Source organism: Nerophis ophidion, linkage group LG03 (assembly GCF_033978795.1).
Source record: "Nerophis ophidion isolate RoL-2023_Sa linkage group LG03, RoL_Noph_v1.0, whole genome shotgun sequence".
Lineage (NCBI taxonomy): Eukaryota > Metazoa > Chordata > Actinopteri > Syngnathiformes > Syngnathidae > Nerophis > Nerophis ophidion.
Window position 1 is genome coordinate 90,819,843 of NC_084613.1, and position 72,089 is coordinate 90,891,931.

The 72,089-nt window shown below is 39.6% G+C and overlaps 3 protein-coding genes across 3 annotated transcripts; 1 reads left to right on the forward strand and 2 right to left on the reverse strand.

Annotated features, from left to right (window-relative positions):
- Nucleotides 1–3,340: 3,340 nt before the first annotated feature.
- Nucleotides 3,341–22,304, reverse strand: LOC133550239 (integrin beta-1-binding protein 1-like). Its single transcript, XM_061896405.1, has 7 exons — nucleotides 22,148–22,304; nucleotides 16,194–16,308; nucleotides 16,040–16,118; nucleotides 14,263–14,393; nucleotides 13,226–13,318; nucleotides 4,990–5,139; nucleotides 3,341–4,911 (listed from the first exon to the last, which is right to left on the reverse strand). Exons 2-7 carry the CDS (start codon nucleotides 16,263–16,265, stop codon nucleotides 4,840–4,842), a joined length of 597 nt encoding a protein of 198 aa, XP_061752389.1. The 5' UTR covers nucleotides 16,266–16,308; nucleotides 22,148–22,304; the 3' UTR covers nucleotides 3,341–4,839.
- A 156-nt stretch (nucleotides 22,305–22,460) lies between these two features.
- LOC133550237 (cleavage and polyadenylation specificity factor subunit 3) lies at nucleotides 22,461–38,157 on the forward strand. Its single transcript, XM_061896402.1, has 18 exons — nucleotides 22,461–22,654; nucleotides 25,978–26,041; nucleotides 26,125–26,222; nucleotides 26,285–26,413; nucleotides 26,481–26,658; nucleotides 26,735–26,824; nucleotides 26,904–27,054; nucleotides 27,123–27,298; nucleotides 27,364–27,522; nucleotides 28,977–29,123; nucleotides 29,267–29,419; nucleotides 34,909–35,017; nucleotides 35,086–35,184; nucleotides 35,250–35,344; nucleotides 35,428–35,515; nucleotides 36,896–36,962; nucleotides 37,480–37,576; nucleotides 37,642–38,157. The coding sequence occupies exons 1-18, from the start codon at nucleotides 22,584–22,586 to the stop codon at nucleotides 37,777–37,779; spliced, it is 2,109 nt and encodes a 702-aa protein (XP_061752386.1). The 5' UTR covers nucleotides 22,461–22,583; the 3' UTR covers nucleotides 37,780–38,157.
- A 3,599-nt stretch (nucleotides 38,158–41,756) lies between these two features.
- On the reverse strand, nucleotides 41,757–43,701 carry LOC133550238 (dnaJ homolog subfamily C member 30, mitochondrial-like). Its single transcript, XM_061896404.1, has one exon. It carries the CDS (start codon nucleotides 43,674–43,676, stop codon nucleotides 42,783–42,785), a length of 894 nt encoding a protein of 297 aa, XP_061752388.1. The 5' UTR covers nucleotides 43,677–43,701; the 3' UTR covers nucleotides 41,757–42,782.
- Nucleotides 43,702–72,089: the final 28,388 nt, after the last annotated feature.

The following is a 72,089-nucleotide window of genomic DNA, read 5'->3' on the forward strand; positions in this document are numbered from 1 at the left end:
ATCAATTAAAAAAAAAGAAAATCGATTTGTTAAAAATGAGAATCGATTTGTTAAAAATGAGAATCATTCTGAATCGCACAAAGTAAACGATTCGATTCGTATTCGAATCAATTTTTCCCCACACCTCTAATATATATATATATATATATATATATATATATATATATATATATATATATATATATATATATATATATATATATATACAAAAAAAATCCAAAACCAATGATGTGTATATTTTGAACAAAAACAGAATACAATGATTTGCAAATCTTTTTCAACCTATATTTAATTGAATAGACTGCTAAGACAAGATACTTAACGTTCGGACTGAAAAACTTTATTTTTTGCAAATATTAGCTCATTTGGAATTTGATGCCTGAAACATGTTTAAAAAAAGCCGGTAGAAGTGGCAAAAAAAACTGAGAAAGTTGAGGAATGCCCATCAAACACTTATTTGGAACATCCCACAGGTGAACAGGCTAATTGGGAACAGGTGGGTGCCATGATTGGGTACAAAAGCAGCTTTTACAAAAGGCTCAGCTATTCACGTGAGCAAATTGTAGAACAGTTTAAAAACAACATTTTTCAACGAGCTATTGCAAGGAATTTAGGGATTTCACCATCTACGGTCCGTAATATCATCAAAAGGTTGAGAGAATCTGTAGAAATCACTGCACGTGAGCGATGATATTACAGACCTTCGATCCCTCAGATGGTACTGCATCAAAAAGCGACATCAGTGTGTAAGAGATATCACCACATTTGCTCAAAAACACTAAAAAAAACCACCGTCAGTAACTACAGTTCGTCGCTACAACTGTAAGTGCAAGTTAAAACTCTAATATGCAAAGCCAAAGCCATATATCAACAACACACAGAAACGCCCCGGGCTTTGTTGGGCCCGGCTCATCTGAGAAGGACTGATGCAAAGTGGAATAGTGTTCTGTGGTCTGACGAGTCCACATTTCAAATTGTTTTTGAAAACTGCGGACGTTGTGTCCTCCAGATCAAAGAGAAAAATAACCTTCCAGACTGTTATGGGCGCAAAGTTCAAAAGCCAGCATCTGTGATGGTATGGGGGTGTATTAGTGCCCAAGGCATGGGTAACTTACACATCTGTGAAGGCTCCATTAATGCTGAACCATGGACGCCCCTGCTTATTTCAGCAAGACAATGCCAAGCCACATGTTACAACAGCGTGGCTTCTTAGAAAAAGAGAGTGGGTACTAACCTGGCCTGCCTTTAGTCCAGAACTGTCTTCCATTGAAAATGTGTGGTGCAATATGAAGCGTAAAATACCACAATGGAGACCTCGGACTGTTGAACAACTTAAGCTGAACATCAAGCAAGAAAAGCAAAGAATTCCACCTGAAAAGCTTAAACAATTGGTCTCCTCAGTTCCCAGATGTTTACTGAGTATTGTTAAAAGGCAGGGCCATGTAACAGAGTCAAAAAAATGCCCCTGTGCCAACTTATTTGCAAAGTGTCGCTTCCATTAAATTCTAAGTTAATGATTATTTGCACAAAAAAAAAATAAGTTTCTCAGTTCGAACATGAAATATATTTTCTTTGCAGTCTATTCATTTGAATATAAGTTGAAAAGGAATCGCAAATCATTGTATTCTGTTTTGATTTATGAATTACACAGCGTGCCAACTTCACTGGTTTTGGGTTTTGTATTATAATGCACACATAAATACTGCAATTTAGTTCGTATCCTTCTAGGTCAAAAACCATTCCTTTTTTAGCATCCATCCATGTTTCTGATATAGCGATAATTTTGAAAGATTTGTTGAATTGTTCCAAAAAATGCTTCACTTTGTTGTAGATGGCAAACAATTTTCTGTTGTTTTTGTTATATTTTTATCTGAATAATAAGAACAATTATTCCTGGTGTGAAAGACAACATTTGTATCTGGATCTATATCCTTATCTAATTCCGGACTATGCTACTGAAGGTTTTCAGTACCATACTTTCCTGTTCTCCAGTGTTGCTCTCTGAATATCTTTAAGTGTCGATGAATGAAGATCATCTTGTTGGGTAATCCCTTGGAGCGTTGCAATTTTGTAGTCGAATGTCAATGTTTGTTTTCCGTCAGATTCCATTATCGTTGTTGTTGTTGTTGTAGTTGCTGGGTGTTCTGATATTCATCCAAATCCTTGATGTCATTGACAACAGAGATATAATTGTGGCAAGGCACAGATCTGGCCAAGGTTAGGAAATAATTTCTGCAGCACTCAAGGTTCCTGAGAGCACAATGGCCTCCATAATCCTTATATGGAAGAAGTTTGGGATGACCACAACTTTTCATTGACCTGGCCATCCTGCCAAACTGTGTAATCTTGGGAGAAGAGCCTTAGTGAGAGAGGTAAAGAAGAACCAAAATATCACTGGGGCTGAGCTTCAGGGTTGCAGTAGAGAGACGGGAGAAAGTTCCACCAAGTCAACTATTGCTGCAGACCTCCACCAGTTGGGGCTTTATTGTAGAGTGGCCGACCAAACCTCTACTCAGTGCAAGACATACAAAAGTTTGCATATTCTCTATCATCTTCTCATATTTTAAAAGCATATTGGGAAAATATAATTAAAACACAATTGGGTGAAAAATATATTTCTTCAAATTATTATTTTTTTTTCTATTTTCTGTAACATGAAATTCAGCATAGTATCATAAATAAAAGTAATAATCTTGACTAATAAAAGAACAAAAAAAATGTATGTTCAAAAATAATTAAGAAATAAATATTGTATACGTCCTTATGCCACTCCTCTACATCTTCCCACTATTTCGGAACAAATGAAAAAATAATGGCGTGAAAAAATATATATTTTCAAATTGTTTCTTCAAATGGGTTGCACTATCAAACGCTTATTATTTTTTCTACTTTCCATTTATCCATCCATTTTCTACCGCTTGTCCCGTTCGGGGTCATGGGGGGTGCTGGAGCCTATCTCAGCTGCATTCAGACGGAAGGTGGCGTACACCGTGGACAAGTCGCTACCTCATCGCAGGGCCAACACAGATAGACAGACAACATTCACACACTAGGGCCAATTTAGTGTTGCCAATCAACCTATCCCCAGGTGCATGTCTTTGGCGGTGGGAGGAAACACACGCAGTCACGGGGAGAACGTGTTAACTCCACACAGAAAGATCCAGAGCCTGGAATTGAACCCAGGACTACTATTTTCTTCAACATGAATTCCAGTACAGTACAGTACAGTATTCTTGTTACTATTATTTTACGTAGCAGGCGCGCCCTCTGGTGGTGAATATATAACTTCTCTTAAATATACTACTTTATGTGGCTAAAATATTTAAAAAATACTCAGCAATTCTAAAATTTCCACTTCTTTAATGTTCAACACATGTTCTCACTGCACAAATACTGGTTGAAGGTGACAGAAAGAAAATAGAAAAATAATAATAAAAAATATAAAAGATGACGTACCGCCAATGATTTCCCAAAATCATTCAAATTAATTTTACTTGAGTGTTAATCCACCACAGTACCTTTTATAACATTATTGGTGAAAACAATCTAAACATTAAAACCATCATTAATAATTTCAAGTATTTTAAAATTAAAGCCAAATGGCAGAATGGTACCCATTGTGTCAATAAAGCAATATAATGGACTGCAAACTTAAATCAAGTGATTATGTACCATTATATTGTACTTAATGCTGCCATTATTAAATATTAGGGGTGTAACGGAACGTGTATTTGTATTGAACCGCTTCGATACAGGGGTTTCGGTTCAGCACGCGGGCGTACCGAACGAGTTAGTAGGCAAAAGTCTTCACAAGCTGCTCTGCTTTCTGCCTCTGTCTCAGCAGCAAGCATTGTCCCGCCCACACAACCATCTGATTGGTTACATACAAAGCCAATCAGCAGTGCGTATTCAGAGCGATGTAGTCAATGCTTCCGCGTCCAGCAGATATTTGTTTAGCGGGGGAGCAGCGGACAGGGTACTCAAATTTTAAAAAACACTTCCCAGTCACAACTATTACAAACATCACTATACGCCCGTTGACCTTCTAGAAACTTAAACTGCAGCTCTGCTAGCTCGCAGTATAGGCTTGAAGTGAAGGTTAATTAGCTTTTAGTGTAATGTTAGCTCATTTTGCTGTGTCTGTCTGTGTGTGTGTGTGTGTGTGTGTGTGTGTGTGTTAGGGGCAGCAAAGCCCTGTCTGTTATTTCATTGAACTCCATTGTGTTCAGGGATGAATAGTCTCTCCTATTGCTATTGTACCATTTTTTCAGCAATAGTTACATTAATCATTGGTAATATAGCAGCCTAGTTTTGAATGGCAGGGTCCCTGCTATCACATGTTGATAAAAATATAACATTTACATAATAAAAGTCAACCACAGGCTTCCCAAATGCTGTAATAAATCAAGCATGACTTGAAGCTGTTTAATGTTGCACTGTTTATATGTAGAAGAAAGGTTTTTTCATTTTATTTAATCAAAGCAACAACTTGAGGCTATATAATGTGGATTAACGTGGGCAGAATTATTAGAGTGTTCCCAATGTTAAAAGGATAAAGCCATTGTTTACAAATTTGGTAAATAAATAACCAAAAAATTTATATTTTGTTGTTTTCTTACTGTACCGAAAATGAACCGAACCGTGACCTCTAAACCGAGGTAGGTACCGAACCGAAATTTTTGTGTACCGTTACACCCCTATTAAATATACATATTTTTCCTTCACATATGGTTGAAAGGCAGTAGAACGCAACACATGAAAAACTGAACTATTCAGCACAGTGCAGGACTCTTCCAGGCGGTAGCTGCTTTTGTTTCCGTCTGCTCTCTTTCTCAGGCGTCAAGACTTGTCAGACATCAGAGCGCAGTCAAAAGAAGCCGACAGGACCTTGCAGATGGACTGAGCCTGCTCCTGTTTTACAATACATAAAAATGCACATGTAGAATGTTCACCCTTCAGAACGGGACTTCATGCTCATGTTGCACTCACAGAGCTGGTGCACTGGTACACCCAAATGCTGCACCTCTCCTGTTTTGGGTCGGTGGTTTTCAGGGCGAGGAGATTCTTCCCTGCACCCAGACCGTCGTCGTAGCAGAGCATGCGGACAATCAGGTAGAGAGGGTGACGGTGCAACACGTCCTGGAGGGAAAAGAGGCACTCTTTTTACTGAGAGGTGTCATTCCTGCACCATAATAACACACTAAAGTTGAATGTAGGAAATAATGGAAATACTCTCTTCCAGGGTCAAACTGTTCTTCTTCAACTCTAAAATCCTTTATTACATCTGCAGGTCACGTTTTAGGTAACATTATAATAAAGGGTGTCCTGATCTGATATCAATATCGGATTTCAGTCTGATATGAGCAAACAAAAAAAGGTATTGGCTTGTATGTATACTATATTGCCAAAAGTGTTTGGCCACCCATACAAATGATCAGAATAAGGTGTGCTAATCACTTGGACCGGCCACAGGTATATAAAATCAAGCACTTAGGCATGAAGACTGTTTCTACAAACATTTGTGAAAAAGTGGGGCGCTCTCAGGAGCTCAGTGATGTCATAGGATGCCACCTGTGCAAAAAATCTAGTCGTGAAATTTCCTCGCTCCTAAATATTCCAAAATCAACTGTCGGCTTAATTAGAAGAAAATGGAAGTTTTTGGGTACAACCGCAACTCAGCCACAAAGTGGTAGGCCACGTAAACTGACGAAGAGGGGTCAGTGGATGCTGAAGCGCATAGTGCAAAGAGGTTACCGACTTTCTGCACACTCAGTTGCTACAAAGCTCCAAACTTTATGTGACCTTCCAATTAGCCCACGTACAGTATGCAGAGAGTTTCATGGAATGGGTTTCCATGGCCTAGCAGCTTCATCCAAGCCAGGGGTGTCAAACGTACGGCCCGCGAACAGGTTTTATCCGGCCCGCGAGATAAGTTTGCGAAGTATAAAAATGAGCCGAAATTTTTTAATGAAAAATGTCGCAATAGCAATTATTTGTATCTTTCTAATCTAGATTATGCTACATATGTAGGAAAAAAAGAAAAAAAAATACGTTAGTGCACCAGTCGAGGTAAATGAGCAAACTACGTAAATAACATCCTGTAATTTGATTTTTTTTTTTCATCCTGATAGATTGAAAATTAGTTGACTGATGAACATCATCACATAATTTATTCATTCATCCATCCATCCATCATCTTCCGCTTATCCGAGGTCGGGTCGCGGGGGCAACAGCCTAAGCAGGGAAACCCAGACTTCCCTCTCCCCAGCCACTTTGTCTAGCTCTTCCCGGGGGATCCCGAGGCGTTCCCAGGCCAGCCGGGAGACATAGTCTTCCCAACGTGTCCTGGGTCTTCCCCGTGGCCTCCTACCGGTTGGACGTGCCCTAAACACCTTCCTAGGGAGGCGTTCGGATGGCATCCTGACCAGATGCCCGAACCACCTCATCTGGCTCCTCTCGATGTGGAGGAGCAGCGGCTTTACTTTGAGTTCCTCCCGGATGGCAGAGCTTCTCACCCTATCTCTAAGGGAGAGCCCCGCCACACGGCGGAGGAAACTCATTTCGGCCGCTTGTACCCGTGATCTTATCCTTTCGGTCATGACCCAAAGCTCATGACCATAGGTGAGGATGGGAACGTAGATGGACCGGTAAATTGAGAGCTTTGCCTTCCGGCTCAGCTCTTTCTTCACCACAACGGATCGGTACAACGTCCGCATTACTGAAGACGTCGCACCGATCCGCCTGTCGATCTCACGATCCACTCTTCCCTCACTCGTGAACAAGACTCCTAGGTACTTGAACTCCTCCACTTGAGGCAGGGTCTCCTCCCCAACCTGGAGATGGCACTCCACCCTTTTCCGGGCGAGAACCATGGACTCGGACTTGGAGGTGCTGATTCTCATTCCGGTCGCTTCACACTCGGCTGCAAACCGATCCAGCGAGAGCTGAAGATCCCGGTCAGATGAAGCCATCAGGACCACATCATCTGCAAAAAGCAGAGACCTAATCCTGCGGTTACCAAACCGGAACCCCTCAACGCCTTGACTGCGCCTAGAAATTCTGTCCATAAAAGTTATGAACAGAATGGGTGACAAAGGACAGCCTTGGCGGAGTCCAACCCTCACTGGAAATGTGTTCGACTTACTGCCGGCAATGCGAACCAAGCTCTGGCACTGATCGTACAGGGAGCGGACCGCCACAATAAGACAGTCCGATACCCCATACTCTCTGAGCACTCCCCACAGGACTTCCCGAGGGACACGGTCGAATGCCTTCTCCAAGTCCACAAAGCACATGTAGACTGGTTGGGCAAACTCCCATGCACCCTCAAGAACCCTGCCGAGAGTATAGAGCTGGTCCACAGTTCCACGACCAGGACGAAAACCACACTGTTCCTCCTGAATCCGAGGTTCGACTATCCGACGTAGCCTCCTCTCCAGTACACCTGAATAAACCTTACCGGGAAGGCTGAGGAGTGTGATCCCACGATAGTTGGAACACACCCTCCGGTCCCCCTTCTTAAAGAGAGGAACCACCACCCCGGTCTGCCAATCCAGAGGTACCGCCCCCGATGTCCACGCGATGCTGCAAAGTCTTGTCAACCAAGACAGCCCCACAGCATCCAGAGCCTTAAGGAACTCCGGGCGGATCTCGTCCACCCCTGGGGCCTTGCCACCGAGGAGCTTTTTAACTACCTCAGCGACCTCAGCCCCAGAAATAGGAGAGTCCACCACAGATTCCCCAGGCACTGCTTCCTCATAGGAAGACGTTTTGGTGGGATTGAGGAGGTCTTCGAAGTATTCCTTCCACCTATCCACAACATCCGCAGTCGAGGTCAGCAGAACACCAGCCGCACCATACACGGTGTTGATAGTGCACTGCTTCCCCTTCCTGAGGCGGCGGACGGTGGTCCAGAATCGCTTCGAAGCCATCCGGAAGTCGTTTTCCATGGCTTCCCCGAACTCTTCCCATGTCCGAGTTTTTGCCTCCGCGACCGCTGAAGCTGCACACCGCTTGGCCTGTCGGTACCTGTCCACTGCCTCCGGAGTCCTATGAGCCAAAAGGACCCGATAGGACTCCTTCTTCAGCTTGACGGCATCCCTCACCGCTGGTGTCCACCAAGGGGTTTTAGGATTGCCGCCCCGACAGGCACCAACTACCTTGCGGCCACAGCTCCGATCTGCCGCCTCGACAATAGAGGTGCGGAACAGGGTCCACTCGGACTCAATGTCCAGCACCTCCCTCGTGACATGTTCAAAGTTCTTCCGGAGGTGGGAATTGAAACTTTGTCTGACAGGAGACTCTGCCAGACGTTCCCAGCAGACCCTCACAATGCGTTTGGGCCTCCCAGGTCTGTCCGGCATCCTCCCCCACCATCGCAGCCAACTCACCACCAGGTGGTGATCGGTAGAAAGCTCCGCCCCTCTCTTCACCCGAGTGTCCAAAACATGAGGCCGCAAATCCGATGACACAACTACAAAGTCGATCATGGAACTGCGGCCTAGGGTGTCCTGGTGCCAAGTGCACATATGGACACCCTTATGTTTGAACACGGTGTTTGTTATCGACAAACTGTGACGAGCACAAAAGTCCAATAACAAAACACCACTCGGGTTCAGATCCGGGCGGCCATTCTTCCCAATCACGCCTCTCCAGGTTTCACTGTCGTTGCCAACGTGAGCGTTGAAGTCTCCCAGTAGGACAAGGGAATCACCCGGGTGAGCACTTTCCAGTACTCCCTCGAGTGTTCCCAAAAAGGGTGGGTACTCTGAACTGCTGTTTGGTGCGTAAGCACAAACAACAGTCAGGACCCGTCCCCCCACCCGAAGGCGGAGGGAGGCTACCCTTTCGTCCACCGGGTTGAACTCCAACGTACAGGCTTTGAGCCGGGGAGAAACAAGAATTGCCACCCCAGCCCGTCGCCTCTCACTGCCGGCAACGCCAGAGTGGAAGAGGGTCCAATCCCTCTCGAGAGAAGTGGTTCCAGAGCCCTTGCTGTGCGTCGAAGTGAGTCCGACTATATCCAGCCGGAATTTCTCGACTTCGCGCACTAGCTCAGGCTCTTTCCCCCCCAGTGACGTGACGTTCCACGTCCCAAGAGCTAGCTTCTGTAGCCGAGGATCGGACCGCCAAGTGCCCTGCCTTGGGCTGTCACCCAGCTCACAATGCACCCGACCTCTATGGCCCCTGCTATGGGTGGTGAGCCCATTGGAGGGGTGACCCACGTTGCCTTTTCGGGCTGTGCCCGGCTGGGCCCCATGGGAACAGGCCCGGCCACCAGGCCCTCGCCATCGTGCCCCACCTCCGGGCCTGGCTCCAGAGGGGGGCCCCGGTGACCCGCGTCCGGGCGAGGGAAATCTGGGTCCATGGTTTTTCATCTTCATAAAGGTCTTTGAGCTGCTCTTTGTCTGATCCCTCACCTAGAACCTGTTTGCCTTGGGAGACCCTACCAGGGGGCTTTATGCCCCCGGACAACATAGCTCCTAGGATCATTGGGACACGCAAACTCCTCTACCACGATAAGGTTGCAGCTCAATTTATTCAGAAAGTATAAATAACAATGTGGAAGGGGGGCGTGGCCTGCAGTCCTGTAACAAAGCAGGGTGTGCCAAGAACGAATTCGAGATCAGCGACAGGTGCGTGGATGGCCCACCTGGGCGTGCTTATCTAATCACCTGTCGCTCTGTGAAAGGCAGCAGCCGGGAAGGAGAGAGGGGTAAGGTTGATGGTGAAGCACGAGCGAGAGCGAGACTGACGAAAAGACAATTGCTAAAAAGCACAAAGACAATTTATTGCAAAATACAACATTCTCGTAAAACTGTAAGAGCCTGGCATGTCGAGGACTAGACAAATAAAGATAGAATACTATTAGCCGCAACATGTAAGTGAAAAACAAACCCGACAACATTATGATTTGTACATTTTCAGAATGTGCTTGTTCTATCTTTAAACAAAGAAAACAATCTGTATTTGTCTTCATTTTTAAGTTATCTTGCCGTGATTTTACGAGTCAGGCCCAACTTGGAGAAGATTTTTCTCCATGTGGCCCCCCGTCTAAAATGAGTTTGACACCCCTGATCCAAGCCATACATCACCAAGTCCAATGAATAGCGTCGGATAGAGTGATGTAAAGCACGTCGAGTTGGCCACTTAGTTCCAGTGAAAGGAACTTTGAGTGCTCCAAGATACCAAAACATTTTGGACAATTCCATGCATGGGAAAAGTTTGGAGCTGGCCCTTTATTTTTCCAATATGACAGTGCACCAGTGCACAAAGCAAGGTCCATAAAGACATGGATAAAAGAGTCTGTTGTGGATGAACTTCACTGGCCTGCACAGAGTCCTGACCTGAACCCAATAGCACACCTTTGGGATGAATTAGAACAGAGACTGAGAGCTAGGCCTTCTCGTGTGTGACCTCACCAATGCGCTTTTGGAAAAATGGTCAAAAAGTCCTAAAAACACAGTTGAAAGAAGAGTTGAAGCTCTAATAGCTGCAAAAGGTGGACCGACATATTGAACCCTATGGGTTAGGAATGGGATGGCATCTTCAAGTTCATATGTGAGTCAAAGCAGGTACTTGCCAAATACTTTTGGCAACACAATTTATGTCCAAATGTCCATAGGGGACGGCGTGGCGCGGTTGGGAGAGTGGCTGTGCCAGAAACCTGAGGGTTCCTGGTTCAATCCCCACCTTCTACCATCCTAGTCACGTCCGTTATGTCCTTGAGCAAGACACTTCACCCTTGCTCCTGACGGGTCCTGGTTAGGGCCTTGAATGGCAGCTCCCCCCACAGTGTGTGAATGTAGGTGTGAATGGGTGAATGTGGAAATAGTGTCAAAGCGCTTTTAGTTCATTAAAAAGGTAGAAAAGCGTTATACATGTATAGGCCATTTACCATGTTCAAATAAGCAGTCCTGCAGCACGTTTAGTTGTGCAAAGCAGCAGGGCCAGCTAATGTCCAAATTTCCTCCAATAAGAATACAGGGTTGGTATTTTCTTGTAATTTAGTCAAACATGCTAGGCTATAGGCAACTAGGAAATAGCAGCTACACAACAGCCAAGCACACAATAGACTACCTAATAAGTGTTCTTAATTACACAACATTGCAATCTAAAAATACCCCATGTGTCAATATAAACAAGTATGAAATCATTATATTTGCACATTACTTACAAATACAAAGTCTCCAGGGCAGAAGCGTATCAGAAAGTATCCAGTAACAAACATGTTCGCATCATTCAACTTACTGTGTCATTAACCTAATTTAAAGAATAAAATAATAAATACCACTCCGCTTCAATTGAAAGACAGCATAATTCCATTCCAGACAGTTAATAAATAATAAGTTAGTGTTGTTCATACCTGCCATTGTTCTCTGAGTAATTTCACTTGATCAAACCTTTTCTAACATTCCACACAACAAAATAATAAAATGATGGTGTATAATTCGCACTGATACTGTATTAAATAAATATCAGCTCCAATATTGATAACATATTGGAAGTGAACAAGTTGCAGTTTTCTTTAGACTTCAGGGCCTGTGCAGCAGCTTAAGGAACAAAGAAAAAACAGCTTTTCAAAACTTCAAGGCTAATTTCACAAATGATTCCAAATAATACGACTTAATGGGCATTTAAAGGGCATTCGATTATATATATAAAAATAAAATATATGTATGTATGTATGTATGTATGTATGTATGTATATATATATATATATATATATATATATATATCAAAAGTTTGGACACATCTTCTCATACAATACGTTTTCTTTATTTTCTGACTGACTGAATTATATTTATATAGCGCTTTTCTCAAGTGACTCAAAGCGCTTTACATAGTGACACCCATTATCTAAGTTACATTTATACCAGTGTGGGTGGCACTGGGAGCAGGTGGGTAAAGTGTCTTGCCCAAGGACACAACGGCAGCAACTAGGACGGCACAAGCGGGAATCGAACCTGCAACTCTCAAGTTGCTGGCACGGCCACTCTACCAACCGAGCTATGCCGCCCCATTTTCATGGCTATTTACGTTGTAGATTGTCACTGAAGGCATTAAAACTATGAATGAACACATGTGGAGTTATGCACTTAACAAAGGTGAAATAACTAACAACATGTTTTGTATTCTAGTTCCTTCAAAATAGCTACCCTTTGCTCTGATTACTGTTTTGCACACTCTTGGCATTCTTTCGATGAGTTTCAAGCACACCTGTAATGTAAAAACTATTTCAGGTGACTACCTCTTGAAGCTCATTAAGAGAATGCCAAGAGTGTGCGAAAAAGTAATCAGAGCAAAGGGTGGCTATTTTGAAGGAACTAGAAAATAAAACATGTTTTCAGTTATTTCACCTTTTTTGTTGAGTATATAACTCTACATGTGCTCATTCATAGTTTTGATGCCTTCAGTGACAATCTACAATGTAAATAGTCATGAAAATAAAGAAAACGCTTTGAATGAGAAGGTGTCTCCAAACTTTTGGCCTATACTGTTTATCATAATACTTGAGTCACGACACAATATACAGTACTGCAATATACTACATCAAGAATGTATCTTCAATGTTGTCCAGGCCAATAACCCCCAAACATATATAGCAATGTAAAGGGGACCTCCTACTTATATATCTTGTAAACACATTTGTTTTTTAATAAACTGGTAACAAATGGACCTTGTTATTGTTCAGTACGAATATATTTAAATGATAGCAGTAGTGCCGCTAATCTTTAGCTGGCTACCAGTCTGCAAATGTAGTAGAGCACTAATTGTCAGCTGGAAAAATGGTCTGTAATACGCTCGCTGTCAACAAGAGTGCTAATGGCTGACTATCATAAACGCTACCATGAATACAATAATATAACAGTTTCATGTTTTTATTATAAATCTGCAAGGTACAGTAAGTAGGTTTTCCATGCCAAAGCCATTTAAAAACAGGAGTATAGTGTGTTGGATAAATGTTAATGTGTATTTAAAAACATTTCAATCTGTACAAAAATAATATACTGTATATCAATTAAATATTTAATACTCCTCCCACGCAGTACCTCCATGGACCCGATGTGGGTCATGAACCAATGTTGAAGACTTCTGTTCTAGATAGCTCACTGATAAATTTAACAGGCATCTTAAAATACAAGTTGTATATATTTACACTTGATGATAATTTTTAAAACAATGAATTGATGATAGCTTAACTATACACACAGACAAGACTCACACACTGGTCCACAGAGGCCACTTTGACTCCATGTTTGGACACTCCCAGTATCATTTCTTCGTCTCCTGGCACAAATGGCAGCTTTCCATTTTGCTATGATGGCAAAAAAAAAAAATATTATTTACAGTTGCGATGAAAGTGTAGTAGCTGTCAACACGATTATGTAAAACGCAGCCAAAGCATCATAAAGAAAGTATTGTGGAGCCCGCTATAGGAACTGGTCAAAATGTTGCATGCATGTAACAAGGACATCCTTTTTGCTTGACAGCGGTCATGTTTTCTAAACAATCTTGCTCATATTTTACACACACATGCTTGTCAGTCCTATAAAGATGGGTACTAAATTTAGTTCACTCTAAATAGGAATACAATCTTTTTTTTTTACTAAAATATTAGGATTTAAGGAACATTATTGTCATACCAGCACATGTGAGACACATGAGTTGCACGGAATGTATTACCCAAAGTCCCAGATTTAGCCCAATGAGAACCACAAGAAAATAGAATATAATTGAAATTTAATAGGATATAAATAGACTACTCTCGGTTATAAATACAGTAACTTCGGTTAATAGTAACAGATTAGAAAGAAAATTTAATAAATAGAAATAGAAATTAAAACAATGACAATAAACCAAACCAAATAAAAACCCAGTTCAGCAATGTTGGGACGTGGGATATTAATGTCTACTTTTTGTTTTGCTATAAATTACAAATAGTTCACTTTGACTGATCTGTCAGACCTTAGTGCCTTATCTTTATTACATTAAGTCAATTTCTTCACGTGGAAAATATTGTATCATAATAAAAACCCTATGAACATAATAACAGTAAGAAAAAGTATCTTCCATATTTGCTTAAAAGTCAATCTATAAGAGTGAAAAATAAACACATGAATACTACTAGACATTTTGAGTTTTACAAATATTCAGCTGAATTACAGCTGTATTTTTTGTAATATAGTTCAACAAGCCATCAGTATTAAAATATATTAGCATTAGAATTGTGCTAACATTAAAACATGTTGAGTTCCTTACCTGAGCGCTGTCAATGTAGTTGATGAGGTCGAGAGGTTCGCGGAGCGTCTTGCTCATGTCAAACTGCAACTTCTCAATGGCTCCCACATACTTCACACGAAATTCTGCGCAGGTTTCAGTTGTACTGTTTCCTGGAAACCATCAGTTCAAGAAGCTTAAAAACTAGTGCTGTCAAATATATATGTGTATATTTTTTAAATCAGATTAATCACATTTTTTGATTTGGTTTAGTCATGATTATTCATAGTATATTATTCGCTTCCAGAATTTCAAATAACTTTAAAAAAGACCCAAATATTTGCACACAAATTAAATTATGACATGTCATCCAGGAAAATTTGAAAAAATATTTTACTTAAATACTTGTCTTTTATGTGCTCAAAATGTGTTAACAGTTTTATGTGAAGTCCTGTCAGGCTGTATTATGGAGTGAAATTTGCCAGCAAACACACCAGTCGGCGTCTCCTCACTCATCTTTGCACAGACGCATGAACTGGCCTGATCACTGATCGTATAACAACACATTCTACCTTTCAGGTAACCATCCATGGTTAAAGGATCATGTACGGTCAAAATAAATTGCGTAATTAATCTTTGTATACATATGATTGATGCAATATTTTTGTAGATTAATCACATGCGTTAACATTATCTTAAGTCCCAATGCATGCATGAGACTCATCACAATTAATCACACTAAATTATTTGCTTGCAAAATGTTCATAAACTTAAAAAATAAAAATACTGTAATATTTTTACACAAATACTATTTTATTGTCACATTGTCTATAACAAACCATGAAACAAATATTTTGATGCACAATTTTAAAAATATACCTTACTACATATACAGGGTTTCCTACACATTCATTTATTTGTGGCGGCCCGCCACGAAAGAATTACAGCCGCCACGAATAAAAAAAATAAAAATGTACATACCGCTCATAAAAGCAATGGGACTCTCTGTCTGTGAATGGAGCTTGTAGTTACATATTATATAAATATGTAAATATTATATAAATATGTACATAAAGTGTTGTAATTATATTCCAACTCCGCCGCTGCCTCCACCACATCCCACAACCCCCCCGCAGCACGACCACAACACCACAAATAGATGCTTGACCTGTGGGAAACACAGATATATGTTGTTTGGCTCAAAACATGGTAAGTATTATCTTAAGTTCCATTGCATTCATGAGATTAGTCACGCCATTTTTACGGTAAATGACTTGCTTGCAAAATTTTCATTAACCTTAAAAAAAGACCCCAATATTTTGACACAAATGCAATTTTATTTTTGTGGCATACACAAAACATTTAAAAAAATGTTTTACTAAATATACGTAATTTATTTGCACACTACTTTTGAATTGTGATTCATCTCGGTAAATTACTTGCTTGAAAATGTTTTATTAACTTAGAAAAATACCCCAACATTGTGATACGAATGCAATTGCATTTTTTGAGTATCATACACAAACCACTTCTTAAAAATGTTTTTTTTTCTAAATATATGTAATTTACATGCTTAAAACCTGGTAACAGTTTTATCTCAAGTTCCATTAAGATGTATTTTTAATCTACGCCTCCTTTAAAGCAACCTTTCACGGTTGAGGTAAAGGAGCATGTGGGGGTTATAATAAACTGTGATAATCTGCATAAAAACTGTACATAAGTATTGTGTTTTTTTTGTTTTTAATCACGAGTCAGTTAAGTCATTATTTTTGACCGCCTTCGTTAAAACAAAAAACACACTCAAAGAACTGAGACTGACCTGAGCTCTTGGTGGAGTCCGTGTCCAGGCTGGCAACTGTGCTCGACCTGGACAATCCCCCTAAACTGGAATCCACAGACTACAGAAAAGTAATTATGCACTGGATTGTGCAAGTGGACCAAATGTTGTGGTTGAGTGTGTTTGGTTTGCGTACTTTACTTTTGGTGCTGATCTCACTGCTTTGAGAGCTGCTGCTGCTGTGGCGTTTCTTGACCTTGCGGAACATCTTTCACTGCATTCTTGACAACCGCATCCCAGGCCGCCAACACCTAAGTGAGTACAACCATTTTTATGACAGGATATCTGTCTTCTAAATGGACAGTACTATAGAAATTGGATATGACTTGGAGTAGTCAGTGTGCAGCCGGACGTGACATTATGTAAATCCAACAAATTGGAGCCACAATTGCCTGCCCTTAGGGGACCACATGTAATAGCGAATATATATGAAAATAAATGCATATTAACCTAGTTACACAATGTGCATGGGAAACTATCTATGAGTACCATTTTATTTTTCAACTTGCCTTGTTTGTTGTAGGATCAGATTATATTAAAGCACCAGTAGAGTGGAAAAACAAGTTAAAGTTAAAGTACCAATGATTGTCACACACACACTATGTGAAGCGAAATTATTCTCTGCATTTGACCCATCACCCTTGATCACCCCCTAGGAGGTGAGGGGAGCAGTGAGCAGCAGCGGTGGCTGCGCCCAGGAATCACTTTTGGTGATTTAACCCCCAATTCCAAACCTTGACGCGGAGTGCCAGGCAGGTCCCATTTTTATAGGCATTGGTATGACTGACTTAATTTGCTTAATTGTGTTTAATTGTATCCATTAACCATATCCACTTGTATTTACAATCTGCAGAGTATGTGTAAACACCGTCTAAACGTCACAAAATGCCACACATTCACTAACAGATTAATGGATAACTTGCAGGATCAGATTATATTAAAGTACCATGAGAGTGGAAAAACAAGTTGACTTTTTGTGCTTAATTGTGCTCCATTGTATCCACTATACCTGGGGTGTCAAACTCATTTTAGATTGGGGGCCACATAGACAAAAATCTACTCCCAAGTGGGCCGGACAGGTAAAATCACGGCACGATAACTTAAAAATAAAGACAACTTCAGCTTGTTTTCTTTGTTTAAAAATAGAACAAGCACATTCTGAGAATGTACAAATCACCCACATCTCCAAGGTTTCTCATGGTTGTTCATATTGACATCCCACGGGGTTGTGAGTTTTTCTTTGCCCTTATTTAGGGCTATATAAATAAACATTGATTGATTGAAGATTGATTCTTCCCTCAGGCCATAAGACTCTTGAACGCATCATAATAATTCCCTCAATCCTCTCCCAAAACGGATTAACTGGCTGGAATATAAAGACAATATAACATACATCCATAAACGTGGATGCATATGCAAAAGTGCAATGTATTTTTCTGTACAGTAATTTATTTATTTATATCTGCACCTTATTGCTCTTTTATCCTGCACAACAACGAGCTAATGCAACAAAATTTTGTTCTCATCTGTGCTGTAAAGTTCAAATTTGAATGACAATAAAAGGAAGTCTCTCTTTCTCTCTCTCTAATTGGATGCTGTTCCTTTTTTTGTAAAAATTTGGACTGGACTCTCGCGACTGTGTTGTATCCATTGTGGATTGAACTTTCACAGTATCCTGTTAGATCCGCTCGACATCCATTGCTTTCCTCCTCTCTAAGGTTCTCATAGTCATCATTGTCACTGACGTCCCACTGGGTCATTATTGTCACCAATGTCCCACTGGGTGTGAGTTTTCCTTGCCCTTATGTGGGCCTACCGAGGATGTCGTGGTGGTTTGTGCAGCCCTTTGAGACACTAGTGATTTAGGGCTATATAAGTAAACATTGATTGATTGATTGATTGATTGAAATAATAATACATGCATTTATTTAGAAACTGCTTTATAACTTTTTGCAGAGCAATTAAACTAATGAAGCATGTCATGTAAAATGACATGGTGGGACACTTTAAATCATGAGGTGGGCCAGATTTGGCCCCCGAGGCCTTGAGTTTGACACTTGTGATGTAACACAACAAAATGTGAAAAAACCGAAGTGTTTTGAGTGGAACCACGTTCTAGAGCTATTGAAATGTATACAGTAAGGTACTAACTAGAGATGTCCGATAATGGCTTTTATCCGATATTACGATATTGTCTAACTCTTAATTACCGATACCAATATCAACCGATACCGTTATATACAGTCATGGAATTAACACATTATTATGCCTAATTTTGTTGTGATGCCCCGCTGGATGCATTAAACAATGTAACAAGGTTTTCCAAAATAAATCACCTCAAGTTATGGAAAAAAAATGGCAACAAGGCACTGCCGTATTAATTATTGAAGTCACAAAGTGTTTTTTTTTTTTAACATGCCTCAAAACAGCAGCTTGGAATTTGGGACATGCTGAGCATTAAAAAGGTTGAGGTGTATGGGGTTGGGGGGGGTGATGGTTTGGGGTTGGGACTAGCGGGGTGGTATATTGTAGCATCCCGGAAGAGTTCATGCTGCAAGGGGTTCTGGGTATTTTTTCTGTCGTGTTTATGTTGTGTCACGGTGTGGATGTTCTCCCGAAATGTGTTTGTCATTCTTGTTTGGTGTGGGTTCACAGTGTGGCGCATATTTGTAACAGTGTTAAAGTTGTTTATATGGCCTCCATCAGTGTGACCTTTATGGCTGTTGACTAAATATGCATTGCATTCACTTTGTGTGTGTGTGTATGTGTGTGTGTGTGTGTGAAAAGCCATAGATATTATATAACTGGGCCGACACCAAAGGCCGTGCCTTTAAGGTTTCTTGGCGCCCTGTTCTTCTCCCTACATCCGTGCACACAGCGGCGTTTTAAAAAGTCTTAAATTTTACTAGTTTTAAAACCGATACTTATAATTTTGATACCGATAATTTCCGTTATTATATTTAAAAGCATTTATCAGCAGATGTGGGTAGTAACACGCTACATTTACTCCGTTATATCTACTTGAGTAACTTTTGGGATGAATTGTACTTCTAAGAGTAGTTTTAATGCAACATACTTTTACTTGAGTATATTTATAGAGAAGAAACGCTACTTTTACTCCGCTCCATTTATCTAGATTCAGTTCGCTACTCGCTACTGATTTTTATCGATCTGGTAATGCACGTTTTTTTTTTTTTTTTCCAGACAGACCTTCAAAGTAGGATCTATTACATGCCTGCGTTTTACCAATCAAATGCAGTCACTGGTGATGTTTGACTCCGTTTTACCTATCAAACAGAGCCAGACGGTCACATGAATAACCGCACACTTTTTTTTCCTTTTTTTTATAAACCTTTATTTATAAATTTCAACATTTACAAACAGTTGAAAATAATAATCAAAGGAAGTACAAAAACAGTACATAACAGTATAAAAACTGTACAAAACAGCACCAGGGGGTTGTAAATTCACAGTAACTAAAATAGAATGCAAAAAAAAAAAAATATATATATATATATATATATATGTATATATATATATAAAATAAACAAGTGCAAAGCCATTGGCTCACTCAATCTCAGTAAACAACTTAAATCTGGAACACAGCATCATCGTTTTCACAGCAATTTGGTTGTTAGAGGTAGAGTGTTTTAATGTAGAGTTCTAAATCTTTTTAAAGGCACAAAAAAAAGGTCGGATATCGAGAAACTTACATTTATGAATATAAAACTTAGCCAATAGTATGATGAGGTTGCAAAGGTAAAATTCATTTTCAAATTTTTTTTCAATACAGTGTAAAACCAAATATATATTATTTAATATATATTATTGTTTTAGTTGCTTAAGAGATATTCCTGGCTCTGAATTTGTTCATTGCTATTTTTATGTTTTTATGCATTACTTGTTGCCGTCATCATTAAACGAAAAGGTTACTCATCAGTTACTCAGTACGTGAGTAGTTTTTTCACAACATACTTTTTACTTTTACTCAAGTAAATATTTGGGTGACTACTCCTTATTTTTACTTGAGTAATACATCTCTAAAGTAACAGTACTCTTACTTGACTACCCACCTCTGTTTATCAGCCGATAATATTAATAATATCAGTTAATATCGAAGTTTACTGCTAGCATCCTTAATATCATGATTCATTATAGATGTAATTGAATATTGTTACATAATTATACAAGAAAAAAACTCATACCATACTAGACCAGGGGTCACCAACCTTTTTGAAACCAAGAGCTACTTCTTGGGTACTGATTAATGCGAAGGGCTACCAGTTTGATACACACTTAAAAAAATTGCCAGAAATAGCCAATTTGCTCAATTTACCTGTAATATATATATATATATATATATATATATATACATATATATATATATATATATATATATATATATATACATATATAAATGGGTATTTCTGTCTGTCATTCTGTCGTACATTTTTTTTCCTTTTACGGAACGTTTTTTGTAGAGAATAAATGATGAAAGAAACCACTTAATTGATCGGTTTAAAAGAGGAGAAAAAAGGAAAAACATTAAAATTAAATTTTGAAACATAGTTTATCTTCAATTCCGACTTTTCAAAATTCAAAATTCAACCGAAAAAAGAAGAAAAAAACTAGCTAATTTGAATCTTTTTGAAAAAAAAAAATAATAATAATAATAATTTATGGAACATCATTAGTAATTGTTCCTGATTAAGATTAATTAAAAAAATAAAAATAAAAGATTAATTTTAGAATTTTGATGACACGTTTTAAATAGGTTAAAATTCAATCTGCATTTTTTTAGAATATACAAATTGGACCAAGCTATATTTTTAAGAAAAACAAATCATTATTTCTTCTAGATTTTCCAGAACAAAAATTTAAAAAAAAAATCAAAAGACTTTGATATAAGATTTAAATTTGATTCTAAATATTTTCTAGATTTGCCAGTGTATTTTTTTTTAAATTTTAATCATAATAAGTTTGAAGGAATATTTCACAAATATTCTTCGTCGAAAAAACAGAAGCTAAAATGAAGAATTAAATTAAAATGTATTTATTATTATTTACAATAAAAAATTAATTTACTTGAACATTGATTTAAATTGGCAGGAAAGAAAAGGAAGGAATTTAAAAGGTAAAAAGGTATATCTGTTTAAAAATCCTAAAATCATTTTTAAGATCGTATTTTTTCTCTAAAATTGTCTTTCAGAAGGTTTTAAGAAGCAAAGTAAAAGAATAAATGAATGTATTTAAACAAGTGAAGACCAAGTCTTGAAGATATTTTCTTGGATTTTCAAATTCTATTTGAGTTTTGTCTCTCTTTGAATTAAAAATGTTGAGCAAAGCGAGACCAGCATGCTAGTAAATAAAAAAAAATAAAAAAATGGAGGCAGCTCACTGGTAAGTGCTGCGATTTGAACTATTTTTAGAACTGGCCAGCGGGCTACTCATCTGGTCCTTACGGGCTACCTGGTATACCTGGTGACCCCTGTACAAGACTGATGTTTGAGTTTTGACACGATAATATCGGCAGGTCGATATAATCGAACATCTCTGGTACTAACTTTGAATAGTTTTTTTCTAAAAATAAATACAAAAAAAAAATGTAATATGACGTTACGAAAGTGTTGTAATCCAATATATTTCATGTTTAATATGTGTATATGAATGTAGAGTGCTGATTGCAGCTTCCTGGTTGATGAATGATTCCCGGGCGCGGCACCGCTGCTGCCCACTGCTCCCCTCACTTCCCAGGGGGTGAACAAGGGGATGGGTCAAATGCAGAGGACAAATTTCACCACACCTAGTGCGTGTGTGACAATCATTGGTACTTTAACTTTAACATAAAGGCTGTTTTGCCCGGACTTATGTAGTTCACCTGCGTGTTAAACCGTTGCAGTCAACAAATTCCAAACATTCACAAAAAATATTTCCAAAACACGGACAAAGTTGTTATGATAAGCTCAGGTATCTAACTGTTAAAGCTATTCATCCTTCACCGCCCACGTCGTCTCAACGATCAAGTTGCCCGGCGTCAACTTTACTCGCAGGAAAAGGGAGTTTATAAAAAGATAAAAGTGTCAGACATACCTGTTAGTGTACCGTTAACATTATTCGCTCTCGCTTCCTCCGACTGGGCGTTTGTTGGCTTTTATTTACGCTCAGTTTAGCTTCTCTCGTAGTTTCACTGCCTCCACCCGACACTTAAAGGGGACATACCACCTCGAGCTTACAATCCAGTATTTTTTTGTTAATGTGACTTAAGTTGAACGTCACATATATAATAAAATGTATGGTTATGCATTGTAAAAACGTATTTACATGTTTTTGTATTACATCCTGTTATTAAAACAAACAAAAACATTTGTCCCGGAACACTTGTCATCGCTCCTTGGTTCTGACCGAGCGTATTTTGACGCCCAACCGGAAGTGTCCAGTTTGAGAGAGACCGCCCACCCATTCATTTGGAAAACATTATGCTTTCATATTAATATTTCTGGGCTTTTATCTCTGGTTTCAGGTAGCTATGGCGACAAAGCGCAAAGTGGATGTGGTTGTCCCGGCAGAGGAGAGTGACCAGCTCCACATCCGTCCGTTGTAAGCTGATATACGTCACAATATTGTAGTAAAATGGTAATATTTGTGAACAAAACGTTAACTTAAAGGCCTACTGAAATGAGATTTTCTTATTTAAACAGGAATAGCAGGTCCATTCTATGTGTCATACTTTATCATTTCGCGATATTGCCATATTTTTGCTGAAAGGATTTAGTAGAGAACATCGACGATAAAGTTCGCAACTTTTGGTCGCTAATAAAAAAGCCTTGCCTGTAGCTGAAGTAGCAGACGATGTGCGCGTGACGTCACGGGTTGTAGGGCTCCTCACATCCTCACATTTTTTATAATCATAGCCACCAGCAGCTAGAACAATTCGGACCGAGAAAGCGACTTTTTTCCCAATAATTTGAGCGAGGATGAAAGTTTTTTAGATGAGGAAAGTTAGAGTGAAGCACTAAGAAAAAAAAGGCGACGGCAGTGGGAGCGATTCAGATGTTATTAGACACATTTACTAGGACAATTCTGGAACTGCTTATGGTGTTAATAGTGTTTTAGTGAGATTATAAAGTCATACCTGAAAGTCGGATGGCTGCGGTGACCGCTAGTGTCTCTGAGCGAAGCCATGGAGGAGCCAAGATCTGCAGAACGCTAACTCCGCACAAGTCTCCGGTAAGAGCCGACTTAATATCACAATTTTCTCATCCAAAAACTTGCTGGTTGACATGTGGTAGAGAAACATGTTCGCTAAAGCTTCACAACAAACAAAGAAACACCGGCTGTGTTTCGGCATCTAAAGGCAGCTGCAATCCATCGCTTTCCACCAACAGCATTCTTCTTTATAGTCTCCATTATTAATTGAACAAATTGCAAAAGATTCAGAATCACAGATGTCCAAAATACTGTGTAATTATGCGATGAAAAGAGACGACTTTTAGCCGTAAGTGGTGCTGGGCTAAAATGTCCGCTCAACCAATAACGTCACAAACACACGTCATCATACGCAACATCATTCCGCGACGTTTTTAACAAGAAACTCAGCGGGAAATTTTAAATTGTAATTTAGTAAACTAAACCGGCCGTATTGGTATGTGTTGCAATGTTAATATTTCATTATTGATATATAAACTATCAGACTGCGTGGTCGGTAGTAGTGGGTTTCAGTAGGCCTTTAAATCAGGGATGTCCAAGGCTAAGCTGCTTCCTCCGTGGGCTGCATACTGGAGGAAAAAAATCGATGGACGTCGGGGGATACTTTGAATTTTTTAAATGTTGTAAAAAATATAAAAAATTGTTCATTTTATAACAACTCTTTCTATTATTAGTAACATTTCCGACTTTTCTTTGTGCCTTTATTTAGTTTTTACTAGGCCTGTGGAAAAATAACGAGTTAACCAAAGTAAAAATGTTGCGTTAATCATGACAAGTGAATGCATATACATAGAATAATCACGCAATTTATTTTGACCATAAATGCTCCCTCACCTCAGTGTTGTTCAATTATTTTCAGTCGCGCCCACCCCACTCTCTGTCTTGATTATAAGTGAAGTGAATTATATAGCGCTTTCTCTCTAGTGACTCAAAGCATTTTACATAGTGAAGCCCTATATCTAATTTACATTTGAACCAGTGTGGATGGCACTGGGAGCAGGTGGGTGAAGTGTCTTGCCCAAGGCCACAACCCTCAAGTTGCTGGCACGGCCACTCTACCAACCGAGCTATGCCGCCCATAAATAGTATACCGTATTTCCTTGAATTGCCGCAGGGGATATAGAATGCGCCTGAGTGAATTACTGCCGGGTCAAACTCGCTTCACAAAATAATTAACGCATGCTTAGTATTGCCGCCTGGTCAAACTTGTGACGTCATGAGTGACACTTCCCCTGTCATCATTTTCAAAATGGAGGAGGCTGATTTCAATACCGGTAATTTGAAATCGCATAAAGGGAAAAAGATTAAGAGCTATTCAGTAGGATTTAAGGTCCAAGCTTACAACACACTCAAATTCTTACTGTATGCCTTTGGTAAGTGCCGGAGTGAGAAGAAGCTTTAAAATAATTAGTGCATTCTTACTTTTACCAAATGCCTTTGGTAAGCGCAGGAGTGAGAAAAAGTTTTAAATTAATTAGCGGCTTGGTGGCAATTCAAGGAAATACGGTAATTTATAGTAAACCTCTGCAAAACATTGTGTCCTTAACGTTTAACAAAAAAAAAAAAAAATATCCATCAACTTACTGTACAACTGTAAAGATTAACACTTTTTAGCCTGTAACAGCAGATTTAAAATGCATCAAGTTGCCTAATAAAATAATCCTTATTTAAACTTAAACATTTTTTGGATTGACATGAACCATTTGATACTAAAAAATTACAGTTAATTAACTCAATTAATTCAAATTGATCTGCAAAATTATTTCAGAGCATAATATATGGTGGGACAGGGGTTAGTGCATGTGCCTCACAATACAAAGGTCCTGAGTAGTCCTGAGTTCAAGCCCGGCCTTGGGATCTTTCTGTGTGGAGTTTGCATGTTCTCCCCGTGACTGCGTGGGTTCCCTCCAGGTACTCCGGCTTCCTCCTATCCCCAAAGACATGCACCTGGGGATAGGTTGATTGGCAACACTAAATTGGCCCCAGTGTGTGAATGTTGTCTGTCTATCTGTGTTGGCCCTGTGAAGAGGTGGCAACTTGTCCAGGGTGTACATGCCTTCTGCCCGAATGCAGCTGAGATAGGCTCCAGCACCCCCCGAGACCCCAAAAGGGACAAGTGGTAGAAAATGGATGGATGGTTATATAAAACACTTTACCATACAAAACAAAAGTGAGTAAAACACTTCGTGAAAATTTTTTTCATAAATAAACTCAAGACAAATGGGTTAAATGAGCACGTTTTGTAGTGGACAGCTTTCAAAGCATGGTACTGATAAAGTATGTTCCCCTGGGTCACACGCTCTGCGCCTGCCCCACTATTTGAGAAGGGCTACTTTACCTTAACTTTTAATGGTTACCTGAAATGTGGCACATGTTATACGGTCATTGATCAGGTGTTGTGCTCACTGGTAAATTTCACTTCATAATAAATCCTGTTAACACTTTAGATAAAACTGTTACCAAATGTTGTGCAAATAAATTATGTGCATTCAAGTAAAACGTTAAAAAAAATATTCCTGGATGACATTCTGATAATATGTCTTCCCTTAAAATTTGTGGTTAATCTGATGAAAACTAGATCATTTGACAGCACTGGTGTTTGGATTTTATTTCTTAATTTTCGTTACTGCAATGAATGACAAAGACAGCCAATGCCATAAATGGCCTCCAGAATGCAGTTCGGACACATGAGTCTTACACTGTATTTTTCCCAGGGGTGCTGGACAGGAGGTTGGGAGGTCATGTATTATACTGGAGTTCAAAGGAAGAAAAATTATGGTAAATAACAGTACAAAAGTACTCCAGCTATATAAATGGTGACTGTGTTTATGAGTGGATGAATATTAATTTGTATTTGGCAGCTGGACTGTGGCATCCATCCTGGTTTAGAGGGAATGGACGCCCTCCCCTATATAGACTTGATCGACCCGGCTGAGATTGATTTGCTGCTCATCAGCCAGTAAGTGCCCATCACACAAGTGGAACAAACATGTGACTAAATGTGCCTACTTTTTTGACCAGTTTTCACCTTGATCACTGCGGAGCTCTGCCTTGGTTCCTCCAGAAGACCAGCTTCAAAGGAAGGACCTTCATGACCCACGCCACCAAGGCCATCTACCGCTGGCTGCTGTCGGACTATGTCAAAGTCAGGTAAGAAAGTGTTTGTTGAGTTTTAAATTGTATTTTCGGCAATATGTCTTTTTTTTTTTTCCTGTAGCAACATTTCTGCAGACGACATGTTGTACACGGAGACAGACCTCGAGGAGAGCATGGATAAGATTGAGACCATTAACTTCCACGAGGTCAAGGAGGTGGCGGGAATTAAGTTCTGGTGCTACCATGCTGGTCATGTGTTGGGAGCTGCCATGTTTATGATTGAAATAGCTGGCGTCAAGGTAACAGCTTCTATTGGATTTCTTTTTATTCAGATTATATTCAATTATTTTTAATAATGTGTTTGTATCTTGAAAGCTACTGTACACAGGAGACTTCTCTCGACAGGAAGACAGGCACCTCATGGCAGCTGAGATCCCCAGTGTTAAACCAGACATTTTGATTATTGTACGCCACAAAAAGTTAAACATTTGCTTTTGAAATTTTGTTTTTTTTACCTCTTAATGTGACCAAAATGTGTCAACAGGAGTCAACGTACGGCACGCACATCCATGAGAAGAGGGAGGAGCGTGAGGCTCGCTTCTGTAACACCGTCCATGACATTGTCAACAGAGAGGGCCGCTGTTTGATCCCCGTGTTCGCTTTGGGACGAGCCCAGGAACTGCTGCTCATCCTGGGTGAGACATGGCATATTGGGGGTTTGACCATAAACCCATAATTTCAAATCTATAATGCATCTTGATAGACGAGTACTGGCAGAACCACCCCGAGCTCCATGACATCCCCATCTATTACGCCTCATCCCTGGCCAAAAAGTGCATGGCTGTGTACCAGACTTACGTCAACGCCATGAATGACAAGATCCGCAAGGCCATCAACATAAACAACCCTTTTGTCTTCAAGCACATCAGTAACCTGAAGGTGGGGAGAACAAAGCATTACAGCCAAGCGGCGCAAACTATTTTACACGACTCCCTCTCTTGCAGAGCATGGATCACTTTGATGACATCGGCCCCAGTGTGGTGATGGCGTCGCCTGGTATGATGCAGAGCGGCCTATCCAGGGAGCTCTTTGAAAGCTGGTGCACGGATAAAAGGAATGGAGTCATTATCGCTGGGTACTGTGTGGAGGGAACACTGGCCAAGGTCAGCTGGTGCATAAGTACAGTGTAATTACATCAAATATAATATTTATACCCATAATTCAGCTTTTTTTGGGAAGAAGATCTATAATATCACTAGATAAAATGCAGAAAAGTTTGTTAGCTGGGTAAGCATGATGATGTAAGACTGGAGTGTCAATTTTTTTTCATTGAGGGCCACATCGTAGGGCCGTTTGTAACCATACTTGCCAACCCTCCCGATTTTCCTGGGAGATTCCTGTATTTCTGTGCCCCTCCCGAAAATCTCCTGGGGCAACCGTTCTCCCAGATTTCTCCCGATTTCCACCTGGTCAACCACATTTGGGGCGTGCCTTTAGGGTCCTCTACAACCTGTAGTCACGTCCGCTTTTTCTCCATACAAAGAGCGTGCCAGCCCAGCCACATAATACATGCGGCTTTTATACACACATAAGTGAATGCAAGGCATACTTGATTAACAGCCATTTAGGTCACACTGAGGGTGGCCGTATAAACAACTTTAACACTGTTACAAATATGCGCCACACTGTGAACCCACACCAAACAAGAATGAATGCCACATTCCGGGACAACATCCGTACCGTAACACAACAGAACAAATACCCAGAACCCCTTGCAGCACTAACTCTCCCGGGACGCTACAATATACACCCCCCACCGCTACCACCAAACCCCGCCCTCCCCAGCCCCGCCGCCACCCCCCCATCTCCCGAATTCGGAGGTATCAAGGTTGGCAAGTATGCTTGTATCAGTGAATAATATATAAATACAAATGTTTAAACATTATACATCTTCAATAATTGCCTATGCATTTGATCATTTTATATTTTTTTTATCTACGTACACTGTAAAGAAAAAAAAAGATTTTATGTGAAAAAAACTTTTAGCAACTGAGCTGCCATTTTACTTTGAAAAATCTACGGTTGTGTTTACAGTGCCTTCCTGTAAATGAAAAAATGGCAAAACACATTTTTACCACAAAATTTATTCTGATTTTTACAGTGTACAATTTGATGAATAACTTGCTTTGAAATCATGAAACAAGTAGATATTTAAGTGTCTATTTTAACCAAAAATGTTAGAAATGTATTATATTTTGTAGCATTATTAGATATTAAAGTTTAGAAGATATGCAGATGCATGCACTATATATATTTTTTCTTCAGTCAAAATGGAAAGAACAAATACATTTAGAAAGAAAATACAAAGTACTTTATTGACACATTATTTTCAGTCTTTTGCAGTCTATACAATGATGATTTTGACACGTGATAGAAAACAAATATACTGGTATTCAAACTTGTATGACAATATAGCAGGTCGTGGCTGCATCGCTCCTGGTGCATTTGAGTGGCCGTAAGAAAAGCTTCCGACTTACTAAAGCTGTAGACCCAGAGTATACAAAATGGCCAATAATATGCATGCAGCTTACTTTGGTGACTGTGATTTGTTGTGAAGCACATCATGTCTGAGCCGGAGGAGATCACCACCATGTCAGGACAGAAGCTCCTGCTGAAGATGTCGGTGGACTACATCTCCTTCTCGGCCCACACAGACTACCAGCAAACCAGCGAGTTCATCCGGGCCCTGAAACCTCCGCATGTGGTAAGAAGGAGGGGTTGAAATGTTTAATAGTTGCTTACCTTATTTAGTTACATAATAGGGGGAAACATTTTGGGGAAAACATAATTTTGGATGCTGTTCTTTCATTAGACCTTAATAGCTGTACCTTGTGTCTCTGCTCTCAGATCTTGGTCCACGGCGAGCAGAACGAGATGGCTCGTCTGAAGGCGGCGTTGATCCGAGAGTACGAGGACAACGACCAGGTTCACATCGAAGTCCACAACCCTCGCAACACAGAATCCGTCACCCTCAACTTCAGAGGAGAGAAACTGGCCAAGGTAGATCGGACAGATTTCCTCATTGTTGATTTCCCGTGTCTTAAATGGTGCCAAAAGGGAGTGGTGCACTGCATGGCAGCTACCAGCAGAGGTGCTGTTGGGTCTGCTTCAACCAGTTTACAGAAGTAAAAGCTGAGACCAGCAATGCAAAGTTAGGCTACTGGCAGCATTATTTTAAGCATTTATTTATTTCAATTAGTACAGCATAAGGATGACGGAATCTTAATTGTAATACATCTTAAAGCTTCTTGCGAAAACGTACATCACGATATATTGGTATAATATTGATAAAAAAAACATTTTAAAACGGGTCACAAAGGCTCTTAATTTAGCTGCTGATGTACAGTTGTGATCAAAATTATTCAACCCCCACACAATTTGGGTATTTTAGCAAGTAGGACATTTATTCCATATTTTGTTTATAGTCATATCAAATAAAGATGCATTAAATAGACAAAGGCAACTTGAATTACAAGATTATATTTTGTAACATACCAAACAGTGTCATTTTTCTTAATATCTCATTGACTAAATTATTAAACCCCTTGAAGATCATAACTCTTAAGAACAGAATTTGAATAAGGTCTTTTCAATCAGGAGTTGAAAACACCTGTAGATGTGATTAGAACCATAACGAGCAACAATTAAACTGATTGAAAAAGACTGTGACGCTCAGCTTCTTGTAGATGGTCAGATGTGATTAGAACCATAACGAGCAACAATTAAACTGATTGAAAAAGACTGTGACGCTCAGCTTCTTGTAGATGGTCAATGGTGTATTTGCAACATGGTGAAGTCCAGGGAGTGGTCAAAGAAGTCAAGAGAGGAGGTCATTTTTCTTCATAAGAAAGGATATGGATATAAGAAAATAGCAAAGACATTACACATTCCAAGAGACACGGCTGGGAGCATAATTCGCAAGTTTAAAGCTAAAGGCACAGAGGAAACACTACCTGGGCGTGGTAGAAAGAGGATGCTGTGTGCAACTGCTGTCCGGTATTTGAAGCGTACAGTGGTGAAAAACACCCGGGTAACAGCTGAGGAACTACAACAGGACATTACAGAGGGGGGAACGCAGGTTTCGTCCCAGACAATAAGGCGCGCACTACGAGATGAAGGCCTCCATGCCAGAACTCCCAGGCGCCCCCCACTTCTGACTACCAGGCACAAGAAAAATAGACTCCAGTATGCCAAAAATCATCTGGACAAACCCCAAAGGTTTTTGGAAACTGTTTTATGGAGTGATGAGACAAAACTGGAACTCTTTGGGCCTATGAATCAACGTTATGTCTGGAGGAGAAAAACAATGAAGCTTACAAAGAGAAGAACACCTTGCCTACTATTAAGCATGGTGGGGGGTCAATCATGCTCTGGGGCTGTTTCTCTGCCTCAGGTACCGGTAATCTCCAGCACGTTCAAGGCATTATGAATTCTATTTCCTACCAGGATATATTAGCTGCAAATGTCATGAAGTCAGTGATGAAGCTGAGGCTTGGGAGACTTTGGACCTTCCAACAGGACAACGATCCCAAGCATACATCCAAATCAACATCAGAGTGGTTGCAGAAGAAGGGCTGGAAGACTCTGGAGTGGCCTTCACAGTCGCCAGACCTAAATCCTATAGAAAACCTGTGGTGGGACTTGAAGAAGGCATTTGCAGCACGCAAGCCCAAGAATATGAATGAACTGGAGGCCTTTGCCCAAGAGGAATGGGCTAAAATACCTGTAGATCGTTGCAAGAAGCTTGTGTCCGGTTATGTATCACGTTTGAAGGATGTAATTACTGCCAAAGGGTGTTCTACTAAGTACTAAAGATGCATGTAACTAGGGGGTTGAATAATTTTGTCAATGAGATATTAAGAAAAATTTCCTTTTTTGGTATTTTGTAAAATATAGTGTTACAATTTAAGTTGCATTTGTCTATTTGACACATCTTTATTTGATATGACTATAAACAAAATACGAAATAAATGTCCAACTTGCTAAAACACCAAAATGTGTGGGGGTTGAATAATTTTGATCACAACTGTATAGGAAAGGATAGGCGGTAACATTTTGTGTCATTTTTGGTTGAATTATTTTCTTAAAACTATTATGAATCTACCTGTTAACATCTAGTTCACTTTCGTGTAACGTGTCTCCTGCTACACTTCTGTTAAAAAATAATAAGCACTTATTCTTCTGTTGTTTTATTCTTTTTAGTTTTGGGTGACAAAATTACAAATGTGTGTATTGAACTGCTACCAAAAAGTTACATTGGCAGTAATAGTCATACCCAATTTCATTGTTAAAGTATTCATAACCCTAAAAGAATGATTAAATGATTCAATTTTGATCACAACTCCATCCATCCCATCCATTTTCTGCCGCTTATTCCCGTTCGGGGTCGCGGGGGGCGCTAGCGCCTATCTCAGCTACAATCGGGCGGAAGGCGGGGTACACCCTGGACAAGTCGCCACCTCATCGCAGGGCCAACACAGATAGACAGACAACATTCACACTCACATTCACACACTACGGCCAATTTAGTGTTGCCAATCAACCTATCCCCAGGTGCATGTCTTTGGAAGTGGGAGGAAGCCGTAGTACCCGGAGGGAACCCACGCATTCACGGGGAGAACATGCAAACTCCACACAGAAAGATCCCGAGCCTGGATTTGAACCCAGGACTGCAGGACCTTCGTATTGTGAGGCAGACGCACTAGCCCCTCTTCCACCGTGAAGCCTGATCACAACTCATTTGTTGTAAACAAAACACTTTGACAGTAACAAATTTGTATGTACTCAATGGAGTATCTACCATTAACTGATATTATACCTGGTATTATTACCATCTATAATTGAATTTATCAACCCACCTCTGTTTGTTTTAAAGAGCTCCATTTTAGCGATAAGCTCTGCTTTTTTGTATCCTGTCACAGTGTATAGTGTAGCATGTTTGGCTATTCTTTGTCGGGTGCCAAAAGTAAAAGTTCAATCACACTTTTTTAGCAGATATATTTTTCAGATTTAACGTTCTTTCCTCAGATTTAACTCACTTTTCTGAGATTTAGCTAATTTTTATCACATTTAAGTTGACATGAAATGTTAACTCTAAATCCAAACCTAAATTTTAAAGGAGAACTGCGCTTTTTCTGGAATTTTGCCTATCGTTCACAATCATTATCAAAGGCATGACGACAGATGGATTAAAAAAAAAAAGCCTTCTAAATATTAAACGGAAAAAAAGTCATCTAACAGCAGAGCACATGGGCGCTCCACTATTCTGCCCATAAAATCCGATAAATACCAATTCAAAATGTGCCAACAATATCTGCTAGAAAAGTGTGACTGAACTTTTAAATTAGGCACCCCATAATTCCTTGCTTCTGGTTTTCCAGTAATAATAGAGGCGAGGGTTTGTGAGTTGGAAGCTGCGCAGTGGAGGGACATTAGCCACTAGCTTGCAAGCGAAGATGCTATGTTGCGTTAAGGATGCCTTTTGTTTGCTTGTTGTGTCAACCGGCATATGCAACCGGAGTACAGCATTAAAACAGGAATTCGGAACAGGCAGATGTTAAACTAAATGGGCAAATTCTCTAAGCAAGTAATTAACAAAATCTGTATATATTTTTAGTTTAATGTTGACATAATTAGTAGTTTTTCTTTTTAAACACCAGCGTGAACTTTAGCTTTACAGACATTAAGTCTGCTGTGTGTCATGTCCCACATCTTGCCCTGATGTGGGATCTGAGATGAGGATGTCGTTGTGGCTTGTGCAGCCCTTTGGGCACTTGTGATTAAGGGCTGTATAAATAAACTTTGATTGATTGATGATGTTAAATATGTCTCCCAGTACACATGGTGGTATTTGATGTAATTACAACCATAAATGGCATCACCTGTTTCAGTGTTGCGTAGTCTGCTTATTAAGCAACCTTGGGCTTGTTTTTATTTTCAAAGCCACCTGCAAATCTAGTGAGTCGTGCTTTACGTTTTTTCAAGCTTGTCTTTCAACAAGTTGTAGCTTAATTGGGCTTTTTCTTTTTTTTCTCTGTGCAGCAGGTAATTTCCCATTTCTTAACCTACATTTCTGTCTTATCATGCCTGCTTTGTACGTCAACTCGGCACACCCCCAAACACACTCATTATGCAAGTACAGTAGAGATGGATTTATGGCTCTTTGAAAGAACAGCCATTCAGAAAACTGGATTATTATATTTGTATGTTATAATAATGGAAACAATCACTTAGATTGGATACAAATATTTTAAATTAAATAGTACATCATGTACATGTGTATACCAATATATTATTTTTGACATTCATTTGGCTTGTAATTCATTATAAACATTCCATTAAGTGGTACAATATTGGCATCTGTGAAAGTGATATCACTATTTTGAATTTTTCCACATCTAAAAAAAGACTCTGGCACAATAACAACTATGTACATTTACTTAAAAATTATATATGTGTTGGATCCGCTTTGGACTGGACTCTCGCGGCTGTGTTGGATCCATTATGGATTGAACTTTCACAGTATCATGTTAGACCCGCTCGACATCCATTGCTTTCGTCCTCTCCAAGGTTCTCATAGTCATCATTGTCACCGACGTCCCACTGGGTGTGAGTTTTCCTTGCTCTTATGTGGGCCTACCGAGGATGTCGTAGTGGTTTGTGTTGTGGTTTGTGCACCCCTTTGAGACACTAGTGATTTAGGGGTATATAAGTAAACATTGATTGATTGATTGATATGTATGCAATTGATATAAATACAACTAGAATGAAGAAAAGAGGACATTTAAGTGCACATTAGTTTTGGATTAGGCCAGTTGTTCTTAATTATTCATCATGCCCTCCCTAATGTTAATTTTTTTTCTGTATGCATTAAGATAGTTGTTTACGAACACTAAAGATGCTATTACGCCATGGCCTCTCACACCCACTTTCCGCGCCCCACTATTTTAGAAGCACTGCATTAAACAGGCTGTTTGGAACTTGCTCAGTTAACATTTTCTAGGGGAATTTTTTTCACGCCCCGGCCTTAAGTCCATGTTTATTTATTTATCGATTTGTATGTGTAAAGATATACGGTATTGCTTCTCACGCCCCAAGGGTGCCTCACTATTTGAGAAGCATTGGATTTGGCTAATATAAATGTTTCACACTCTCAAAATCCAATTAGACTAATTAATTAGCTAAAACAGCAATTTAGGTAACTATCAGAGTCATACATCAATCAGGGTTTGAAAATCTGAAGTTATTCAAATAATTTAAGTTTTTTTAAATGCATTATCTCAACTGTGTTTGTAATATTACTGTTGCAAAATAAAAGTATTGTGATATTTCACAATGTGATGGTTTGCCTTACGGGCTTAATTTCATAGGGCTGATTGCTTTTTTTATCTCTTGCGAGATCTGGCAAACACTGACCTGTTTATGTTCTTCTATGTTTGAACTGATGAATTCTCAAATGCGTAACCAGACCTTCTGCATTCTGTGCTCAGGTGATGGGTTCTCTGGCGGATCAGAAGTGTGTTCAGGGTCAAAGGGTATCAGGCATCCTGGTGAAAAAGAACTTCAACTATCACATCCTCAATCCCTCGGACCTTTCAAGTCAGTCACGTTAGTCCAGAAATAAGTGTGAATGTATTGAGATACTCACCACGTTGGTGTTTTTGTAGTGTATACTGAGCTATCCATGAGCACAGTGAAACAGACACAGGCAATCCCCTTCACCGGACCTTACTCACTGCTCGTCTGCCACCTGAGGAACCTCACAGGTGAACCTTCATACACTTTCTCCTTTGAACAGATCAAACTTAGCTTTAAGTTTTCTCTCCATCAGGCGACGTGGAGGAGCTCGATGGAACCGAGAAGAAAACCTTGAGGGTTTTCCAAAGCATCACACTGATCCACGAGGCGGGGGTGGTCCTGCTGGAGGTTAGTACTAAGGTACTATGTAAAATATATTGGGACGTTCTGTTGCTTCCACAGCGGTTCTGCAACTTCTTTGTATATTTCAGTGGCTTGCTAACCCTCTCAACGACATGTACGCCGACGCTGTAACCACTGTGGTGTTGGAAGTCCAGTCCAATCCAAAAGCTCACAAAGGTCATTATTACTATCACTTTTCTTGTTGTCATCAGGTAGAAATTGGAGGATGCTTAATGGGGTAGATTGTGGTCATCTACAACCATGCATTTATAGCTCTGACACCACTTGCAACCTAAAAAAACCATATAATATTTACACTTTTACCTATTCTGCTTCAAGTGTTAACACAAACCAAAATACACCCGAAGGACAGCATTTAGTATTTCTGCACTTGTGTTTTGTTATTACCAGTGGTTAACCTATGTTTACACTAGAATGACAATTGAAATCTTACAACATTCTGAAGGGTTTCTTCTTTGTCACTCCACTTTGACCCCGGAACTAACTTACTAACTAACCAACCCTGTGAATCGTTTCTAAAAATTTGGGATCTGCCGATCGATCGCCATTTTTCATGTGAAAGTATGTCATCGCCGTTGCCGATTACGAATGCTGATCCCCTTTGGCTGATACAGTATTTATGTTGAGTCCCCTAGCTGACAAGATAACATATCCATACAATGTGGAGTCACTCACCTAAGGTAATAATAATCAGCTCCATTGCAGCAGATAAACTGCATTTCTTAGTATTTTAAGTATCACGTTTCATTATTCCTGGAGGACGATGCTATACATGTTATACACCGACATCAAGCTAGGAGCAGATACGCTAATACATAAGCTAGCCTGAAACAAAACAATAAATAAGTGCTTTGTAACATTTAAGTGTAGATGAAACCATGTTGCAGCAGAATTTAAGCAGTTATTAACAGGAAAATAACAAGTATAATAATGAGTCAAGAGAGAGAATAATATAACAACTGTTGGTGTCTCCACATTGTTGCAGTCAGGACATGACACGTAAGAGGACAACGAATCAACCCATAATTTAGTGGCGTTGATACCAAGGGTATTATCAGTATGTGATCGCGAATAGGTTCATTTTTTTTTTTGTTAGTATTAACAAATTGAGGGAATAACTTCCTGGGCACAGGACGACTTTAAGAGCAAAACCCAAAGGGTTTATACACATAATAATAAGTAATTCTAATTTTGTTTAGCATTTACTTTGTGTTTCTCAAACAATTGTACATAATAAAAGAAAAATGTGTTAAAATTGCAAAAAATTGAATAATACTCACCATCAATCCGTAACATATTTTTGCAGTTAATACATTTAATCGGTATCTGTATTAGTATCGGCCAATCTCACTCATGGATGATCCATATCAATAGCATTAATACCTGATTGGAACATCAGTACCGGTACTAAAAAATCCAACAAATCAAATGTTAACCAGTTTCCTAAATGTGACTTTGTTCATTTCTAGAGGTTTCAGTGAATATTCCACTAAAGAGGACTTCAGGTGCTGACTCTTTGATGTGTTTTTTGAACAGTCATGGAGACCCAGACTTCTACTCTGGATATGGATACCTTCCAAAATAGACTGGAAATCATGTTACAGTAAGTCAGACCTTCTAAAATGGTGGGGGGGGGGGCCCCTTGGGGGTCACGTGTGACCTCGGAGAATAAGCCTTTTATTCTCTGTACCAGAATATGAGTGACTGTAACCACGAAGGGAGATGAGAAAAGGCTGGTGTGTTGTTTCCTTTAATGTTAATAAACTATCAATGTTAAGCAGAGGTATAGTTATAGTATATATTTATATACCATATATATAATAATAATATAATGATTTTATAGACAAACTATAATATTTTTAGTCACTGTAGAGCGTCTGGGGCCGTGAAATATTTTCTTCTTCCTAGGGGGACGTAACAGAACAATTGAGAAGCACTGCAGCAAGTGGTTTAATGCCTTCTGCTTATAGAAGATATTTGACTCAGTTTTGATGTAGTAAAGCGCTCCTGTCACATTAAGGAGCTTTTTCACTACTAACAGTTACTGTAAGACTTTTACATTATTTACATCTAGCATTTAATGATGTACACTAAGTATAATGTCCTTTTTGCATCGTCAGGGACATGTTTGGACAGGACTACGTGGACATCAGTGATGATAAAAACTTCTCTGTGACAGTTGATGGGAAGACAGTGCTCATTTGCTTGGAAACAAGGGTAAGTTTTAGTTTTACCTTACAATTTATGGACATCCTCACAGTTTTAAATCTCCCTTCAACCAGTCTGTGTGCTACGAGGACGACAGCATAGAGGACGACTCCCTGAGAGAGATGGTGGAGTTGGCGGTGCAGCGCCTCTTTGACGCCCTGAACCCCATCACGTCAGAACATGGGCGAAGCTGCGCTCACACTACTACTTGAGACACATAGTTTTAATGGTTTCAATTTTAGTATAATAGTTTGTATTGGTGTTACAGTATATGGATTAGTTTAGTGTTTTACCTGCACCCACTTGAATTTATTTATTTATTTATTAACGTAATGTGTAGTTCAACTAATGTGCACTGATATGATTTAACTTGTGAACTGTGAATTTCTAATTGCATTTAATGTTCAATGTCAACAAGAAAAAAAAACATGTTTTGTTAGTGATTTAAATGAATGATTTTACTCATAAACTAGAGTCAGGACACGTCCAAACATTTCACAGTGCTTTTTCAAAGCACAGCTTATTTATTACTTGAAATATCTGGATGATTCGCATTGATTTTTCAAAAATAAAACACACAATAGTCCAGATCTTTGCATTTTCCCTCAACTAAGTGTTTATACATTTTCTAATAATAAATATGACATGACTTACTATAAGTCAATGAAGATAAAACTGTCGGACAGAAGTAGCACCTAAAATGTGAAGAAGAAAAAAAATTCCGCCAAGGGTGACACACATCCAGACTAACTAAATACAACAAGATTAAACAGAAATTTGCTTTTAGGCCTTGACCAATAACACATTTTGCTGTACAATATATTGTCTCACAAATAATTGCTGCTAAATCATATTATTGTCAGCATTGTTTTGGTGACAATTGAAACACCAATCCAATGTATAATAATGATGCAAGTAACCATTTCAAACACAATTAACTTATATTTTACAGCAGTATTGAAGGTCAAAAACGTTTGAGTATTCTAAATAGGGGTGTAAAGATTCGTTTTAACGATTAAATCAATATTTGTGGTGCCGATACGATTCTGGGACAATCCCAATTTTTTTTTTTTTTTAGAACGATTAAATCCGAAAAAAGTCAGTGAGTTGAAATGAATTTTGTTAATTTTTAGCAAAAAAATAAATAAAATCTGTTTGACAGTGAAATATATACTGGACACTGCAGGTGAAGTTTCCAATATCACTGTTATTTCTTGTCAAGGAATTAAATATAAATGAGTTATAGATACAAACAAGCAAGTAAATGGTCAATGTATTGACATCTTATTTAAAAAAAGTGCAACAAACACTTTAGGTTGAATTAAGAGGAACCTTTGTTTCCTCTCATGTTCAATAGTCAAGCAAAATTCAATAAAAAGTACAGTTACTAACATTTTAACAGTAGATTTACCTTCCAAATTAAGTTGTCCGCCCTGGCATTGTGGAGGACGGACAGTGTCACAGGTGTGCGACAGCATTTATGCCCTATCATCCCTTGACCGATCGTTTGTACTCATAACTTTCCCCTGGCTATTAGTTGTTAATTCATGTTGTGTTCCAGAGGTTAATGCGTCGCGTAACTTGGTCCGCAGTCACTTCCGTTTTGTCGGCCGCGTCTTTTGTGGCTTATAAAGTAAACTTGTGGCTTTTGCAATTGTTCTGTAGCTGAGTGTTTTGTGTTGTAGCTGAGTTTTTTGTGTTGTGGATTTTGCATTTGTTGTGACCTATCTTGACGACCATCGCTATCCGGCAGTTCTGTTTTGATGACGTCACAGACAGGTAATAGATTCAATGTCAAACATCCTTATTTATAAAAAATGCTCAACTTCATACAATGTCTGCTGTTGTTCGATCTAATGTTTTCCTTTTTCTGGTATCGAATCTCTTTTAAAACGACTAATTCCGATCTTTCGGAAGGCAAACTTGCCAAGCACAGATCAATATACAGTACTTGAAATTTAGGAATCTAAATCGATCAATCGTTACACCCCTATTAAGCACGTAAACAAATAATACAAATAAAACTCTCAATTTATGTTGGATAAAAATGTCACTGAGGTAAATATTGAACATCTTGAAGTGCAGTTAAAATGTTCCACAATTGGAAAAACCGGGCCATTGTTTTTTGGCATCGCTTTCTGACAAATTCGACATACTGGCTAGTTTGTCCGTGTTGACGGGCTTAACTTTCTCATTCATTTAGAAGCCAGATTATTCTCACAATGGCACATTTGGCTTTGCATTCATCGTTTTTTTCTCCCCAAATTGTGTTACATTGTGGTGCTTCTCGCCCAGCCATTAGTTAACAGTCTCACCACCGCTGACAGAGACAAAGATTGTGGATGACTGACAAGAGGGTTCACTCCGGTAATTTTATTCTGCTGTTGAACAAACTTGCTCGGGTGCACAGACTGAAACCTCTTGCACCTTGCGAGAGACACAAACATGGTCTATCAGCGCTATATTATCAGGAACTACATCCAGTATGCACTAGTGTATCTATTTAGGAGCAAGAAGTAGGACTATGGCTTGTTGGGATGAATTCATTAACGTGGACCTCAATTTAAACAAGTTGAATAATTATTTGGGTGTTACCATTTAGTTGTCAATTGTACGGAATATGTACTGAACTGTGCAATCTACTAATAAAAGTTTCAATCAATCAATCAATCAAAGGATCCCCTCAGAATTATAAAGGTACCATCCATCCATCCATCTTCTTCCGCTTATCTGAGGTTGGGTCACGGGAGCAGCAGCCTAAGCAGGGAAGGCCAGACTTCCCTCTCCCCAGGCCCTTCATCCAGCTCTTCCCAGGGGATCCCGCGGCGTTCCCAAGCCAGCCGGGAGACATAGTCTTCCCAACGGGTCCTGGGTCTTCCCCGTGGCCTCCTACCAGTTGGACGTTAGAAATAAAGGTACAATCCATTTAGGGCTGGGCGATATATTGATATATACAATATATCGCAGGTTTGTCTCTATGCGATATAGAAAATGACTATATCGTAATATTCGAGTATACGTTCTCACGCAGGCCTTTTAGCTGCGGGCGTACACTTCAGGCTCTCCTCACTCTTTCGTGTGTCTCCTTACAGACAAGCAGGCGCACATTCTTACATACGTCACAAACTGTCACGTCATACGCAGTGTTTCCCACAGGTCAGGCATCTATTTGTGGTGGTGTGGTCAGGCAGCGGCGATGACCAAGAACGCGGAGTTGGAATATAATTACAACACTTTACGTACACAAATATATACATATTTATATAATATTTACATATTTATATAATATGTAACTACAAGCTCCATTCACAGACAGAGTCCGATTGCTTTTATGAGCGGTCGAGGAAGTCAAAAGCCGGGAAAAAAAAATAAAAAAAAATATATACATATATATATAATTTTTAAAATTTTTTATTTCATTTGTGGCAGCCGTAATTCTTTCGTGGCGGGCCGCCACAAATGAATGTGTGGGAAACCCTGCATACGTCACATACATGCCCTCGCCCAGCAGAGAGCTAGCGGTGTGGCTAACGTTAGCTGCTAACGTAGTTGTACGTGAGAAAGATGGTGCGGATCTGGTAACAAATAAAGGAAGACTTACCGTATTTTCTTGAATTGCCGCAGGGCATATAGTATGCGCCTGCCTTGAATTACCACCTGGTCAAACTCGTGACGTCATGAGTGACACTTCCCCTGTCATCATCTTCAAAATGGAAGAGGCTGATTTCAATACCAGTAATTTGAAATCGCATAAAGGGAAGAAGATTAAGAGCTACTCAGTAGGATTTAAGGTCCAAGCTTACATCACACTCAATTTTTACTGCATAACTTTGGTAAGTGTTGGAGTGAGAAGTGGTTTTAAAATAATTAGCGCATGCTTACTTTTACCGCATGCATTTGGTAAGCGCAGGAGTGAGAAGAGGTTTTAAATTAATTAGCGCCCCGGCGGCAATTCAAGGAAATACAGTAATTCCCAAGAAAAACAGCAGGGTTTCCATCGTCTGGCGGTGGTTCGGCTTCAAGTGGGAATATGTCTAACAGACAACCGTAATTTGTCAAGTGTGGGGAAAAAGCGTTGCTATAAAAAGTAGCTTTACTGCTAATATGTAGCATCATTTGAAAAGTCACTCGCTAGAGAATTTCATAACCTTAGTAACATACCACATAGTGAAGGAAGAATACTAATTGATTTCCTATTATGCAGCTCATTTTTATTTGACAATATGTCTCTGACAATCTTGCAATTTATGTTTAGGAAATGACGTGAATGTTTGTGCCATTGCTTAATAACTTTAATAAATACACTTTTGGTCAATTGACTTAGTTGTGATTTCCCTCTCTGCATGAAAGTCTAAAAGTAGCATATATTAATGCAGTATGAAGAAGAATGTTTAAATGTATACACCAGTGGTTCTTAACCTGGGTTCGATCGCACCCTAGGGGTTCGGCGGAGGTCAAAACACACCCGACTCATCATTTAAATAAAAACTTCTCCCCATCGGCGTATTACGCATACGGCAACAGCAGAAGTCACACTGATTTGCAGGTGTCATTTGTTGTGAGTTTATGCACTGTGTTGGTTTTGTTCTTTGAACAAGGTGATGTTCATGCACGGTTCACTTTGTGCACCGGTAAAAAAACATGGTCACACTTAGGTATGGTGAAACATATTCACCATTAATCAGTTGCTTATTAACATGCAAATTAGTAACATATTGGCTCTTAACTAGTCATTAAGTACTTATTAATGCCTTATTCGGCATTACCTTTTTATAACCCTAACCCTCTAACCCTGGCCCTAACCCTTTTAAATTAAGTCTTTGTTACTTAGAATATGTTCCCCATACTACAGTGTTACCAAAGAAATAACTTTATCTTGAATTTGAATTTTTTAAATTTTATTTTTCACTAAAGAAGGATTCGGTTAATGTGCTTATGAAACTGGTGGGGTTTGGTACCTCCAACAAGGTTAAGAACCACTGGTTACACATATAGTCATCATACTGCTGTGATTATATGCATCAAGTGTGCATTCAAGGCCAAGGCAAAATATGGATGGATAGATATATCGCGATATGGCCTAAAAATATCGCCCAGCCCTACATCCATCCTTATCCTTCATCAGAGTTATTCTGCAGACAGAATCGAACACATCTTGGCGGAGTGACATTTAGAAGTAAGTCTTTTAGGTAAATGTGACAGGTTACCCAAAATGTCACTTGAAGGTGGAAAACAGACAACACGCCAACGCGATCATCGCGACCACGCCTAGTTCGGTAAAACCCTCCATGTTCCTTTCAGTCATCGTCTCCTGCCTCTGCTTCAGAATGTCCTTTTGTCGCTTTCGGTTGTCTTTCTCCCTTTGCAGCTGCTCGCTGTAGTGAGAGCGGAAGAACTTGTCGAAGTCGTACACGCCGCCGGGAGCCACCACTGACCGCCGCCTATCGCCCTGCGCCGGGGTCGAGCTCCCACTCGTGTCCTTAGCGGAGGGTCTGGAAGAGCCGGTCAAATCGAGCTGGCTCAGCAGGCCGCGGTCGTACTTCTTCCGCAGGGCCTTGTTGCCCAGCACGGTGTAGGCCTCGCTGATTTCCGAGAACCGAACAGTGGCCGAGTCGCAACCGGCGTTTCTGTCCGGGTGGTAGACGAAGGACTGCTTATAGTAGGCGGTTTTAATCTGCGCATGCGTGGCGCCGGGGGCCACCTCCAGGATGTCATAGTAACCCGTTTTGCTTTTATAAAGCGGCTCCCCTTGACCGCCATTACCACTGTAAGTCCTGGTGAGCGTCACACAGCCCCGGCGTGTCCTTGGCGCGGGGAAAGTCACAGGATACTCCCGTCGTCCAAGCCAGAGAGAACCCCGCCGGTTAAAATAAATGACGTCACGTCCAACACAAACCGGTGTTGTGAAAGAGTCTCGCGAAACTGCCAAGCCACCGGCTTCAAATGTGTTGAAACGTTTATAATCCCCGAATAAAACCACGCTTGGTAATGGTAATGAACGTACCGTGCCCTTCCCTTCATTTCCAATCGGTTTCAACCGGGAACAGTGCCGTAGTTTGGCTGACATAATCAAAGTGCCTCTTCCAACACGAAGTATGCCTTCCGCCATTTTTACCCGGTGCAAAAAAGGAAGTACGAGTACGACCGGAGGTGGATTTTCGCGGGTTAGTGTAGTCTTTTCTTTACGGCGACCTCCAGTGGCCAATATGACAACGTGGAGGTAAAAAGTTATCTTTTTAAAAACTATTTAAACTTGTCCAGGGTGTACGCCGCCTTCTGGGATGGACTCCAGCATTCCCCGCGAACCCGGGAGGGACAAGTGGTAGAAAAATGGATGGGTGGATACTATGTAAAACAGAGTAAAACAACTTGCACTGAGCCTATAGTCTATAAAATCCGTTACACCTCCCCGATACCGAAGTACATGTCAAACTACCTCTTTAAAGGCCTACTGAAACCCACTACTACCCACCACACAGTCTGATAGTTTATATATCAATGATGAAATATTAACATTGCAACACATGCCAATACAGCCTTTTTAGTTTACTAAATTGCAATTTTAAATTTCCCGGGAGTTTCGTCTTGAAAACGTTGTTTAATGATGACGTGTACGCAAGACGTCACGGGTTTTTAGGAAGTATGAGCGCTGCGCACACACACAGCTAAAAGCCGTCTGCTTTAACCGCATAATTACACAGTATTTTGGAGATCTGTGTTGCTGAATCTTTTGCAATTTGTTCAATTAATATTGGAGAAGTCAAAGTAGAAAGATGGAGTTGGGAAGCCGCCCACCTTACCGACGTACGGGGGGGGGGGGGTTGTTTGGTGCTAGCGGGGTGTATAATATAGTCAGGAAGAGTCATGGATGCAAAGGATTCTGGGAATTTGTTGTGTTGCGTTTATGTTGTGTTACTGTGAGGATGTTCTCCCGAAATGTGTTTGTCATTCTTGTTTGGTGTGGCTTCACAGCGTGGCGCATATTAGTAAGAGTGTTAAAATTGTTTATATCACAACCATTAATGTACTCTGTATCACCCAGTATGCCGTTCAATCTTGTACGTGTGTTTGCGGAAGCTGCATACAACATGTTGCTGGACTGGCAAGCAGTTTGTACATGTTGTAGAAGGCGTCAAAGGCAATGGCTTCATAGCATGCCCTTATTTTTGTTATCCGAGTGAATTTTTTATTTTTTTTTCTTTGTCATGAAAAAGGGAGGTTTTTGTGGTTGGTGCACTAATTGTAAGTGTATATTGTGTTTTTAATGTTCATTTGATTAAAAAAAAAAAAAAAAAAAAAAAAAAATTCGGTGGTTGGGGACCACTGCCATAAAGGATTGACATATCTCACTTTGCATGTAACGAGTTAATACAACTTATTAGTTTCACATTTGAATTTAATTGCTGACATGATTGGATTTTTACACATTATTCAAAAAGAAAATCTGGTTGCAGAAAAAACATGCAACTTTTCTCTGACTACAATTGAACACAGGAGCGGTTAAAAAACGCAACTTTAATTTTTAATTGTTGCATGCTATGTGTTCAAATGTTTCAGCACATTGCTTGCATGTCGTCCGCTTGATGAACTAGAAGACTTATAAATATTACAACCAAGGCTTTTGCAATTTTTTCTTGTAAAATTTTAGTTATTTTGCAAACTGACATCACTACTCATGTTGCGTAATGACGCCATCCCACCCGGCAGAATGTGAACTTTTTGACATCCGTTTATTTTACATCCCAAAAAATTGCTACACTGGAAACCAGTTCTGAACAAGAACTGGGTTTCGATTCCCATAGCCTTATTTTATATACATTTTACAGCATTCTTTTGTGGGGGGTATAAAGAACAATCCGTATGCAATATAATTTAAAATGCATTACTGGTGCACAAAGGTACAAGAAAGCAAACCAATTATATAATGAAAGCATCAAATAATCGTTAATTAATTACATTAAAAGCGGAGAGCGTAAATAAATAGATATATACTTTAAACTGTCATGTGCGCAGCTAAATAATATACATACTTTAACTGAGTTTTTGGCAAGAATACACCTCTGCGGGAGTCTGGTGGATATTGAATTGTCCATAAACTGTAGCTTGTACATTTTTTCTTGAAAGATTGTAAACCAGTATGTGTTTAAATCTTGGTCACATAATCTGTTAGGGGATTATTCTATTAAGGAAGACACCCTTAGATAGGTTCATGTACAGATGTCAAACAAAGATCATCCAGAGTGTGCTTGCTTCTGCCCCCAGAATGATGGGCAACTTAAAGGATAGCAGCAGTTAGATTTTAAGGAGGAAGTATCAACACTTTTTCGACATCGGGTAGGAGCCCCCACCTGTAGGAGTAGAAATCAGGGATCGGAGGTCACGTAGATAGATAAGTCTTTATTGTCATTGCACAAGTACAAACAAAACCTTGTTTTCAGCACAAACCCGTTCAATAATAGACAAACAAACAGTGTACAGGGTTACAGAACAGGAACGCTGACGGGTCGCCACAATGCACCCCGTAAAAGATGGGGAAAAAGGTTGAACGCTGGGGAAGGATGAGTAAAAAAAATACAATCTAGACTGGGCTCCTGAGGGGGCCCAGTCTGGAGTGGGAAAAAAATCTCTCTAGCAAAGCACATATATATATAATACTACATACATCTCGAGATATCTAACAACAGAGGGAAGGGAGTGCGGGGTCATGGTGGTAGGCCGCTTCTCTCAGGCGCTGACCATCCTTTCATCACCCCTACGGGATTTGCGTCGGGGGCGTTGGGTTGGCGTTGGTTGGTTGACTCAATTGGTCAGAGTGACAACTCATGGATGTCTTCTGCTTTTGTATATACAATGTCAGTGTTGTCCAAACTGTCTGGCAGAACAACAAAGAGTAAGCGTCTTCATGTAAAAGGTATGTAAGTAGAAGTTTGCTTAACAGAGGGAAAGGTTTGCTACAGCACCTGAAATTGTGAGGACTTGCTCGATCAAATAAAAAACTTTCTGTTCAACACTTCCTCACCGGCGTCATATTTGGTCCATTTACACCACCTGGTCGTCCTCAGGTCCGGATGAGAATGACAAGACCAGCTATTTACAACAGTATCTATAACACACTTTTCCAGAATGTATCTTAATATTATAAGTAACTATATCTATCTATCTATCTATCTATCTATCTATCTATCTATCTATCTATCTATCTATCTATCTATCTATCTATCTATCTATCTATCTATCTATCTATCTATCTATCTATCTATCTATAATATATATATATATATGTATATATATATATATATATATATATATATATCTCAGTCAATACAAAACATAAACATAATCATACCCTAAATCGGGCTGTCCAAACATTTTGACTTTTGGACTTGGGCTAAAAAAAAGGCACAGATAGACAGACAACATTCACATTCACATTGACACTCTAGGGCCAATTTAATGTTGCCTATCAACCTATCCCCAGGTGCATGTCTTTGGAAGTGGGAGGAAGCCGGAGTACTCGGAGGGAACCCACGCAGTCACAGAGACAACATGCAAACTCCACACAGAAAGACCCCAAACCCGGGAATCAAACCCAGGATATTTAATGATAAACAAAAAAAAAATGTAGTTTTACATACCGGTAAATGAATAAATACTTACATATGCATTGATATATTTAATTCCAATTATAATTATTTATTAACACTTTTAAATATTTTATTTGAAAATGTAATGCGATGAGGTGGCGACTTGTCCAGGGTGTACACCGCCTTCCGCCCGATTGTAGCTGAGATAGGCACCAGCGACCCCCCATGACCCCAAAGGGAATAAGCGGTAGGAAATGGATGCATGGATGGATGAAAATGTATCTATTATTGTCAGAGTCGCAAGAATATACTGTATCAATATTAGAATACTTGACACATTCATTTCACCATATTTTGAAGAAATGTAATTAAACTGACATAAAGTATTCATTCCTAAAATGCAAACGTTTTCTGAGAATCTTTCGATGGGACAAGTGTTTAAACAAGCACAAAGTGGAATACTAAATTAGTTTACCACTTTTGTCAGAAAATACGGGCTCATAACCGGTGTGAATTTATACAATAATGTCATAATAAAGAATGTTTATTTTCATGGGGATAAGTTGATTGGCAACACTAAATGGTCCCTTGTGTGTGAATGTGAGTGTGAATGTTATCTGTCTATCTGTGTTGGTCCTGCGATGAGGGCGACTTGTCCATAGTGTATACCGCCTTCCGCCCGAATGCAGGTGAGATAGGCTCCAGCGACCCCCCGTGACCCCAAAAGGGACAAGCGGTAGGAAATGGATGTTAATGATGCTTCACACATGTGGCTCTAAATCAGGGGTCACCAACCTTTTTGAAACCAAGAGCTACTTCTTGGGTTCTGATTAATGCGAAGGGCTACCAGTTTGATACACACTTAAATAAATTGCCAGAAATATCCAATTTGCTCAATTTACCTTTAATAAATAAATCTATATAAATTTAAAAAATTGTATTTTTGTCTGCCATTCCGTCGTACATTTTTTTTCCTTTTACGGAAGATTTTTTTTTAGAGAATAAATGCTGAAAAAACACTTAATTGAACGGTTTAAAAGAGGAGAAAATAGGAAAAAAATGAAAATAAAATTTTGAAACATAGTATATCTTCAATTTCGACTCTTTGAAATTCAAAATTCAACCGAAAAAAAGGAGAGAAAAACTAGGTAATTCGAATCTTTTGGGAAAAAAATAAAAAAAGAATTTATGGAACATAATTTGTAATTTTTACTGATTAAGATTAATTTTAGAATTTTGATGACATGTTTTAAATAGGTTAAAATCCAATCTGCACTTTGTTAGAATATATAACAAATTGGACCAAGCTATGTTTCTAACAAAGACAAATCATTATTTCTTCTAGATTTTCCAAAACTATAATTTTAAAAGACATTCAAAAGACTTTGAAATGAGATTTAAATTTGATTCTACAGATTTTCTAGATTTGCCAGAATATTTTTTTTGAATTTTAATCATAATAAGTATGAAGAAATATTTCACAAATATTCTTCGTCGAAAAAACAGAAGCTAAAATGAAGAATTAAATCAAAATGTATTTATTATTCTTTACAATAAAAAAATAAATGTACTTGAAATTGATTTAAATTGTCAGGAAAGAAGAGGAAGGAATTTAAAAGGTAAAAAGGTATATGTGTTTAAAAATCCTAAAATCCATTTTAAGGTTCTATTTTTTCTCTAAAATTGTCTTTCTGTCTTTAAACAAAGCAAAGTAAAAAAATAAATGAATTTATTCAAACAAGTGAAGAGCAAGTCTTTAAAATATTTTCTTGGATTTTCAAATTCTATTTGAGTTTTGTCTCCCTTAGAATTAAAAATGTCGAGCAAAGCGAGACCAGCTTGCTAGTAAATTAATAAAATTTAAAAAGTAGAGGCAGCTCACTGGTAAGGGCTGCTATTTGGGTTATTTTTAGAACAGGCCAGCGAGCGACTCATCTGGTCCTTACGGGCGACCTGGTGCCCGCGGGCACCGTGTTGGTGACCCATGCTCTAAATCATTATTTTTGTTTGGTTTTGTATTGTGTAGTTATATTCATATGGTAATTATTATTCTGTGACTGTAAATTGTTTGCTTGTTTTCTTATAGATGATTTTATTTGTTTTTGTATTTGTGTAGTTATAATTATATGTTTTTATATGTTTTTGCTTGTAATTATATTGAGTTTGTGGACCCCAAGAAGACTAGTGGGTTGTTGTGGCAACCAACTAATGGAGATCCTTGATAAAAATCCAAACAAATCAAAATCAACTCCTGGTACACTGATGTATTATATACTGTATTTATAGTAGACAGATGTGAGTCAGCAACATAACACTAGATGGCGACAGAGCTCCATCAACTACAGGAGCAAATATATTGTAATATGCATATGGTGTTGTAGACGCATTACTTTCATGCTTTCACATAATTCAGTCCCTCCTGTATTTTTCAGATTAAGCAAGTTTGCCTAAAATTGTGATTTATTGTTGAATACCATACAGTAAAGTGCAAAATATGATGTTCCAAATTGTAATTTTAAAAATAAAGCCATACCTAGGGACATGAAAACCATAATTATTCAACCGCAATAAAAAGCAATGTCACTTTGTGGAGTGAAGTTATTTAGCTGACAAGATGAGTAACTGCCAGTACGGCTGTGAATATCAAGAAGTGAGATTAGGTGTGCTAAATCAGACCAACATATAATGTTTTCGCACGCATCCCATGGTGATCAAATATGATCTTGACCTCGCTCCAGTTGAATAATTAGGAGAGGGAGAATGAATGTGCTTGTTGTATACGTCTATTTAATGTTCTCGTATAATAATTGATCAGAAGGAGTTTGTTGCAAATATGCCCTTATTGTAAGGTCTGTAACTGGAGCGATACGCCACAATTTACTCACCTTGTGTAAGTTCTAACAATTTATTCTAATGCAAAAGTTGTTACATTCATCAAGCAACATTTGTTAAGCATTTTTGTCCAGATACCACCAACATGTCATTATTATGTTGGATTTTTAGTGTAATTACTGTACTTACTAACATTTTACAACATGAAAAAAAACAAAAAAATATTTCATTGTGAGGCCGAAATTGTATGGAGAGCAGTGGTGATTGCTCAATGACAGTAGGAAAATTTAAACTTCTCCTTTAAAGGCCTACTGAAACCCACTACTACCGACCACGCAGTCTGATAGTTTATACATCAATGATGAAATATTAACATTGCAACACATGCCAATACGGCCTTTTTAGTTTACTAAATTACAATTTTAAATTTCCCGCGGAGTGTCCTGTTGAAAACGTCGCAGAATGATGACGCGTGTTTGTGACGTTATTGGTTGGAGGGGACATATTAGCCCAGCACCACTCGTGGCTAAAAGTAATCTCTTTTCATCGCATAATTACACAGTATTTTGGACATCTGTGTTGCTGAATCTTTTGCAATTTGTTCAATTAATAATGGAGAAGTCAAAGTAGAAATATGGAGGTGGGAAGCTTTAGCCTTTAGCCACACAAACACAGTGTTTCATTGTTTAAAATTCCCGGAGGTGAAGCTTTACTATGTATCAGAGCGGTCAAGCGAACATGGTTCCCGACCACTTGTCAACCGGCAGGTTTCGGTAAGAAAATTGTGGTAAAAAGTCGCCTCTTACCGGAGATCAGCGGAGCTTCTGTCCTGCTGCAGCTTCCTCAGAGACTGGCGTTAACACACCCGTGAACACACCCCTCCGACTATGAGGTACTATTTAACTCACTAAAACACTAGTAACACAATAGAAAGATAAGGGATTTCCTATAATTATCCTAGTAAATGTGTCTAAAAACATCTGAATCGGTCCCAATGCAATCGCCTTTTTTTCTTTTCTAGTCCTTCACTGTAAATTTCCTCATCCACGAATCTTTCATCCTCGCTCAAATTAATGGGGAAATTGTCGCTTTCTCGGTCCGAATAGCTCTTGCTGCTGGAGGCTCACATTATAAACAATGTGAGGATGTGAGAGCACTCACACCGGTGACGTCATCGTCTGCAATTTCCGATAAAGGCAAGGCTTTTTTGTTAGCGACCAAAAGTTGCAAACTTTATTATCGATGTTCTCTACTAAATCCTTTCAGTAAAAATATGGCAATATTGCGAAATCCTCAAGTATGACACATAGAATGGACCTGCTATACCCGTTTAAATAAAAAAAAATCTCATTTTAGTAGGCCTTTAAATTTAAAGGGGATCTATGATGATATGAATCTACATGTAATCTAGATAATGATTTGGTTTCAATTTGGCGAAATTTTCACTTCCTTAGCCTGTTTTTTTAGTTTAAAATCTACAATACAAAGCAAAGTTGGACAGCCAATTAACATATAAATGTCCTGTAATACTGCGATGAGGTGACAACTTGTCCAGGGTGTACGCCACCTTCTGCCCGATTGTAGCTGAGATAAGCGCCAGCGCCCCCCCCCCAACCCAAAAGGGAATAAGCGGTAGAAAATGGATGGATGGATGTCCTGTAATAAGCAAATACGGTTGGTCATTTCTTGTATTTTAGTGAAGTTAATTACCACAAGTAACCATGTTAATCTTTAGGCTATTAGGCACAAACAGCTACACAACAGCAAAGCACACAATAGTACACAAGCTAGACTTACAGTACATAACACGTTTCCTTGATTAAAAAACAAAAACATCAAATGTGTCAATATAAACCAGTATCAAATAATTATAGTTGCATATTGCGTACGGATACAGTCTGAAAGTATCGGGTAAAAAACATGTTTGCATCATTGTCATAAATCAACTGTGTCATTAGACCAACTTAAAGGGGAACATTATCACCAGACCTATGTACGCATCAATATATACCTTGATGTTGCAGAAAAAAGACCATATATTTTTTTTAACCGATTTCCAAAATCTAAATGGGTGAATTTTGGCGGAATAAACGCCTTTCTATTATTCGCTCTAGTCAGTCCGTCATTTTCTCAAACACATTACAAATAATGAGTCTAATCAGCTCTGTTATTCTCATTTTTTTCGACTGTTTTTCGTACCTTGGAAACATCATGCCTCGTCGGTGTGTTGTCGGAGGGTGTAAAATCACGATCAGGGACGGATTCAAGTTGACTTACGTGGAGTGTGCATCGATTAGCACGGCATGCTAATCGATGCTAACATGCTATTTAGGCTAGCTGTATGTACATTTGTAGCTATATTTGCATCCAGCCTTTCCCTCCATCCACATTTAATGCTAAACAAACTATTACAAATCGACGGATTTAAGTTGCTCCAGTGTCACAAGATGCGAAAGCTCCGATCGTTGGGTCCGCACATTTTACCGGCGATGCTAAGGCAGACATGGCACAGAGATGTATGGATATCCTGCAGATGCATTTCCAACGATAAAGTCAACAAAATCCCAAAGATGAGTTTTGTTGATGTTATTGACTTATGTGCTAATCAGACATATTTGGTCACGGCATGACTGCCAGCTAATCAATGCTAACATGCTATTTAGGCTAGCTGTATGTACATTTGTAGCTATATTTGCATCCAGCCTTTCTCTCCACCCACATTTAATGCCAAACAAACACTTACCAATCGACGGATTTAAGTTGCTCCAGTGTCACAAGATGCGAAAGTCCCGATCGTTTGGTCTGCACATTTTACCGGCGATGCTAAGGCAGACATGGCATAGAGATCTATGAATATCCTGTGACACTCAATCGAAGGCGATCGCCGAATAACGTCAATAGCTATTCGCTCAATAGCTTCAGTTTCTTCTTCAATTTCGTTTTCGCTATCTGCCTCCATACTCCAACCACCCGTTTCAATACATGCGTAATCTGTTGAATCGCTTAAGCCGCTGAAATCCGAGTCGTGTCGCTATATCTTGCTGTGCTATCCGCCATGTTGGCATCACTAAATGACGTCACAGGAAAATGGACGATGCATTTAAAGATAGCCAAAATCAGGCACTTAAAGCCTTTTTTCGGGATATTCCATGATGGGTAAGATTTTGAAAAAAACTTCGAAAAATAAAATAAGCCACTTAGAACTGATTTTTATTGGTTTTAACCCTTCTTAAATTGTGATAATGTTCCCCTTTAATGAATTATTGTGATCATGAGGTGTCGCCAAAGTACAAATTACCACTCTACTTCAAAATTGTAGACAGCATTAGTCCATTTCAGATGGTTAACAATAAAATGTTAGTTTTTTCCCGGCCTACTATTGGGTAGACATATTTTTGGATCGCTGTCCTACATGTCATCTGGAGTCAGGTCGGTGTGAAACTGTTTTTAAGTTCACAAAAGTTGTGCAATCTACAGTATCATGTTGCTTTCACACATATGAACTGCACCATCAAGTCTGCAGAGAACAATGCATTATGCTTGTTAACAAGAGCTTGGGAAGATGCAACACCAGGAAGTGTCAGCCAAGAATCTGACAAAGTGTGAACAGCAGGGCTGTACCTGCAAGCCTGGGTACATAAAGAATGAGACACAGCTGGGTAAAATACAAAGCTGATTGGCTGGAACAGAAAAAACAAGTTTGGTAGTATCAGAAAGTAAGTAAATAATATATGGGGTGCCCAATGTAAAAAATAATTGTTGGTGATATAGATTGAATAACTAGTTCACATTTAGCTCACTTTTTTCACATTTGCAAATTTTCTTCACATTTGATGTTGAAATTAAATAGTGTATCCAAATCTAAATGCAAACTCTAAATGTAAATGTCAAATGTAGAAATTAAATGGTGTATCCAAATCTAAATGCAAACTCTAAATGTAAATGTCAAATGTTGAAATTAAATGGTGTATCCAAATCTAAATGCAAACTCTAAATGTAAATGTTGAATCTAAATGTAAATGTTGATTTAAAAAGTTGAATTAAGATCTAAATGTAAATGTTAAATGTAAATCCAACTGTTAAATCAAAATGAAACGCTAAGCGTAAAGTTAAATATCAAGAAAATGTGTAAATATCCCCCGCCTCCAAGTGCAGACAGACCTATTCACACTACAACACCACCCATGCTATGGAAGAGGATGTGCAATGAGGAGAAGGAACTGAGAAGGAAGATGGATAAGTAACACATACAAAAATATTTAAAATTTTTATTTAACATTTAGATTTAGGAGTTGGCGGTATAGCTCGGTTGGTAGAGCGGCCGTGTCAGCAACTTGAGGGTTGCAGGTTCGATCCCGACTTCCACCATCCTAGTCACTGCCGTTGTGTCCTTGGGCAAGACACTTTACCCACCTGCTCCCAGTGCCACCCACACTGGTCTAAATGTAAAAATTAGATATTGGGTTTCACTATGTAAAGCGCTTTGAGTCACTAGAGAAAAAGCGCTATATAATTATAATTCACTTCACTTTCACTATTACCGTTAACAATTAAGTTCAATATTTATATGTAACATTTTATATTCAATAGTGGGATTTAACTATTACCGTTAACAATTAGATTCAATATTTATATTTAACATTTAGATTTAACATTAAGATTCAACATGTAGATTCAATATTAAGATTTAACATTTAGATTAGGACTTAAAATTTCAATCTATATTTAAATTCAACATTTGGATTCAACATTTAGATTTAATTTTTCGATTTAACATTTAGATTGAGATTTAACATTTACACTTCTTCATATTTAAAGATTCAACATTTACATTGCTATTCAACATTTAGATTGTGATTCAAAATTTAGATGTAACATTTAGATTGATATTCGAAATTCCGATTTAACATTTGGATTTGACATTCAGATAGAGATTCAGCATTTACATTGTGATTTAACATTTAGATTTGACATGTAGATTCAACACTTACATTTAGATTTAATTTTTCGATTTAACATTTAGATTGAGATTTAACATTTACACTTCTTTAGATTCAACATTTATATTTATTTTAAGATTTACCATTTACATTGCGATTCAACATTTAGATTGTGATTCAAAATTTAGATGTAACATTTACATTGATATTCGAAATTCCGATTTAACATTTGGATTTAACATTTAGATAGAGATTCAGCATTTACAATGCAATTTAACATTTAGATTTAACATGTAGATTCAACATTTACATTGTGATTTAATAATTAGAACATTTAGATTAAGATTTAACAATTTGATTTCACAATTGGATTTAACATTTACAGTTAACATTTAGATGTAATATTTAGATTTAACATATATATCTACCATTTAAATTCAACTTCAAGATTTAATATTCAGATTTAATTTTTCGATTGAGCTTTAAATTTTAGATTTAAAATTTACATTCAACATTGGGAATTATATAACAATATGAAGAAAATTAGGGAAAATTAAGCTAAATGTAAGAAAAGTGAGCTTGATATTGAAAATATATCAAACAGAAAAAACGAATGGATTTTTACATTCGGCACCACATATACACACAATCACAACAATAGTGCTGTCAAGGGATTCATTTTCAAAATCAGAATAATCACGTTTGAATTTTTATTCATCGCGGTAAATACCTTTCTTGTATGATTGAAATTGCCTTGAAAAATGACCCCAATATTTTGACACAAACGCACATTTATTGTCTGAATGTTTTACTTGTATGTACTTCATGTATTTGCTCAAACTTGGATACAGTTTTATTATAAGTCCTGTCGGTGTGTTACTCATCTTACTCATCTTTGCACTGACGTATGCATTGATCTGACCGCAGCGGCGTCCTAGCGGCTCCCTGGACGGACGTATGTCAGAGATGTGTGACAATGGAAAAAGATGAAGAAAAAAAAAAGTTTTTGTTTTCATATATGTTTTGTAGGAAAACAAACATGACACAAACCTTCCTAATTGTTAGACGTCCCACTGTTTATATTATACGTGATTCACTGATGAGAGTATTTGGCAAGCACCGTTTTGTCCTACTAATTTCAGAGATCCTTGAACTCATCATAGTTTGTTTACATGTACATGTACATTCTGCCACAAAAAGACGTGTTTTATGCCACTCCTTTTTTGTCTCATTTTGTCCACCAAACGTTTTATGCTGTGTGTGAATACACAAAGGTGAGCTTTGTTGATTTTTTTTTAAATATGCTGGAGTGCTTTTAGGCATATTCTGTCAATCCATGACTGCAAGCTAATCGATGCTAACCGGCTAGCTAGGCTAGCTGTACGTACATATTGCATCATTACGCCTCATTTGTAGGTATATTCAAACTTATTTAATTTCCTTTACTTATGTCCTCTGTGTATTTAGTTTATATTTGCATGTCTCATGACACATTATCTGTATGTAATATTGGCTGCATTTCAGATGGTTGTTTGCCATGTTGTTCCAGACCACAGCAAACGTTACCCAGCTTGCAAAGATTGTAATAAATCCATTAGAAGAAGACAGCCTGCCGTTTCCTTATACTTGGACACCCACATCTATACCTTTGGCCATTCTCACCCAGTAATATCCCGAATTCATCTTATCCTGCGAGAAGCCTCCATTTAACTAATAATTTCCAATGATGCAAAAATGTATAAAATAAAAATTAAAATACGAAGATTTGCATCAACCTTTGATAGTAGGCTAATATAGCTAATATAGACAGTTACATCATGTGTTGCCTTCATTATAACACTTATACAAGGCTTTTAATTTTTTTGCCGCTCCAGACAGATTTTTTTTTAATTTTTTGGTCCAATATGGCTCTTTCAACATATTGGGTTGCCGACCCCTGGGTTAGTCAGACCATCAGTGACATTGCTGCCCTACACATGAATCTGTACATGAGATTAGGTAAGGTGGCAGAACAGGTGGGGAGACCAATACTGACAAACATTTGGCTTGCACTGCAGCGACTTAAAGCTTTAAGATGCAGTCTCATGCTGTCATTGAAAGCCACTATGAGCTTTTTAACACCGGCTTGTTCAAACCGACGCCACAGGTGGGCAATATACAGCGGTGTGCGATATGCTTTAAAAAGTGTGATCTTCACAAACATTGAGCACATGCTGAACTTTCGACAAAGCGTATTTCCTTGAGCATATAACTTGCAAAATAAACTTTAATAATTAATTCAATACATTTTCAGAAAATGTCAATGGCGGCAATGAAAAAAATTAGCTGCAGGCCAGCAATTTGGACGCCGCTTGACTTTACAAAAAAATAAATCCATCCATCCAGCCATCCATTTTTTACTGCTTGTCCCGTTCGGGGTCGCGGGGTGTCGCTGGAGCCTATCTCAGCTGCATTCGGGCGGAAGGCGTCGTACACCCTGGACAAGTCGCCACCTCATCGCAGGGCAAAATAAATACAATTATTGCTAAATAATCCCATATACCAAGAAAATAGTACAACTGTAAAAAGTTATTCTCAAAATGCTTGTAATAAGGGCCATCAAATGTAGTCTTTTTTGTCATAATTACATATAAAAAATCAAAAATACAACATACATTAAAATATTTGGTATTCCTCAAATTTATATTGAAGTTTGAAATTATACCACTGTGACAGGGAACCCTCAAATGGACATTTGAGGATAAAATTGTGTCGTCATCATCCTGAAGCTTAATACCTAATAAGTCATTATCCATATGACATTTGTTTATTTATTATTAGATATGTATTCATATATTTAATAATAGCAACATTATTAACTGTATTTATAAGGTTTAAATAAGGTATTTTTCTTCCTGCTCCTTTTCTAACATGTTGAGTTGCGAAACTGTAAACATGTTAAAGTTAAAGTACCATGTACCGCAATGTAAGGGATATCAAACCAAATTGTTTTTTGGGGGGCCACATTGGCAGGAAGCCAAGGACCGTGGAGCCGGACCTTTCCTTTCCCTTATCTTGTATGTTCCAAAGAACCAGAGTCCTCCAGAGTAGACATTTGATTTTTGTTTTGTTTATTTTGTCAGGGTTGCAGGAGCGCTCGGCTGGTTTTAAAGATCTTCTGCAAAAAAAGCTAGTCAAAGATCGTCTCTATGACAGCACATTTGAGTCCTTTTAAGAATCTGCTGCAAAAATGTCTCTCACAAGTTTTCGTTTTATGTCCACCAGTTAAATAGCCAAAATGATAAAAGAGAGAGGACCTGAAATGGAACCGTGAGGAACACCACTAGTTAACTAAAGAAGTTGATCAAATCACAAATGACTGCATCTGAAGCCTACAAGCCTCAAAAACAGCTTAATAAATCACATTACGTAAAAACAGATACTAGCAAAAAAGACAGGACTGATTGTGGTGCCTTGAGGAACGCCTCAGTTATGTAAATCCCAAGTTTGGACCCCAGTGTTCTACAAAACCCTAAACCAGTTTTTATTGATTGATTGATTGAAACTTTTATTAATAGATTGCGTAGTACAGTACATATTCCGTACAATTGACCACTAAATGGTAACACCCGAATAAGTTTTTCAACTTGTTTAAGTCGGGGTCCACGTTAATCAATTCATGGTAAAGTGTAGTTGGCACGTTGTGTAAACGCGTAAATAAAACAGAATACAATGATTTGCAAATCCTTTTCAACCAATTTTCAATTGAATAGACTGCAAACACAAGATACTTAACGTTCAAACTGGTAAACTTTGTAATTTTTTGCAAATATTAGCTCATTTGGAATTACCTGGTAGATGCCTGCAACATGTTTCCAAAACGCTGGCATAAGTGGTAAGAAAGACTGAGAAAGTTGAGGAATGCTCATCAAACACTAATTTGGAACATCCCACAGGTGAACAAGCTAATTGGGAACAGGTGGGTGCCATGATTGGGTACAAAAGCAGCTTCCATGAAATGCTCAGTCATTCACAAACAAGGATGTGGCGAGGGTCACCACTTTGTGAACAAATGTGTGAGCAAATTGTTGAACAGTTTAAGAACAACATTTCTTAACGAGCCATTGTAAGGAATTTAGGGATTTTAGCTTTTGCGGTCTGTAATATAATTAAAAGGTTCAGAGAATCTGGAGAAATCAATTTAGCGTAAGCACGTAAGCAGGAAGGCCGAAAACTAACATTGAATGCCCATGACCCTTGATACCTGCATCAAAAAGCCACACCAGTGTGTAAAGGATATCACCACATGGGCTCAGGAAAACTTCAGAAAACCACAGTCAGTAACTACAGTTTGTCGCTACATCTGTAAGTGCAAGTTAAAACTCTACTATGAAAAGTGAAAGCCATTTATCAACAACACCCAGAAATGCCGGCGGCTTCGCTGGCTCCGAGGTCATCTAAGATGGACTGATGCAAAGTGAAAAAGTGTTCTGTGGTCTGATGACTCCACATTTCAAATTGTTTTTGGAAACTGTGGACGTCGTGTTCTCCTGACCAAAAAGGACAAGAACTATCCAAACTGTTATAGGCGCTAAGTTGAAAAGCCAGCATCTGTGATGGTATGGGGTTGTATTAGTGCCCAAGGCATGGGTAACTTACACATCTGTGAAGGCATCATTAATGCTGAAAAGTACATACAGGTTTACGAATAACCAAAATAAACATCATAAGAACTCCTGTGTTTTCAGGAATTTGCTGCAAAAATGTTTAACTACCGAGTTTTGAACCGAAATTGGGGGCAGGTATGGTGTCATACCCGAGCCACATTTTGACTTTGGGCTGCCATCTAAATAGCTACTGATTGTACAGCCTTCATGTTCCAAATGACCTTTGAAGTTGCATAATTTGGGAATACTGTTTGAGCTTTAAAGTCCACGCAAGACGCCACATCACCTGAGATAGTAGACACTTTGCCAAAATGTGTTTTTTGACCAGTTTCATTATAATATCTGTCTTATTCCAGGCTAATGACTGATAAATAGTATTTTCCATTGCCGGAAAATATAATTTTTTTACTGCCTGCAAGTGAAAAAGATATTATTCATTAGCATTGGCTTTCTAATTGCCTGTTTCTTTGAATGAGTTAAATCACCGGTACACTCAGCTTTGTGTTATTGCATCATTTAATGCTTAACAATTCCTCCCCTTTGGGTGCTGTAGGGGTTATAAAGCTAATGTTATTTTGCAAACAAAAATGACTTAATTGAACTATTACGTGCATGACTATCCCCAAGCAGCAGGAGAACAACATATTTTCCAACATTGTTAAGATTTTTAATTATGGATAGAAGGGTTTAAATTTGAGACAGGGACACAACAGAACAATTCTCTAATGCTTGTTAGTGGAATAATACATGTTTTTGTTTCAAAATCGGCTTACTCTACATGTACGGAAATGAAAACATGTTTGCATGTGAGGTTTATTTTAAGGGATTTGATATAATCAATCTGTGCCAATCTGTGTCAGATGTATTTAAGTGTTGACTTATTAGATTGTTCCACTACAACAAGTAAACAATACATGTGTACCTAACAACGTATCAAATGTATTTAGTGTCAGTGAAAAAAATATAATAAAAATCTTTGAAAAAATGTCAGGGGTTCCAGTTATTTACTTATTAGGTATACTCACAAAAGCCACTCTTAACGGGAGGAAACAAAAAGTGACGGTGCAAAAAATGGCTGTCGTGTGTTTGAAAAATATCTTTTAGGAACGCCCCCAACTGTGTTCAACCAATCAGCGTTCGACATTACAGCCCACCCCCTTAATGAACAACTAAGCTAAGAATCAACATTAGAAAAATCATTTTCTTTAAACCCACTTTGTATGTCTCCCTCCAAGTCATGGGTGTCTAACTCGTGGCCCATGGGCCAATTTCGGCCCGCGAGATAATACCTTATGGCCCCCAGCTCAAAGGGGAAATGCACTTTTTTTGATCCTTCAGGTGGCACTGCATCAAAAACCGACATCAGTGTGTAAAGGATATCACCACATGGGCTTAGGAACAATTCTGAAAACCACTGTCAGTCACTACAGTTTGTCGCTGCATCCGTAAGTGTAAGTTTAAACTCTACTATGCAAAGCGAAAGCCATTTATCAACAACACCCAGAAACGCCGCCGACTTCACTGGGCCCAAGCTCATCTAAGATGGACTGATGCAAAGTGAAAAAGTGTTCTGTGGTCTGACGAGTCTACATTTCAAATTGTTTTTGAAAACTGTGGACGTCGTGTTCTCCAAAACAAAGAAGAAAAGAACCATCCGGATTGTTCTAGGCGCAAAGTTGAAAAACCAGCATCTGTGATGGTATGGGGGTGTATTAGTGCCCAAGGCATGGGCAATTTACACATCTGTGAAGGCACCATTAATACTGAAAGGTACATACAGGTTTTAGAGCAAAATATAACCGATAACAGACCCCGGCCCACTGACCAAAGTCGTGCAATCAGTGTCGTCAGAAATTCAAAAGTAGTTTAATAGTTCAAAGAAACAGTTCTGCACACACACACACACACACACACACACACACGCACACGCACACTCACACGCACACGCGCACGCACACACACACACACACGCACACGCACACGCACACAAACACACACACACACACACACACACACACACACACACACACACACACACACACACACACACACACACACACACACACACACACACCTGTATTTGTTACCTTCTTGAGACCTCCGAAAAATGCCTACCTCTTTAGGACCACCCTTTCTAGACATATAAAGATTTGTATTTACAACATGAATAATATATACATACTATGCAAATATAAAAAAGCTTATTGTGAAAAATTAGTTGGAATTTCACAAGCAAAAAGGTCACAGTTTCTCAAAAAAAACTTAGAATTTTGGCAGTATTGTGATAAAAGTCGTAATTTTATTCAATGCAAGTCAAAATGTTTGTGCAATATTATAATAAAAGTTTGATTTTTATTTAATAGCAGTCTCAATTTTACAAGAAAAGCTTAAGATTTTTGGACTTTTCTGAAGAGTCGTAATTTTACTCAACAAAAGTCACGATTTTATTGGAAAATTAAACTTTTTTGGCAATATTATAATAATAATTGGAATTTTACTTGGCAAAACTATGACATAAGTCATAATTATACTAAAAAAATGTCACTATATTAGAAGAACACCAAAAAATTGGCAATATCGTGATAAAAGTCAGAATTTTATATGACAAATGTCACCATTTTGCATAAAAAAGTAATAATTTTACGAGAACATATTGCAATATTACAGAAATAGTAAGAATATTAGAAATACTACCCAATTTTATAAGAAAACAGTTGACACATTGTGAGAAAAAGACTGCTTGTAGTTACATTTTATTTTATTTTTTTGATTTTTTTCTTTGTAATTGGGGCAGCACGGTGGAAGAGAGGGGTTAGTGCATGTGCCTCACAACACAAAGTTCCTGAGTAGTCCTGAGTTCAATCTCGGGCTCGGGATCTTTCTGTGTGGAGTTTGCATGTTCTCCCCGTGACTGCTTTGGTTCCCTCCGGGTACTCCGGCTTCCTCCCACTTCCAAAAACATGCACCTGGGGATAGGTTGATTGGCAACACTAAATTGGCCCTAGTGTGTGAAGGTGAGTGTGAATGTTGTCTGTCTATCTGTGTTGGCCCTGCGATGAGGTGGCGACTTGTCCAGGGTGTACCCCGCCCTCCGCCTGAATGCAGCTGAGATAGGCACCAGCGACACCAAAAGGGACAAGCGGTAGTAAATGGATGGATGGATGTTTGTAATTGGTTTTTAATCTTCATTATTTACTTCAAGTTATTACAGTATGTTTCTATGTACATATTACAGTTTTTTAAAGTCAATTTTGGAAAAAAGGGGGCGCATTTCAATTTCTTGCACACACTTGTTATTACATATGTTGGCCAGAGGGGAGCACTTTTAAAACCGACACACAGTCAATTTGAAAAACCCTTTCTTTTTGTGACAAACATAATTGTGATAGATTTCACCACCAGGTTTGCAAATGAGACATTCTCTATTAAATATAATGGTTTTCCGTATTGGGACCATGATTTCGGTCCTAACTTGTTCACTGGTCCTCATATGGAAGGTACTTTTCCTTGTTGATGTCACACACACACACACACACACACACACACACGCACACACACACGCACGCACGCACGCACGCACGCACGCACGCACACACGCACGCACGCACACACGCACGCACGCATAGAACTAAGTGATATGTAAAATATGAACAAAATCCATTGTAAATACTGTATTGGATAAATCATTTATTGTCACAGATCATTTCCAGGCCTTTTCAGGGGGAAAAGGAGGTTTTCAACCCCGCAACCAAGAAGCACTCGCAAATTCCATCCATTCCAATTTTATGTCCTTCCCTGTCCTGCAACTGTGACTCCAAAACCAAATAAGGAGCTCAGGTTTTGCCAGGCAGGGCGAAGTATGAGAATGGTCTCATTGCCTGAGGACGCAGTGTATGATCAGTTCAGGTGCAATTATGTCTTATAACAAAAACTATAATGTATATTTGTCATAACTTCAGGTGAAGTTTTCCAGGGTACAATAACTTACTGGAAGTTTATGGTATTTTAAAGACAGCATCTTTAATGAAATTATTAACAGATTGTTTTTAGGGGGAAATTTCCCTGCTCAGTTTGCCTAGTGGTTAGAGCAGGGGCGCTCACACTTTTTCTGCAGGCGAGCTACTTTTCAATTGACCAAGTCGAGGAGATCTACCTCATTCCTATTTATAATTTATATTTATTTATTTATGAAAGAGACATTTTTGTTAACAAGTTAATGGCGTTTAATGATAATACAAGCATGTTTAACACACATAGATTCCTTTCTTTCATGAAGACAAGAATATAAGTTGGTGTATTTGATTCTGATGACTTGCATTCATTAGAATTAGACAGTGGTGCTGATAACGTCCGCATGGAGGGAAAAAAAAGTCCTCCTTTCTGTCCAATACCACATGAAAGTGGTTGGATTTGGCATCTCATTTGTCCAACTCGCATACTCGTTTTTAAACACTTTGTTATGAGAGTAGCATATGTGTGTGGCCCTTTAATGTCTGGCAGCAGGTGAGTGACGTCAGTGAGTGTGCGGGTGGGCAAGCAAGTGAGAAATCGGTCGCTGAGGGCAGGGGAGAAATACATTGGCATCAAACTCCGTAGCTTGCTAGCTTGTGCACGCTAGCTTTCTGAGACTCTTATTTTGTTAGCACAGGCAGGATGAAACAGGTCTTTTATGGTGAAGACAGGAACTGTGCTGTCGGTCTTTAGAGTTTTGACAGTAGGTACGGAGTCTCTAGAAATAAAATGTGTTTCTCGGCGTCCGCCCTGTTAGTGATTTTTTTCTTAAATATGAGCTCGCAGCAGCCAGCGTCATCTCACAAGATCCTCGGGTGCCGAGAATGTCAAAAAACTGACGAAAGTGAAGTCTTGGTATGATTGATGATTGCTCATTTTTATGTCTATTTTTTAATGCCTGGCTTGAGATCGACTGACACACCCTCCGAGATCGACCAGTCGATCGCGATCGACGTAATGGGCACCCCTGGGTTAGAGTGTCCGCCCTGTGATCGGTAGGTTGTGAGTTCAAACCCCGGCCGAGTCATACCAAAGACTATAAGAATGGGACCCATTACCTCCCTGCTCGGCACTCAACATCAAGGGTTAGGATTAGGGATTAAATCACCAAAAATTATTCCCGGGTGCGGCCACCGCTGCCGCTCACTGCTCCCCTCACCTCCCAGGGGGTGATCAAAGGAGATGGGTCAAATGCAGAGAATAATTTCGCCACACCTAGTGTGTGAGTGACAATCATTAGTACTTTAACTTATGTATTCACCCACAGTGATGTTACCCTATTTTATTTTCCTGTCGCTGCGAGTCCTATTCTCACAGACTTCCTTTCTGTTGGAGAAACTCGACAAATTAATTTCTCGGCGCCAAATTTTATTGTCGATTTTTGTCAACAAGGCATTGCACCACTACGGTACAGACTGAAACTCTCAGGAGTGAATACGGTACTCATACTCAGTGGCCTAGTAACCTACTCAATGGCCTAGTGGTTAGAGTGTCCGCCCTGAGACCGGTAGGTTGTGAGTTCCAACCCCGGCCGAGTCATACCAAAGACTATAAAAAAAATGGGACCCAATACCTCCCTGCTTGGCACTCAGCATCAGGGGTTGGAATTGGGGGTTAAATCACCATAAATGATTCCCGGGCGTGGCACCGCTGCTGCCTACTGCTCCCCTCACTTCCCAGGGGGTGATCAAGGGGATGGGTCAAATGCAGAGGACAAATTTCCCCACACCTAGTGTATGTGTGACAATCATCGGTACTTTAACTTAACTTAAAACCTATTCCTCAATTCCCTTTCTTGTATTGTTGTTGTGTTGAGTGCTAAAAAAGGAACAGTTGTTATTACTTGAGCTACATTTTACATGCCAGACTGAACCAATGAGATGTGCGCTGACGCAGATATTTAAACCAGTGCATTTTGCTTACTTAGGAGCTGCAGAGATGGTGTTTCTAGAGGTAACATTTAATACGGCTGATGCAGCAGCTCTTTAGTCTCTCTTGATGGTCAAGATTCCCAAGCGTAAAATGACTCGGACAAAGCCGGACTATCCCCTAATCCTTCTCAATGCTAATAAGAATAAAGTTAAAAAAAAATAGTCTAATATATGAGTATCATTCATGTGCACTGAGCTTTTCTTAAGAGGATCAAGCGTTTCATCCAGTCTAAAGTGACAGACTGCATATTATGCCCTTTTTCTTTGCATCACAGTAAATTCCAGTGGACGTGATGAAGGTTGAACAGCCTCAGTACAGTGTAGCAGTTGCAGAACGTCAGTAGATTCATGCTTTTATTAGTCTTCTCCCCCTGTTCTTTTTCTCACTCTATCGCCTATTTGCCTGTGTCGATTTTTTTATTTTTTTTTATGGCAGGCTAGATGTAGAGCACAATAGGCTTGACAGAGGGGTGAGTTCTAATGACAGTGTGCATGTATGTGCTCTCCAGAGAGATTTTACATTGCACCATTACTACCGGCAGCAAAACAGCCCCAGAGCACAATGCTAATAAAACCATGTTGGAAATGGTTCTTTACATTATTCTTAGGAAAGCCTCCCATTCCTTCCATCCATCCATTTTTTACCGCTTGTCTCTTTTGGGGGGTGCTGGAACCTATCTCGGCTGCACATGGGCGGAAGGCGGGATACACCCTGGACAAGTCGCCACCTCATCACAAGGCCAACACGGACAGACAGACAACATTCACACTCACATTCACACACTAGAGCCAATTTAGTGTTGCCAATCAACCTATCCCCAGGTGCATGTCTTTGGAAGTTGGAGGAAGCCGGAGTACCCGGAGAGGAATAATGCAAACTAAGCCTCTCATTGACTCCTCCAAACATTTTTGTCATGGTGGACAAATAACACATTTTTTATATCTGGTTATTTTCCTTTTTGTAATTTCTTTCTATCTGCGCTTCTGTTAAAATGAGATATGTAACGATGTGTCACTTCATTTCTGTTAGTTTTTTGTGTTTTTGTATTTACTTCCGGTTCAGTGCTCTTATTTTGTTGTATTTCCTGTTTTTATTCACGGAGCACTATTTTTCTCTTTTCGTTGATTGGCAGCGGTTCACACCTGCTGTCAATCACACTAGTGTCTATTTATGTTTCACTCGAGCACTCCTCAGTGCTCGATGATAATATTATGTTGAGAACGTTTATCTGCACGACTGCTTTATGTTTGCTTTTGTTATTTTCTTTTGTGTATTAAATTCATCTTACCTCCACGCAACTCTCCTGGATTCTTGCATACTCGGGGACACACAACTGCAGCCATGCGACATCCCAACAGTATCATCGAGCCAGAAGAAAGTGTCCTCGCGAGAATCCCTGTCGGCAATCCTCAGCCGACGTTCTGGACCGCACAATTCCTGGAGGACTTGAAGGCCAGGTTTGTGCGGTCCCAGCCAACAGATGCGGACCCTCTCCCCGCGGCAACGCCACCGGCTTCGGCTCTCCGACCGGCGCGTCCCCCGCCGCCATCTTTCCTCTCGGCTCGACGGCTGACTACGGCTCTCCGACCAGCACGTCCGCCACTTCCTGCATGCCTCGCGGCTCCCGCGGCAACGCTACCGGCTACGGCTCACCGACCGGCGCGTCCTCCGCCGCCATCCTTCCTCTCGGCAACGCTGCCGGCTACGTCTCACCGACCGGCGCGCCCACCTCCTCCTTCACGTCTCGCGGCTCCTGCGGCTCCGTCGCCTACTGCGGCTCTCCGACCGGCACGTCCGCCGCCGCCATCCTTCCCGTCGTCTGCTGAGCTGCTTCTCCCTGCTCCTACGCAGCTTCCAGCGGCTGCTCCCCGGCTGCTCTTTCTGCCAGCTCCCGCTCTCTTTTTTGGATCGCCGAGAGCTCCAGTGGAGCCCACAGTGAGGTCACTTTTGTCCTCCTGCTGGGACTCGGCGCGGGACGTGTCTTCGTCCCTCTTCCTGGCCTCCTCCCGCCCGTCCCTGGTTTTCGCACCGGGGGACGCCGACGAGCAGGCATGTCTTCCCGCAAGTGTGGACGGTTTCTGGCAGCCGCCTAGTGGAGGGGGGCCCACAATACACTGCGGTGCAGCCAGGCACACACCGCTGTCATCTTCGCAAGCGTCTCCTTCCACGGAGACATCTACGTGCCTGGCGGGCTTTCGCACAGCCCCAACGCCGGCTCCACGCCTAGCCCCTACGCCGGCTCCACGCCTAGCCCCTACGCCGGCTCCACGCCTAGCCCCTACGCCGGCTCCACGCCTAGCCCCTACGCCGGCTCCACGCCTAGCCCCTACGCCGGCTCCACGCCGAGTTCCAACGCCGGCTCCACGCACAGCTGCAACGCTGACATCAGCAGCACTACGCACGGCTCCACCGCCAAGAGCAGCACCACGCCGGGCTTCGTCACCGCCGGCATCCGCTACTCCTCGGCCGGCATTTGCTGCTCCTCGCCCGGCGTCATCATCTGCCGCTTTCACGCCGCCGATGACATCTGCCGCTTTCACGCCGCCGATGACATCCGCCGCTTTCACGCCGCCGATGACATCCGCCGCTTTCACGCCGCCGATGACATCCGCCGCTTTCACGCCGCCGATGACATCTGCCACTTCCACGCCGTTGATGACGCCTGCGGTTTCCACGCCGCCGGTTACGTCTTCTGCTTCCCGGCCTGCTTCAGCGCGCCCGCTTCTACGTCGGCCGTGGATGTGGCCGTGCCCTGCGCACTCTCCTCTTTTTCGGCCAGTGATTTGGCCGTTCCCTGGCCGCCCGCCTCGCCAGTTCCAGCGGCGCTCTACGCGGCGCCGCCACCTGACTTTCCCTCGCTGGCTGCGGGGACACGAGGTTTGGCAACCCTCCACCAAATCCTCCCTCCACCCTCCCTTACATTTTGGACTTTTTTCCATTTTTTTTTCTTTCCCAGGGAACATCTGGTATCTGTTCCTTGAGGGGGAGGTCCTGTAACGATGTGTCACTTCATTTCTGTTAGTTTTTTGTGTTTTTGTATTTACTTCCGGTTCAGTGCTCTTATTTTGTTGTATTTCCTGTTTTTATTCACGGAGCACTATTTTTCTCTTTTCGTTGATTGGCAGCGGTTCACACCTGCTGTCAATCACACTAGTGTCTATTTATGTTTCACTCGAGCACTCCTCAGTGCTCGATGATAATATTATGTTGAGAACGTTTATCTGCACGACTGCTTTATGTTTGCTTTTGTTATTTTCTTTTGTGTATTAAATTCATCTTACCTCCACGCAACTCTCCTGGATTCTTGCATACTCGGGGACACACAACTGCAGCCATGCGACATCCCAACAAGATAAACACTTATTCTTCTGTTGTTTCAATACTTTACATTAGTTTTAGGCAACACTACAGAATGGGTTATCGATCCAAGTACATGGGCAGTATTGGTCACACCAATGCTGACACTTCAAAGATCATTGAATTTATCAATTTTTGATCACAATTATAACCAGATAAAAACACAGAATGGCGGTGCAACAATATGAATTAAATATTTACATTATTTCCTACTTTTGGTTCTTGTTCTGGTTTAGTTTTATTTTGCTTTTAAAGGGGAACATTATCACCAGACCTATGTAAGCGTCAATATATACCTTGATGTTGCAGAAAAAAGACCATATGTTTTTTTAACCGATTTCCGAACTCTAAAAGGGTGAATTTGGCGATTGAAATGCCTTTCAATCGTAGCAATGACATTTCACCCGTGACGTTACAACGGGAAGCAATTCTCCATTTTCTCAAACACATTACACACACCAAGTCAAATCAGCTCTGTTATTTTCCGTTTTTTCGACTGTTTTCCGTACCTTGGAGACATCATGCCTCGTCGGTGTGTTGTCGGAGGGTGTAACAACACGAACAGAGAAGGTTTCAAGTTGAATTACGTGGAGTGTGCATCGATTAGCATGGCATGCTAATCGATGCTAACATGCTATTTAGGCTAGCTGTATGTACATATTGCAACAATATACCTCATTTGTAGCTAAATTTGCATCCAGCCTTTCCCTCTACCCACATTTAATGCCAAACAAACACATACCAATCGAATGATTCAAGTTGAAACAGTGTCAAAAGATGCGACAGTCCCTCGTTTGTTCTGCACATTTTACCGCCGATAGCGATGCTACGACAGAGATGTGTGGATATCCTGCGACACTCAAAGCAGATGCATTTCCAACGATAAAGTCAACGAAATCACAAAGGTGAGTTTTGTTGATGTTATTGACTTATGTGCTAATCAGACATATTTGGTCATGGCATGACTGCCAACTAATCGATGCTAACATGTTATTTAGGCTAGCTGTATGTACATTTGTAGCTACATTTGCATCCAGCCTTTCCCTCTACCCACATTTAATGCCAAACAAACACTTACCAATCGACATATTTAAGTTGCTCCAGTGGTCAAAAGATGCAATCGTTGGTTAGAAGGCGATCGCCGAATAGCTTCAATAGCTATTCACTCAATAGCTTCAGTTTCTTCTTCAATTTCGTTTTCGCTATCTGCCTCCACACTCCAACCATCCGTTTCAATACATGCGTAATCTGCTGAATCGCTTAAGCCGCTGAAATCCGAGTCCGAATCCGAGCTAATGTCGCTATATCTTCCATGTTTGTTTGTATTGGCATGATGCAGTGACGTCACAGGAAAATGGACGGCTGGATTTACAGATAGCGAAAATCAGGCACTTTAAAGCCTTTTTTCGGGATATTCCATGATGGGTAAAATTTTGAAAAAAACTTTGAAAAAAAAAACAAGCCACTGAAAACTGGTATAGCTCGGTTGGTAGAGTGGCCGTGCCAGCAACTTGAGGGTTGCAGGTTCGATTCCCGCTTCCGCCATCCTAGTCACTGCCGTTGTGTCCTTGGGCAAGACACTTTACCCACGTGCTTCCAGTTGCTACCCACACTGGTTTAAATGTAACTTAAATATTGAGTTTCACTATGTAAAGCGCTTTGAGTCACTAGAGAAAAGCGCTATATAAATATAATTCACTTCACTTCCGCCATCCTAGTCACTGCCGGTGTGTCCTTAAGCAAGACACTTTACCCACCTGCTCCCAGTGCCCCCACACTGGTATAATTGTAACAAAGATATTGGGTTTCACTATGTGAAGTGCTTTGAGTCACTAGAGAAAAGCGCTATATAAATATAATTCACTTCACAACTGATTTTTATTGGTTTTAACCCTTCTGAAATTGTGATAATGTTCGCCTTTAAAGAGACAAGCGGTAGAAAATGGATGGTTGGATGGAAGTACCAGTAGAGAGGAAAAGCAAGTTGACGTTATATATTTAATTGTGTTTCATCGTATTCATTAAACCATATTCAGATGTATGTGAAATACCTCACAACATCACAAAATGCCATTTTGAATATTCCGCTCTGAATACCTTGTGCTATTTCCGGAGATTGACGACACTGGAGGAACGCTGCTGCATTCTGATCAAGTTATCAGATTAGTCATACTGGAAATATGCAAAAATTAGAAAAACATCTAGAAATAGATGTGCTGTCTATCATTCACAATCCTTATGTAAGACATGAACACATACATTTTTCATTTTCTTATGCATTCTAAAATTCATAAATAAATAACTAAATAAAAAGTCTGCTAACAATCGTGGAGTTAATGGGTGCTCTCGGCTTTCTACACGATAGTTTAAGAGCTCTGATTTCTTCTGTGAACCAGGGGGTACGCCTTTTAGGGGCCTTTTTTTTTTTAGCTTCAGCGGTCGAATACCATCAATGGCGTTGCGCAGGGTATCGTTAAAGTTGTAAGTGAGATTATCGATAGACCCCATATAATTTTGGAATGGCGCCATTACCGAGGGCAGTAGGCCAGCAAGAGTCATCGTTGTGACAGCATTAATGTTGCGGCTGCTAAAGCAGTGGTTATTAGTAGTTTCTTGACAATGAGTCAGAACTTTCAAATTTTATAAGGTAGTGATAGGACATTACTTTGGTGTACGAGATTACCATAACTTTGCAGGTGGTGACACCCTAGACAAGGACTAGATCTATTTTATCACCGTTGCAATGCATGGCAAGAATGAAACAACTTGCAGTGAGCCTAGTCTATAAAATCCGCTACACTTCCCTGATACCGAAGTACATGTCAAACTACTTCCTTAACATAAATGACCGCCATAACCACAACACCAGGGGGAGCTCCACAAACCACGTTAAACCCAGATTCCAATCTAACAATGGTCTTAACTCATTCTCTTTCTATGCCACATCAATGTGGAATGCACTCCCAACAGGTGTAAAAGTAAGTGCATCTCTATCCTCCTTCAAAACCGCACTAACACAACACCTCCAGGCAACTTCAACCCTTTACTAATACCCTCCCCCATTCACATCCCGTCTCCCTTGATTGTAAATAACCTAATGTAAATAATCAAATGTATTTCTAATGTATATACTTGTTCTTATGCTATCTTAAGTCACTATGTTCTCTGCTTGCTGTACATATCCTACTAAGTAAGACCTACATTGTTTCAATGTCCATTT

Coding starts and splice junctions, on each gene's coding strand:
- LOC133550237 (XM_061896402.1), top strand. CDS start 22,584: ATGGCGACAAAGCGCAAAGTGGATGTGGTTGTCCCGGCAGAGGAGAGT. Junction 29,124..29,266: donor CCCTGAAACCTCCGCATGTG/GTAAGAAGGAGG, acceptor CTCTGCTCTCAG/ATCTTGGTCCACGGCGAGCA. Junction 37,577..37,641: donor TCATTTGCTTGGAAACAAGG/GTAAGTTTTAGT, acceptor CCCTTCAACCAG/TCTGTGTGCTACGAGGACGA.
- LOC133550239 (XM_061896405.1), bottom strand. CDS start 16,265: ATGTTCCGCAAGGTCAAGAAACGCCACAGCAGCAGCAGCTCTCAAAGC. Junction 14,394..16,039: donor GGACTCCACCAAGAGCTCAG/GTCAGTCTCAGT, acceptor GATGGTTTCCAG/GAAACAGTACAACTGAAACC. Junction 5,140..13,225: donor TGGCCTCTGTGGACCAGTGT/GTGAGTCTTGTC, acceptor TTTTCCCTCCAG/GACGTGTTGCACCGTCACCC.
- LOC133550238 (XM_061896404.1), bottom strand. CDS start 43,676: ATGGCGGAAGGCATACTTCGTGTTGGAAGAGGCACTTTGATTATGTCA.